Below are 72,089 nucleotides of genomic sequence, written 5' to 3'. Positions count from 1 at the left end.
TTTGTTGGTAGACTCAGCAAGGTTTTCTTTTTAAAGTGTTTTTGAATTTATCCTATCCATTTTTCCAATAGAAGCTTGAGGCTATATGACACTGAGAAAATCAATTCCATAGTAGAATAATAGACAGGAGTGATTTTAAAGAAGTCATTATGGAATAATTGTACAAATCAACTGCCATATTGAAAGCTAGCACTGATTAAATAAAGTCTCTTTTGATTGATTATATCCAAGTCAGATCTGTTCCTCTGTTTTAATTTTCATAAAATAAAAAATATGAATATTATTTTATTTCAGTTAATTAAAAGCTCACAGAATTCCCACATGCTTCCTATACTTTTCTAATTAGGTAATCTTTGTCTCTTTAATTGGATAGTTCTTTAATTTATATCACTAAAGTCATTTTTGGTCTGAAGTCATTATCTCAAGTCTTCTCCTTAAGCAGCACAAGCCTAATCAATTTCCTAGCAGCTTTCAGAAAATTAAAAGCTTATTAAAAAATAAAACTTAAATGGGAAACAAAGGTGATGCGTTTAAAGACCTAAAGCAGTTTTTAAATAATAAAACTTGTCTGCTTTCAAGAATTATCACAAGGACCCAGACATGAGCAGAGTGTGCCAGTGGCACCGGCAGCAACAACTGAGTAGACTGTCAGGGTAGTTACAGCTGGCATGATTCCTTTGGAAAAGAAATATGCAAAAAAGTGAATTGCCACTATATGGTGCTCTCTGCATCCTGATTGGACAGTCAGTCACTTACCGGAACTCTATGAGCCAATACACTGTAGAGTACAGGTAGAGAGATGAAAAGCATCCATTTGACTATAACAAAATTGACACCAATGATGAGACCAAAGATCATAAGGGTATCTTTCCCAGGATACAGAGAAGATATGGGCTATTAATCTTCAATTAACAGGGGAGTGACTGATTCTAAATAAAGAGCCACAATAATGCTCTCTTTCTTTTCCTTCCCTTCTCACTCCCGTTCCCGCCGGCTACCCTTCCCTTCTTAATAAAACTCCACGTGGAACCATTTGGTCTAGCGTGCCTCATTGCGGTTCCCGGCCCCACCGCGGTCCGCGGCCCGGCGTCCGGGGTGCGCACGTGTGTGCCGGCTAGCGGCCAGCGGCTACAGAAGTCGACCCAGAAGCCAACAGACGCAGAAACTAACACCCATGTCAGATTATGGTATGTTCAGTTAAGTTTTTGTGAGAATTTGGTCTGTGAGGGAAGACATGCAGAAATTTCTTAGTGCTTATGAGAAAACTCCAAGAAAAAAATACAAAGTCACAAGACCTCTGTTTTCTCAAAAACATAGACTTGGTTTTGGAATGTGTTTTTGAGCCCCTCCCAGGTATAGGATATAGGAGTGAGTGTACTTCAGAGTGTTCATTAAACTTGGCTATTATTTGTTTATATACCTCTATAGATAACATGTTTATGCAATGGGCCACTTTGCCTGGGTGACTATGTACAACTTGAACTCACAAGAACTTAATTGTCTTAATCACCTTGGCAGCTCTGGATGTATGAAAGACACATTATTTCCATGACTATTTCTGTTAGAAGTACTGTTATTTTTTTTAGCATCACTAGAATTAATTAGATATCATTTGACTACAAAAGTATATCAAGACTGAACCTTCTGACTCTATATTAAAAATCACTAGCTTCACTAGTAAAACTGCTAACAGAGAATTGGGTTATGAGTAAAGACAACTTTATGGAAATCAGCTTTTTGAAATATTAAGATGAATCTGCAAGCCTAGAACCAGGCTGCTATATGAGGTTAGAAATATTTAAACTAGAACTAAAAGACAAAACAGCAAAGGAGAAGCACAGCCCAACATTCTGCTATGTAGAGAAGATGAAGTCCAGAAAAAGGAAAGAGTATTGCAAATTCCAAGTTCATCTTAGATCTCAATCTCAGTCTAACTATAATTAATTCCTGTATTTTCAGCCTGATTGCTCATCATACCTGAAACATCATTGTGGTTTATTTTACTTTAAATAATTTTAAATTTATTTTTGAGTATCTGTGTGCACATTATAGAGTTCACACAGACATGAAAAGAGTCAGACCCCTTGGAAGCAGAGATACAAGCAGTTGTATACATGAGTACTTAGATGCTTGAAACTGAGAGCTCAAATATTCAGCCTGTATATTTTATGCTGTTATTGCTTCCTATGTCCTACTTATGTGTTCTCTCTCTCTCTCTCTCTCTCTCTCTCTCTCTCTCTCCCTCTCTCTCTCTCTCCCACTTCATCAACATTTAATATATTTTCTATTTATAGGAATTTTACTAGACATATATCACATATGTTTATTTTGAGCTATCATAGTAATGAATAATTTTATTTAACATCTAATGTGTTTAATAGCAAAGACAATATTATTCTAAAGTATTAAGATCTATTATCATATATTAAAAGTAGCCTGTATTAGGTTAGTCAATAGTTTCATTTATTTCACATTTTAAACCACTTGCTTGAAGATTTCTGCTCTCCTGGTTTGTAGAACACTGAGAAATCCTAGCGTTTAAGATTCTCCTCTCTCCTGGAGTAGAAGTGAACAGTGCACGGCACATGCATGGCTTCACCCCATTTCCCATTCCATGGCTTTCTGAGTGGTACAGTGGAAGGGATTATTAAAATGCAAGCCTGTTCAGTGCTTTGACATACATAGCACACCAATCACCCAGATCAGACCCATAATTCTCTGCATAACTAAGGTATTCTAGAGATAGATATCGATAGTACTTTGTTGGAAATATCAACAATTTTATACTTCTCCCTTCAAGGCAGGAAATTTACCACCATCTTAGCACAATGTCCAAATAGGCAGTTCTAGTTGTAATCTTTCTAAGTCAGTCAAAACTGTCTCTAAATTTTATACATTCTTTGGTTAGAGACAGAGTAAAAATCCCATCCCCCCACATAAAGAAAGATAAATATATTTGGAAAAATATGACTTCTAATTGCCTTGCTCTGGTAACCCAATTTAATTTCTTTTCTCTGATTATTGTCTCTTGTGGGTTCTGGGACATTCATAAACCAAATAGAAGACAGGAATCTTCATGGTGAGATATCTAGTGATAGAAAATCATTGTTGGCATCTTATGATGCCTCTCACTATTTGTATGAACATGCATAGATACTTATAAGTATATTATTGGCTCCTGTTTTGCTAAGAAATAACTTTTCTTTTTAAAGTAGCATAACTAAAACTTTAGGATGCTGAGAGAGGTTCAGAAGGTTCAGACTTCTTTGTTCTACATAGAAATATTCTACCAAAAAGCTGAAGAAAGAAAAGAAGATGGAATGAAAAGAAAAAGAGATAGGAAAAAAGGAGGGGGCAAAAGGAGGGAGCAAGGAAGAGGGAAGGAGGAGGAGAATATTGGTGATTTTTTCTTAATTATTTAATTGATTATTGAACTTTTTACTCAGAATCGCAGGTATTTTCAAAAATTTACCATAAATAAGATGAATAAGATTAATATGAATAATGTTATCAAGACAAACATAAAATTCTGTAGAAACTTTCTTTGAAAAGAACAAAAGACTTGAACATTTGAAAACTTTCTAATGTAAATCAAAAAAATTGGTATTACCATATATTAGAGATCTCCATTGATCTGTACTGTAGCTAACACTGGGAAGTAAACTATGATATAAAAATACTATCAATCATTTCATGAATAAAATTTTTTACCTACATTGTATGCAGATCTAAACTATCATCCAAATGTAATGTTTAACTAAATATATAAAAATGAATGTACAAGTCATGAATTGGAATTTCTTAGCCATAAGGAATTTATATAAGTAAAAATAAGAAAAATAAAAATGAAAGAAAAGGGAGATAAGAAAGAGACCATGTAAGAATTTACTTAGAAATACTAATGAAGAACTCTAGAAATTTGAAATTTGTGATTTTATTCCTTCTTTTCCCAAATATGGAAGAAATTTAACCTCCTTATGAATACATTGTTTAGATTGGTTCTGGAATTTGGAGAGTTCTCAAAAAATAGTTTTGTAAAACTTCAACTTCTTTCTTTGTCATATAGCTGCTGAGGATGGCATAGCCAGTCAGATCTCACCAAAACATATGCATGTCCTGAGAGTAACTAATATTCATGAGAAACCACCATCAAAATGTCTTCGTGTAGGAGCTTTGTTTTGCTTAAGCTTTGGTGATGATCTCTCAGGACATGGAGTTATAACTGTTGAATAGGAGGGAAATGGTCATTCTCAGAGGATGATATATTTCTTGGTCACTCCAAGTGTTGTGTACCCTCATTGGAAAGCTAGTCTCCCAAGACCTAGAAAACATGCTTTTGTTATGCATTACACAAATCATAAGAATTTAAGTTCCAATTATAGAATTCCTTTCCTTAAGTGAAAACTAAATGTGAACTCAGGTATTTGGTGGTAACTGTATTCATTTTTTTTTTTTTTTTTTTGCAAAAGTTCTAAAGACCTGTAATGGAAAGACCATATCCCATCTTTTTTTTTTTTTTTTTTTTTTTTTTTTTTGGACCACATAGTCATATAATAGAAGGCATGCTAGATTATTTTATGGTAAAATAACAATAATTTCTTTTTTCAATCACATGGTAGGAAAAGGCTCTTCTAAAATTAACTGGTTTAAAAATAAAGTCTTAAAGGGTGTGTGTGTGTGTGTGTGTGTGTGTGTGTGTCACATGTGTATGCATACTAACTCTTTCATGGATGTTTTCATGCCATGCTACATCTCTCACTGAACCTATAGTCTATTGCTTCAGCTAGTCTCGCTAACCCAAAAGACCCTAGAATCTACATCACTTATGTATTTAAATTAGAAAGCTGATTGAAACATTCTATCTTTTTGCAAAATGCGCTTGCATTCTGTACATTTTACTTTGAGCTTGTCTTACCAAGTGGCTATTTCCTGTTTTAATGATGTAAAGTAAAAAGTTGACATTTGTCTATCCTTATTTGTAAAACAAACTGTAGAAGGATTTTAGTCAAGCAACATGGCTACTCTGGAAAGGGATTGCATCCTAAAATATGATCTGGCTACAATGCAAACACACCACACACCTTCAGATATGCCTTTAGTACATACTTTTAATCCCAAATGATATTGTCTAACTGAAAGGCAGACAAAGTGCGGAATCAAAGAAAGTTTTGACACAATGAGTCAGAGACAGGACATGACCAACTCTTAGGAGGTCAGGAAAGACAGGCTACTTTTCAGGCTACTGAAAGAGCAGTGAGGGAGAAAGAGTCAGTTCATTTCAGTTCATTTCAGTTCATTTCATTTCAGTTCAGTTCAGTTCAGTTCAGTTTAGTTCAGAGGTTCAGTTTGGTTCAGTTCAGTAGTGTTGAGATCCTGCAACTGAGCGGCAGTTTTCCCAAGCAGAGCAATTCAGTCAGAAGCTGAGAGAAGTCAATTTGAATCAGGCCGCTTGGAGAGGAGTTTGAGCCAGAACAGCTGAGTCATACGGCGGCGTTCATAACGAGCTATAAAGGGTGAGTTGGCAGTAAGTCTCAGAGTGTGAATTATTTGAGGCCTAGGTTAGGAGACATAGGCTAGAAGTTGAAGACTTGAAGGTTCAGGCTTGTAGAAGATCAGACTGTATGGAGGGGCCCAGCCCTAGTTAGAAATGTTCTGGACTCAGGCCTATACATGTAATTGTAAATGCTGGATATATCTCTCATCTCATTCCTTAATCTGAGGAAGTAAAAGCAACATTTACTTTTACAAGAATCAATATGTATATCTCTGGAAATTAGTAGAACTTAATATATTCTAAGTCGAACTCCTGATTTTGATACTTTAGATCATGAATTGGAAATGTAGATTTTGTTTCCTGTCAAAAGTTATTAGTCCTTAATGGAATATGAGCATAGCTTTCTACTTCATGACCTAGCCCTTCATCATTTATATAATTAGATATTTTAAATTAATGGAAAGAGAAAGTGAAAAGTTACTTAAGAAAGCAAAATGGTAGCAACAATGAGAATGGAAAATAATCACTTTAGCTTTAAGATACTTCTGAAATTATATGAAAAGAGAAACCAGATATTTAATATTTATTTATTCAAAAGCACTACTTTGTTACAAAGAGGTTTGTGACAAAATCTCTGAATATTTTTTCCTATTTCCTTTTTAAAAAATAGGCAAGATTTTTACTCAAATTTAAGACCAAAGGGTTAAACTTAAGGAAAATATACCACTTTTAAAAATTCTACTTTCATTTTCAACTATTTTAAAAACTTCTTGAAGTAGTTTATGCTCAGAGGAAACTTTAAAGAGATTTCCCATGTACCATTTTCTGAACACAGGCCTATTTGTACATATTTCTACAAACCTTTGCCCTCTTTTGTTGAGGCAGTGGTTGATATTTTAGCATAAACTCTAATTTGCCAACCACTTTGGAAAAACAATACTGACTTTTTGGCCCACTAACATTTGTTGACTTAATTTTTTTTCTTTCAAACATGTTTTATTGTTTTCATGTTTTAAGGGAAAAATGCCTCGTCTTATGAGTATGAACACTTGGTCCCCACTCAATAGCACTACTGATGTGATATAGGCAGTTGAGCCTTGTTGGAGGAAGTCCATCACTAGGGGGTCTGCCTTTGAGATCAAAGGCCTCTAATATCTTCTTGTATTTGAAGATGCAAGCTTGCCTGACTTTCTGCCACTTGCTGCCACGCCTCATTGGCACTCTGGACTCTTATACATTAAACTGAAAATCTTCCTTCTGTAAACTTCCTTTGACATTTTTTTTTCACAGCAAAAGAAATGTAGCTGGTACAGGATTTTTTATTTTGAAGGTCTTCTGTGCCTCTGGTTAAATTTATATCTAGGTATTATAAGTGGCTTCTGTAATGGAGCTGCTTTTTGTTGTTAATTTCCGTTTTACATCATTTACTCTTAGTGTATAGAAATGCTATTGGTTTCTTAGGTTGTATTTTTAACTTGTAAGTTTGTTAAGTTTATTAGTTTTTATAACTTGTGGTGGAGTCACTGACATTTTTCTACACATAAGATCATGTCATCTGTGGATAGTAATAACTGGATTACCTTTCCTTTAAAAGATTTATTTATCTATATGAGTGCTCTGTCTGCATGTTTGTTTGCATACCAGAAGAAGGTATCAGATTCTATTATTGTACCATGTTGTTGCTGAGTGTTGAACTCGGGACCTCTTTAATTGTTGAGCTATGTCCCCATCCCTAATTTTTTCCCTTTCTTGTTTGATTTTTATTCTTTTCTTGTACTATCAACCTGCAAAGACTTTGATCCATTGATGAAATGAAAACCTTTGTTTCATTCCAGTTTTTAGTTTTTGCCATTCCTTGTGAGTTAACTCCAGCATTAATGTATGTCGCCCTCTCTATACTCATTCTTTATCCAATCTGTTAAGCATTTTTTTCATCACAAAAGGTTTTTGAAATTTACCAGATGTCTTTCCTGTACCACTCAGATAGTCCTAATATTTCTGTCATTCAGCCCATTGATAGCATATGACATGCTTATTGATTTGCATACATTGATTCATCCTTGCATCTCTCAGATAGATCTCACATGATCAAGAAGGCCATCATTTTAGTGGGCTTTTGTACACGGGATATTTTGTTAAGTATGTTTAGATACATTTATAGGAGACATTGGCCCATGATTTTTTCCACTTGTTTCATAGTTTGTTTTTATATTGAGTCTTTGTAGTATAGATTTGGGAGATATATCTATGTCAGTAATTTCCAATGAACAAGCAAGGTGACACATACCTGTTACTCAAAAACTCAGGAAATAGGGGTAGTAGGATCAGTAGTTCCAAGGTATATTTTGCTACATAATGTGGTTGGGTTATCCTTTGCTACAGGAAACCCTATTTAAAAATAAACCTCAAATAAAAAAAGAGGTTATTTTTCCCTAATCATGTGTTAGGTTTCTATCATTTCAAGATAGCTTGTTATAATCAGTAGAAAACTTTCTTTAACCTCATGACAACTGAAAGTAAAATCCTCTAATATGTACACATAAACATAAAAAGCAACAAACTGAACACAATTGATAAATAGGGCCTCATGAAACTGAAAAGCTTCTGTAAGGCAAAGGACATGGACAATAGGACAAAATGGTAGCCTGGAGATTAGGAAAAGATTTTCACTAACTCTACATCCAACAGGGGCTTAATACATAAAATATATAAAGAACACAAAAAGTTAGACTCCAACAAACCAAGTAACTAATTTAAAAACTGGGTACAGAGCTAAACAGAATTCTCAAAACAGGAATCTCTAATGGCTGAGAATCACTAAAGAAATGCTCAACATCCTTAGTTATCAGGGAAATGCAACTAAAAATGATCCTGAGTTTATACCTTACAACAATCAGAATGGCTAAAATAAAAAAAAAAAAAAAGGTCCCGGGACAGCACACACCAGCAAGTATGTGGAAAAAGGGGAACACTCCTCCATTGCTGTTGTGAGTATAATCTTGTACACCCACTAGGGAAATCTGCTAGTTTTTCAGAAAATGGGAAACAGTTCTACCTGAAGTTTCAGCTATACTACCCTTGGGTATATACCCCAATGTTGCTCTACCATATCAAAAAGATATGTGCTCCATTGTGTTCATAATAGATTTATTCATAATAGCCAGAAACTGGAAGCAACCCAAATGTTGCTCAACTGAAGAATTAATACAGAAAAGGTGGTTCATTTACACAGCGGAATACTATTCAGGTATTAAAAACAATGACATCATGAATTTTACAGGCAAATGGATGGAACTAGAAAATATTATCTAGTGAGGTAAACCTGACCCAAAAGGATAATCATGGTATATACTTACTGTTTTAGTCATACAATATAGAATACACATGATATACCCTATATTCCCAAAGAAGTTAAACATGAAGAAAGTCCCAAGAGAGATTTTTTTAATCACACTTAGAAAGGTGGACAAAAAAGTCATAGAGGAAGGGAGAGAATTGGATAGGAGAGGGAAGCAGTAGAGGAAGGTAGAGCAGTATCAAGTCTGGGGAGAGGTAGGAGAGAAGACCAGAGGTCCAGGAGAATGAATAGAAATCTGCAGCTGCAGGGGGTGGGACAGTGGGAGAAATCTCTAGGAAGTCCCAGAGACCTGGGATGGGAAGACTCTTGGGAGTCAGTGCTGATGACCTTAGCTGAGATGTCTAAAACTGGGGACATGGAACTTGAAAAGCACCTCTTCCCTCCTGTAGCCAGGCAGGTCCTCCAGTGGAAGGATAAAAACACCAGCCCACCAATCAAACTTTCAACCCAACATGTGCCCTGTCTAGTAGCAATTCAGGGACAAAGATGAAGCAAAGACCGAAGAGATGTCCAACCAATAACCAGCCTTAGATGATTCCATATACCAGTTCACATCTCTGCTACTGTGATTAACACCACGACGATTAGTAAACTTGGGAAGAAAAAGGCTTATTTTCGCTTGCATAGTATAAACAATTCATCATGGCCAAGGCAGAAATCATGGAATGAAACTGGGGTTGGGAACTGAAGCAGAGACCATGGAAGAATATTGCTTTCTGAGTTGCTCCACTTGATTTGCTATGTTACCATCTTTATACAACTGGACCATGTGCACTGTACAATGGACTTTGACCTCCTATATCAATTAGCAATTAAGGAAATGCCCTATGGACATTTCCACAGACCAACCTAATGGAAATAATTTCTTAATTGTGGTTCCTTCTTCCTAGGTATATCATGTTGACAACTAAACTACATGACAACCAATTTCTGGTGCTTTGTGTTTTCCCTTAGAAGGCATCACAATTCCTTGACATTTCTTAATGATCATTGACATAAAACAGTTTTATACTGAAAGATTAGCTATCTGTTCCCCTCTTTATACTCTGCCTTTGTTCCTGGATGCTTTTCTGTGAGCCTGTGGTTAATGTAGCTATTTCAGCACTAGAGGGTGCTTCCATCCCAAGTTTGCCATGACCTTACAATTGGTTTGCTGTACAAGACTGAGAAAGAGTTTGCTTTAAGGGGATGTCCTGTTTCCCCAAAACTTTACCTTAGGCTAAGATGGGTCTAGCCTTATGTACTATATCTCCATTCTGTGGTCAGAGCCACAAGATTCTTCTGATACTAGTCCTTCTAGTTGTTAGTCTGGCTCTGAGATCCTTAGCAAATACTTGCATCTATTTACTTTTTCTTTCCCTAAGCACCCATGGGTCACCTAAGCACTCCTTTGTGGCTGTTGGAAATGTAGGAAAGATGAACCAGGGAACCCCTTAACTGCTAATACTACAACACAAATTTATAGTGGATCATCAGAACCCACCAAGAAAAATAAACACAGGGTATGGGCCACACCCACTATGCTATAGTCTGAACTTATGTCTATTAGAACCTATTAGATTAAGGAAGTGCTGGCCAAAGTACAAGTCTGTCCAAATGACTCTAACAGGTTGGGTGCAGAGCAGTTGACTTGGGCAGTAGTTTTACAGAGATTTGTGAGATGTTAATTTACGCTGCTCTAGGCTATCCCCTGAACTCCAGTATTAAGTCCTATGTTTACTTCGCTGTCAAAATTTCCAATGAATGAAGCCTTTCTCCATAAGTTGGTTAAGAAAGCAGTGGTATAAACAGTTTCTGAGCCATCTGACTGATGCTAATTCAGAGGCTCCCTTTACAGGCATTATCCTGCAACCAAGGATCATGGGGTTTAGGCAGGTAAAGATAGTCTTCATTTTAATCCTGACATGGGCTTCCACATCTACAGCCCATGTTTTATTCAATCTTGTTCCTTCAACCAAGTAGTCTTGGCAACTTGACATTGGGGATACAAGCAACTTGGATGGATCCTTTTCTGATTTCTCCAATCATTCCCCTTTCTCTGATGCTAAGCCAGCTGCTGTTGGCTTCTTTGGGTGCTATAAGGGCCCCTTCATCTATGAATAGCTTTTGCTTTGTCTTGTTTTTATTGATTAAGTTAGTTATTTACATCTGGATCTCAGCTTTCTCTCCATCCTCTCCTCCCAGGCCATCCCTCTAACCTTCCCTGCTCCCTTCTTCATCCCCTCTCTTCTCTTATTCTCCTCAGGAAAGGAGAAGCCTCCCTTGAGTATCAACCAGCTTTGACATATTAAGTTTCAGTAAGAGGAGGCACATCTTCTATTGAGGCTAACCAGGCAGTTCAGCTAGAGGAAAGGGGTCCAGAGGTAGGCAAATGAGTGAAGAGACAGCCCCTGTTCTCTCTTTAGGACTAGTAAAGACCCAAATGTATAATTGTTGCGTATAGGCAGAGGACCTATGTTAGTCCCATACATGCTCTCTATGATCCCCTATGGCACAAGGTTAGTCAGTTCTGAAGGTTTTCTTGTGTCTTTGATCCCTCCAGCTCGTTCAGTCCTTCTTCTCCTCTACCAGAGGATTTCCCCAAGCTCCATTTAATGTCTGGGTGTGGGTCTCTGCCTCATATCGATCAGTTGTCGGGTGAGGCCTCATTGACAATAGTTATGCTAGGCTCCTATCTACAAATATAGTAAGCATCATTGATAGTGTCAGGCATGAGTTCCTTTATTCTACTATTCATTTTGCACTCAGAGATTTTACTACAATGCTACAAGAAGAATTGATATAAGGAGATGATTCAAATTTTTATGTTGACTGCCTGCAATGTTATTAACTCTCCTTTTAATTGATTATAGGAGTTGCATTTTTCCCTTTAGATTGTTTAGAGCAGGATTTGCTCCCATGAATCACATTGTGTGTAAAGAAGGCCAGTTAAATTTCTTTGCAATCAGAATTCTTTTCCCCCCTTTTTGTTAATCTAGCTAGATACTGATAATAGATGACAGACACTTCTTTTGGTGGTGGGGGGGGGGGATGGTTCCAGACAGGGTTTCTCTGTGTAGCCCTGGCTGACCTGGAACTCACTTTGTAGACCAGGCTGGCCTCGAACTCAGAAATCTGCCTGCCTCTGCCTCCCAAGTGCAAGGATCAAAGGTGTGCACCACCACTGCCTAGCGATAGACACGTCTATCATCTGCTGCCTAAAGCATATTAAAATATAAGGTCTGTATGTGTGTGTCTTTCATCCGGGAACATAAATGGTCAAAGGCAGGAAGAAACCTGTGTAGGCACATTTAAAAATATAACTACAAATAGGCTAGTGAATTTTGTGATAGACGTATCCTAATCATTGCTAACCTGTTTTGGCACAACTAATTGTAATCATAAATCTTGAGTCTTCACACTCAAAAGATGATGACATTATTTTTTTTAAATAACTCTATTCTAAGCACCAGAAATATTTACTAGTTTCAAAATGTTATTTGTTTTTGTGGGGTTCTTTTGTTTGTTTGGTTCTAAAGATTTAAGGCTCAGGAAAGATGGCTCAACAGTTAAGACCCCTTGATCCTCTTCCAGAGGATGCAGGTCAGTTTTCAACATAAAATAAAAATAAATAAAGTTTTTTAAAAAATGATTCAAATCATAATACTTTACACCTGCCAAATCCCTTAAAAACCCTAAATCTTTTTGTCCTGATCATTACATAACATATGCCAACATATTTAGTGATAGTTCGGGATTTAGAAAGGATTTAAAATTGTTTTATGCTAGTAATCTGTCCACGTATATTATGATATCCATAGAGAGTCATAATGGTGAAAGTTACTAAGCTCGATGTAGACAATAGTGAAAGACTTGTGATCATGCGTAGAGAACATCAAAGCAAAATTAATGTGAAAAGTCGTCCAAACCAGGATGAAGGCTCCTGTTGTTTGAGCAATGTCTAGAAATTTACTCTTGTATGTGACTAAGGTTACCAGATTATAAAAAGTACATGCAGCATTCTAAGTAATTACTTTTTAAGTATCTCATTTGAAGCTTTTGTTCAGAGCGAAGGTGTATGCATCTTGACAGAAAAGAGACTAATTATTTTAAAATATCACATTAAAGACAACAGCCTACGTTGAGATCAGGCTGAGTGAGGATAAATTCTTATCTTACATTTCATTAAAGAAATAAAATTATTATGGTAGTTAGGATCAATGAGTCCTTATCTCTCAAGCCTAGAAAATAAATCATTTTTTATGCATTAAAAAGTAAAGAAAGCTGGGATGATGGCGCAGCTCTTTAGTTCTAGCACATGGGAGGCAAAGGTGGACAGATCTCTGTGATTTACTGGCCAGTTTCAAAAATAAAATAAAAAAATAAAATAAAATAAAATAAAATAAAACAAATTGGAGCAGGTTGCTAAGGTGTTTAGTATTTGAACATTAATCCCTTGTTTTAAAAACTTGCACTTTTTTCAAAATACTAAGTTTTATATTTTAGCATTATAGCATAAAGTATAAATATACTCCTTGTTTCTCTCAGTCTTAAATTCAATGACCCTTTACATATTGAAGAATATAGAAGATACCACAGTGGTGTTTCTTTTAATGCTGCATGAGCAGTTTTTCTTCTTATTAAAATTACTTTGTGCTACTTAGTTCACTTGTCAGAATTGACAAACAATAAAAGTAGGTTTCATATTTTAAATCATGCAAGCCTTAGGTAAAATAGGCTACACTTTCTTATTTTCCAGTATAAAAGGTTACTGTTAATGTGGCAATAAATTTCAGAAGTCACTTTCCTGATATTTTAGTTATTAGGGGAAAGCATGCCTAAAGTAATATGGATGCTAAGTAGACTCTATGTATCAAAGAATATGTCACCTTTATGCATAAGTATTAATAAAACATGTGAGCTATAAGTAGAAATTTTTTATTTAAGTTCTCAGCAGTGCATTGACAGGCAATTAAAATTTCTTCATGAGTTCAGACAGAAATGATAGGAAAAACCAATTGCCAATTGGTAGCATAATAATTCTGGGAAAGAAATTCTACTGGCATTAAGGTAAGCACTATTTGTTATAAAATGGAACATCATACCAAATTCTTTCTGGAGAAGTCGGTAAGAGAGATCTTAGCTAATCATGATAGATGATAATTAACTTGAAATATTCCCTCTGGCCTTTGATCTGTGGGGTTCAGTGTTATGTTTAGATGTGAAAGTCAAACTGCTTTCAAATCAAATAGAAACAGAATGCATGTGTCTTTTAAATGTTTAGATTAGTAGGGGAGAAATACTTTCCAATGAACAGGGAGGGATCTCTGCAAAATCAAATGAGAGGTTGGCAACGAAAAGTAATTACATCATTTCAATGAAGGCACTGATTTGTATAAAGTCTGATAGTAGCTTTAAGAAGGTTTTAAATGAAATATGCCTTTGGTTTCTACTGTAATAGAGGAGTAAACAGCAGTCATTCAATCTGTTAGTATCAGTTTATGCTTTGTGAGTATACATTCATGTTTATACACCATTAGACAAAAAATAACTTGCATCTAATTAGGATCAGATAGTAAGCTAGAATCCATGCACCAATTACCTAAGCAGAGTCCATTATTTACCAAATGGTAAAACTCATTGTCCTTGTACAGAGGCACCAGTAATCTCCACCGCTTACATTTTCTGTTGGAACCTCTAGAGTCCTGACAGTTTGGAGTTACTGTGAGAACATCAGACAATTAAACAATTTTATTTGCTCTCCCTCCACTATGGGGCTAAATCTGAATGACTCTGAATGTATCTCGGGTATATGGCAAATCTGTTCATTTGTAGTCTTTGGTGATATTCAGTTGTAGATATTGGGGGAACTGTGATGTTATCAGAATGTAGAATATGATGGAGTAGAGAAACTTGTTTCACTTGTGTACGTTCATCAAGCTCTCAGTTCTTTACTACAACTGTGTGTGTGTGTGTGGATATGAATTACTGATTTTCTTGAAAAAACCCAGCCTAAGTTATTTGGTGATAACTTAACATATATAGCTTTTCATTCGACATTCTGTAGTATCTGTGTTCCAAGTGGTATGTGGAGTATAGCATCTATATTCCAAAGTTATTATTATTGTCTCTAAAACTCAATACCATATAGATTATATAATCTTATTTAGGAGTATTATCTGTAAAATATTGGGTAGACCTTAAAGAATGAAACACATATGTAATACTCTCTGTTTGTGTGACTGCTTTCATTGTGGAGAATGTCATTCAAGCATAAATCTCTCTTTTCTATTTACACCATGTTTAGCTCACAACAAAGTATTTCCTAATCTTTTGGAATAAGAAGTATGCTATTCGTCAATAATGATATGAAATCCTCATTCAGTCACAATATCTGGATCAAGCTAAGCTATCTCCCTGGATGGTTATATCTTCAGGACAATTTTTTACTTCTTTTTGTTGTTCATTCATCAATAATTTCACATTGTATACTAGAGAGCATAAACTCAATAATTTGCATTCTTTTACACTTATCTAATAAAATTTATATTTTTTGTTATTTTATTTTCTTAAAGCAGAAAATCAGTATGAGCAGATTCTAAATCCTGGAGTAGCTTCCATCTCAGCTCAGTTCTTCCTCTATGGAGGCTCCTCATGAACTGAGCCTCATGTCAATGTGATTCAGGATTCATAAAAAATAGTAGAAAGAATTTACACACAGAATCCAGCTCCATCTCTTGTCTCTCGCTTACAAACAGAAGTTGTTCTAAACAAAATCATGTTGCCCATCAATGGGAAAACTTCCGTTTGGTAAAGTTTATCTAATTCTTCAGAACAGCGATTTCCTCTGGAAGACTGTTATTAGAAGAAAAATACAAATTTTTGATTTTATGGTACTTTCTCTCCTGCCCATTTCTATTCTTTTGTTGCCTCTGTCTCAGGAACTTTACCAACCCTAATTATGTTTGTGTTCTACTATTATTTTGTATTAGACTTTGTTATTAACTTTCAGTGTTATCTAAAGAGGCAACCTAAGACTATACTCAAAGAAATTCTTTGCTCTAACATCACACATATTCAGCTATATGCCTTCAAAAGCCATTAATTTGGAACAATATATTCAGTTCACAGTTATGTGCTTATTGATCATGTGTAAACCTCTGAATTTTATTCCAAACATGACAATACATGTACATGTGTGTGTCTGTATACATGTGTATATACTTACACATGTATTCCATATGATATATATATATATATGTGTGTAGATATATGATATATACATGTAGATATTTTATATATAAATAATAGATAAAAAGGGATAGATATTTGAATGATAGATTATAAAAAGCAATTGATCAATGATTTTATTTGTGTGTGTGTTTGTGTGAGAGAGAGCGAGAGGGGGGTTAGATAGATAATAGTTATCTTTACAGACGGTATTCAGATAGACAGATGATAGATTGAAAGGTTGATAATATGTATATAAATAATAATCACTTAGATCAGAATAGACAGTATGTATACAATAGATAAATAGATACAAAGATAGACAGACAAATAGACAGAATGATAGACAGGTTTTACAGTTAGGGAGATGAGTTATACATTAGCCTCCTACCGTCTTTGATAAAAATAAGACATTTGATGTACAGGTTATGATGAAATACTTGTGTAGGATACTTCTCAGTTTCTTAAAAGTTATGTGGGCCTGCAGATTTCTGATGCGTGACAAAAACAAGAAGAAAATCCTTGGAATCCCATCTTTACATGGTATGTGTGTCCTTTATCATGAGCCATTGGGTCACATTGTTTCTGCTCAACTCTGCAAGTAAACACGACAGTCACTTACTTTACATTTTTCTATAATAAAGTGAATTTACCTCAAATAACACTGTTCTCTTTACCTCCTATGAAACTGAAGAACATGGAATAACTAAGACATCACAGGACTCAGAGGCACCATGGTCAACAGTGTATTAGCCATCAGGGCCCACGGATTCCATTCTAGATGGCCAAGTCTCCAGTGAATAATCCTTTCCTGATCTAAGCTCTATCTTTTCTCCATACCTATGAATGCAATCAACTAGAGACATAGCTTGAACAAAGGGAAGCATCTCTAAACATTAACCTGCTAGCAAATTTTAATTAGATTCTGCATAAACATTTGATCACACTTCCAAATCTATCCTTTGCTTGGCCTTTTTAAGCTGCAACCTAATGGGCTTTCTTTCTGTAAGAGTTTGTTTAACTATAGAAAGCATAGAACATACATGTGTATACATATACAAGTATTTGTGTGTTTTTGTACATAATAAGGAGTCTAGGTATAGATACTCTAGGTATAGAGTATCACTGTCTGGCATACGAGTGAAGCACAGAACTGCTAGTGCTCACACAGACTGCTTATCTAGATGCTAACACATATCCTTAGTTGTAGTCAGTCTTTAGGATGATTCAGCATGACACTGTTTTCTTGATCAGAATGGCAAAGGCTGTAAGGTATGCATCAAGCACCACTCTGCTTGAACCATTACTTAAGAAGCCCCTGATGTGTTTTCCTGATCTCAGAATCAACTACCTTAAGGAATCCACCTGCCTGTCAGATCCAATACACAAAGGACTTGCCAGCTCTCCACTGCTCAGAGAAACACCACTCAGCCCACTCTCAATATCCGAGCCCTAGGGAACAGCCCTTGGTTGCTTTTGCCTTTTACCTTTTCCTCCTACATTACCTCATACTTTCCCAGCACTCTAATTACCAACTCTATGCTAATGACTACCAAATTTATACCAGCAACCCACTTCTCTCCCCCGAGTTCCAAACTGGAACTTCCAACAGCCTAATTTACATCTACTTTGAATGTCTCACTGGTATCTCAAATTCAACATGTCAAAAATCAAACTCTTAATTTTTGCCTTCCTCTCCCCATAGCTCATTTCCCCAACTTTTCAATCCATTTGTTCAACACAGACTTTAAACATATCTTCTTTATATTTAAAATCTTTTAAACCTTTTGGGAAGAAAAAAGAGTTACAATCCATTGTAAAACTGATTTAAAAACTAACCTGGACCTTGGGGAGCTCCCATAGGCTAAATTATCAACCAAAGAACATACGGGGCTTGTCCAAGGCACTAGACACATATACAGCAGAGGACTAACTGCCTTGTCTGACCCCACTAGGTGATGATGAGCTTATAATAGTTGAGACTTGATGCCCCAAGGAAGGAGGAGGAGGCCCAATGGGTATGGCGCACCTTCTCAGAGACTAAGGGGAGGGGGTAAAGAACTCTGGGTGTGGGGAACAACATTTGGTATGTAAATATGTAAATAAATACAATAATTAAAAAAACAGATCTTTAGTCAAAAACATTAAAAGGAGGGGAATTTTATTTACAGTAAGACAAATATAATATTAGTTACAACTAACAAGAAAATATCAAAATAATTTACTAATTGTTATGCAAGAGGTAAATATATACAAGTAAATAAAATTTCTAAGAAAGATTTCTTTCACAAGCTTCCAGAATTAAAGAGGAAAACCAAAAATTCTACCTTGAGGAGAACCAAAAATTCTACCTTGTGGCCTTCTCTCTCTCTCTCCTCTTTCTCTCTCTCTCTCCCTCTCCCTCTCTCTCTCTCTGTATAAGAGAGAGAGAGATGCTTCAGCATAATAAATGATTAAAAACATTTTTAGAACATGACACTAGTGATCTGGAAACAACAACAACAAAAAAGAAAATGGATATAAAGTCATGGGTATATTATATCAACATTTCCAAGATGCTAGTAAGTGTAAATATACAGTTTTTCCCCACTAACTTTATGAGATGAGATCTCATGAACTTCAGGCCAGACTCAGACTTCCTGTGACTTTGAATCAGCCCTCCTGCCCTCTCCTCCCAAGTGCTGCTGGAATTAATGGTGTACACTGTCATGCTTGGCTTACATTTGCTTTATTTATATAACAGATAATTAAAAGTACTGACCAATAGGAAAATGCAAAATGGAGCCACAATGAAATTCCACAACTAACTCACAGGAATTGCAAAAGCCAAAACCAACCAACCAACCAACAAACAAACAAAGGAAATCAGTAGTATATGCATATCAATGGTATATGCTAATGATGATGCAGAACAGTGGCTATGCCTTCATCCTTGCTGCTAAGGGTTTCTGTTGCTATGTTACACATTCATATCACAGTCTTCCACCAAAGGCAGCCAGTGAAGGAACTAAATTAGGCAGGGAACTGCAGACAGGAACTGAAGGAGCGACCGTGGAAAAGTTCTGCTTCTTGGCTTGCACCTTGTGGTTTCCTCATCCTACCTTCTTATACAAGAGACTCCAATTTCCTCCTAAAATGACACAAGCCCAACCTCCATCATCAACAATCTTCTTAAAAATTTCCAGTCTCACACAGAAAAGCCCACTGATTTTTAGTACACAACGTATTTTTCAAGCCCCAGTTTAAATCCCATCACGATCTTCCCAAAAATACATGTGCTCAGGTCTGTCACAGCAACACCACACTCCTGGTCTCAACTTCTGCATTAGGGTTTCTACTGCTGTGATAAAAAAAAAATGACCAAAAGAAAACTTAGGTGAACGTGAAAGATTTATTTGACCCTGTAGCTTGTAGTTCATCATGCCATCCAGGGAAGTCAGGGCAGAAACTCAAGGCAGGGACCTGGAAGCAGGAACTGATGAAGAGACTATGGAGGCATGCTGTTTACTGGCTTCCTTCTTTGGCTTTCTCAGCTTGCTTTCTTAAACAACCCAGGATCATCTGCCCAGAGTGAGCTGACCATTCCCATATGAATCACCAATTAACAGAAAATGCCCCACAGGCTTGGCTACAGATAAATCTGTTGAAAGCATCATTTCAGTTGAGATTTCCTCTTCCCAAAGAACTCTAGATTGTGTGGTGATAATGCAAACGACCCTGATTGTTTTAATGTATATGATAAAGCATGGATCTAGGAGTGTGTGTGTGTGTGTGTGTGCGCGCGCGCGCACGCGTGTGTGTGTGTGTGCTAGTAATAATGAAAGAAAAAAGGGAAATCAATTTGAGAAGGGGAGGGCACATCATAGGACTTGGACATTCAAGGGACAAGAAAAGGAAAGGAAAGGAGAGGTGATATGAAAATTTCAATGGAAAAATACATTTAAACAGATTTCTGTTGCTTCTTATTTTGGAGAATTTCTAAAAATTAAACTTATTTTTTAATATTTTTTTAAATATTTTTTAATTCGATATATTCTTTATTTACATTTCAAATTATTTCCCATTTCCTGGATCCCCACTCCTCGAGAGTCCCATAAGCCCCTTCCCTCCCCCTGTTCCCCTATCCACCCCTTCCAACTTCCCTGTTCTGATATTCCCCTACACTGCTGCACTGAGCCTTTGTAGAACCAGGGGCCACTCCTTGCTTCTTCTTGGACATCATTTGATATATGCATTGTGTCTTGGGTATTCCATGCTTCTAGGCTAATATGCGCTTATCAGTGAATGCATACCATGGGTGTTCTTTTGAAACTAGGTTATGTCACTTAGGATGATGTTCTCCAGCTCCATCCTTATTACATGCTGGGGAATCCTCTGGGTATTTGCCCAGGAGTGGTATAGCAGGGTCCTCTGGAAGTGTTATGCCCAGTGTTCTGAAGAATCACCAGACTGATTTCCAGAGTGGTTGTACCAATTTGCAACCCCAACAGCAGTGGAGGAGTGTTCCTCTTTCTCCATTTCCTCGCCAACACCTGCTGTCTCCTGAGTTTTTAATCTTAGCCATTCTAACTGGTGTTAGGTGAAATCTCAGGGTTGTTTTGATTTGCATTTCCCTAATGACTAATGATGTTGAGCACTTCTTAAGGTGCTTCTCGGCCATCTGAAGTTCTTCAGGTGAAAATTCTTTGTTTAGCCCTGCACCCCATATTTAATAGGGTTATTTTGTTCTCTCATGTCTAACTTCTTGAGTTCTTTATATATATTGGATATTAGCCCTCTGTTGGATGTAAGGTTGGTGAAGATCTTTTCCCAATTTGTTGGTTGCCAATTTGTCCTTTTGATGGTGTCCTTTGCCTTATAGAATCTTTGTAATTTTATGAGGTCTCCTTTGTCAATTCTTGATCTTAGAGCATAAGCTATTGTTGTTCTGTTCAGGAATTTTCCCTCTGTGCCAATGTCCTCAAGGGTCTTCCCCAGTTTCTTTGCTATTAGTTTCAGTGTGTCTGGCTTTATGTGGAGGTCCTTGATCCACTTGGAGTTGAGCTTAGTACAAGGAGATAAGAATGGATCAATTCACATTCTTCTGCATGCTGACCTCCAATGAACCAGCACCATTTGTTGAAAAGGCTCTTTTTTCCACTGGATGTTTTCAGCTCCTTTTTTGAAGATCAAGTTACCATAAGTGTGTGGGTTCATTTCTGGGTCTTCAATCCTGTTCCATTGATCCACCTGTCTGTCACTGTACCAAGGCCATGCAGTTTTTAATGCTATTGCTCTGCAGTATTACTTGAGGTCCAGGATCCTGATGCCCCCAGAAGTTCTTTTACTGTTGAGAATAGTTTTAGCTATCCTGGGTGTTTTGTTATTCCAGATGAATTTGATGATTGCTCTTTCTACCTCTATAAAGAACTGACTTGGGATTTTGATGGGGATTGAGTTGAATCTGTATATTGCTTTTGGCAAGATAGCCATTTTTACTATATTAATCCCGACAATCCACAAGCATGGAAGATTTTTCCATTTTCTGAGGTCTTCTTAAGTTTCCTTCGTCAGAGACCTGAAGTTCTTGTCATACAGATCTTTCACTTGTTTGGTTAGAGTCACACCAAGAAACTTTATATTTTTTGTGGCTATTGTGAAGGGTGCCATTTCTCTAATTTCTTTCTCAGCCTGCTTATCCTTTGAGTATAGGAAGGCTACTGATTTGCTTGAGTTGATTTTATAACCAGCCACATTGCTGAAGTTTTTCCTCAGCTGTAGGAGTTCTCTGGTGGAGTTTTTGGAGTCACTTAAGTATACTATCATATCATCAGCAAAGAGTGATATCCCTTTGACCTCCTTATGTTTTCTAATTGCTCTAGCTAGTACCTTAAGTACTATATTGAAAAGATATGGAGAGAGGGGGCATCCTTGTCTAGTCCCTGATTTTAGTGGGATTGCTTCAAGTTTCTCTCCATTTAGTTTGATGTTGGCTACCAGTTTGCTATATATTGCTTTTACTATGTTTAGGTATGGGCCTGGAATTCCTGTTCTTTCCAAGACTTTTAGCATGAAAGCATGCTGAATTTTGTCAAATGCTTGTTCAGCATCTAATGAAATGACCATGTGCTTTTTTCCTTTGACCCATCCAAGAATATGGACAGAGCTTTGCAGATATATTTGGACCTCGCAGTAATTATGATCAGGCCTGGAGGCATGGGAAAGTTATATGACTTAATATCTTTCGAGCCTCTGAACAAAGACATGAATAGTGATGACTTAGAAACCAGAATAAAGACCAAGAGACTAATTCCTGATAAGACGTTTTCTTGTTGAGAGTATGAAGAAGAAACTGAGAAGAACAAGTTCAATTTTGGGAGAATCCTTTTGGCTTGAATAAGTTAAAGGACTAAGTCAAAGAGAATGGTGACATTAAAGACCTTATTGCTGATCTCCTTACCTTCCTGTTCATACCCCTTGGGGCTTCTGCTATCTGAGCATCTTTAACAGTTCACTCAAACCACTCGAAAAATACACTTCAGAAAAGTCTCTCATGTTCATAAGTTGAATAATATCTGCAGAGACCCACCCCATGTTATTTTGTATTTCTTTCTTTACTGAGGATTTCTTTATAGTAATATTTTAATTTTTCTCTTACCTATATATGGTAGATGGACACAAGCTATCTTCTATTGCATTTGCTCATCCTGTGGCCAGGATCTCTGGGTTAATGTCAGTCACGATGTCGTCCTGGTTTTGTTTGCTTTCTTCCAAATTCCATTGCCCTCGTTTCTAAGCTGAGACAAATGATATCAGCTCTGTCTGCTTCCTAGTGAGGTTATGAATATCAAATGCTTCAGAAAGAACTTTAAATGCAGAACAGTCCATCTATAGGCACAAGATGTGCTTAGACGCACAGCAGAATAGAGTAAACATACCTTTTGAAGTAAAAAGGTCATTTTAAAGTGTAATCAGTAACATGGATAATACATTTTTTTTCACCAAACAGGAACTGCACACCTCCTGACCTGTATTGTGGCATGATCCTGTGTGTTGAAAACAAACATATATAAACAACACAGTGCTATACTTTAGACCCTTTAAGTCTTGTCCTACAGAGTGACATGCAAGCAGCTAATTAAAATACAAGGTCATCATTGCCATTCCAGGCATGCCGAGTGTGTCATAACAGGAGGCTGAAGATGCAGAAGAGCCCCATAACTCTGCCTGAGAGAAAGGACTCAGAACAAAGGCAATTAGAGGTGTGTGGTGGCTGATTCATCTCCTCAGAGATGTGGTTTAGGATCAGAAAATAGGAATGAAACTCTAGATTTAGATCGTAGTCTGGTTTCAGAAAGACATTCTCTGCATTCAGATTTGTACAAAGAGGATTTACTTTTGCTCTATTGCTACAGAACTCTATTCTATTATCAGTCTCCAATAACAGCCTTCAGAGTGGCTCAGAGTAACATGTCCCATTGCAGCATTATACTTTTAGAAAGTGATTGGTGGCCAGCATGACTCTATGCAGCATAGAATTTAGGACTTGACATTAATGGGATGGAAACCATATGAATCATCCAATTGAGATAAAATATGTTGAATTTTATAATTATACAACTCTCTAACCTAATCTAAATGAATTTGATGAAGACTAGAATCAAGATTGCCTCTAAAACTTCCCAAATGAGGGAGTAAAGAGTCAGCAGACTTCCTTGAGATATCTACATCTACTTTGCTTGTTGAACTGTTTTGCAATTTCCTTCTCCCATGGTTAGACCAAAAGAGAAATAACCCTTTTTGATATATTATTTCTCAACTCAAAGGCTAATATTACCACTTTATTATGAGAATTCTTAACAAAGAATAGTGATTTCAGCATTAATATTTGATAAAGAGCTTGAATTTCATCTCACAGGCAATGAAGACATTGACAGAAAGAATGATACTTAATTTTTGCAAATAATGGTTTTGACAGATTCAGGTCAACAGATAGAATAAGGATAAAGTTACCGATAACAAAAAAGGAAGCTCAGTTAATAAAATTAGCAACATAGATATTAAATGGTCCAGGTTCAGTGCCTGTGAATAGAAGTGGTAAACAGGTGAGTGAGAAAATACACTGAGAAATATTTTTACATAAGCAGTAACAGAATGGAACAGATCTTGTGTAAAGAACCAATGTGATGATCACATAAAGATTCTGCTAGTGGAGTTTATGGGTCAAGTAAATGATCTGGGGAGGTAGAGAAGATGATTGGGATATGCTTATTTGCCAGAAGCTGTAGTATATTTAGGCATGCATGAAAATCCCATTCTTGATAATTTCCTTATGTCAAAGCACTAGATATTCACTCTCCTCATAAAAAGGCTCATTTCAAAGGATTAGTTGGAGTATGAGACTATCAGACAGATCTTCTTGAACTCCAAGTAGTGTGTACATGCTTGTGTGTGTGTGTGTGTGTGTGTGTGTGTGTGTAGTATGAAGTTTCTGCATATTCTTTCTTCTCTGAGTTTAGTTTCTTGGACATATTCTTTTTTAATTATATGTATATATATATATATACGCATATATACATATATATATGCGTATATATATATATAATGTGCTCAATAAAAATGAGTAAAGATGATAACAGTCTTGGCATCTGTAATTAGTTATTGGACGTTGGTGCTATATAAATAAAAATATTAGCTAACATTTGCCTTCTAGCTTAGATGATAAATTTGTGTTTTAACAAAAGAATTGGCTAGAAACATCTTGTATGATGTTTAGCTCCCTCGTCTACTTTTTCTACCAGAGGATCAGTGATTTTAAGGGGTAGCTTCTTCTTAAAATTATATAGATATGGAAAACCTCCCTTCAAGTTGTTTCTCGGAGCAGCACAAGAGTGTCATACATATACACACATATATTTTACATACATATTAGTTATTGATAATGGTTGCCTTCAAGAAGTTAAATGTGAGACCATGTTGCTGAAGATACCACAGACTTCTGACAAAGGACCTAAGGAAATGGAGCAGAAACTGACCTGGAAGCCTCCTAATGGAGCGCTGTCACTCGGTTTATCAGAAGTTGCCATGCAAGATGCCAATAAAGAGGAACAAGTAGTCATTCTACCCAGCCATAAAGTTGATTATCCAATGATTGGACCAGAAATATATCCAAAATGAAGCAGCAGTGGCACTTTTTCTTGGGGAGAAACAACAGCTGTCTAATTAGACTGAATGCTTACATGATAGAAAGGAATTTGTGTTTGGTATTGTAAACTTAGCCCACTAATCATGACTAGAGTAGCTATAGATCCTATAGTAGAACCTCCTGCTGCTCTTTCTGGTAAACCTATGTAGTATCTTACTATATTCTAAATAATTATCCTTAAATCCTTAAATAGTGCAGGTCTCAACCATCATCAAAGATGAATCTTTACATAACAAATGGAGATCATTACAGAGATATACAGCTGTTCAAAAGGTAGAGAATAAGTAATTGTATTCTGCCTATTCCAACTGATACATTTGCAATTAACCTTTATTCCTATGGTTCATGGAAAATGGCAGTAGAAGGGATGGAAAGTGTAAGAGTTATAGGTCCAGGATGCCTGCCCTTAGATAATTTCCTATTGTAATGACAGGGAAAATGTTTTCATGAAATATCAAAAATAAGTTTGTCTAAACAGAAAAATCATAATGACAATATGGGTTTGCATGCCAAGGCACACAGGGGAAATTCAATAAAGTTTACCCCTAGATGAAGAGCTACCAGTAGTCAATGGCTGCTATGAAAGGAAGAATCAGTCTCTTCAGAGATAAGGTCCCACATAGATTGCATAAATACAATTAATTGCCTTGTATTATAGGATGTACAAGTGCACATAAAAGTAACACATTAGATGCAAACAGAATTAGATGCAAACATACACAATTACACACACACACACACACACACACACTCAAACACATGTACCTATACACATATCACATTATAGGGGATTGACATAGTGTCATATCTAACAATAATAATTCTTAAAATGATTATTAAATAAGAATATGAATTTGAAGATTTTGGGATGGGGGAATCTAAGGGTGAGTGAGTGGGTGTGTCATGTAGATACAGTGCTCAAGTAAGAAGTCCACAAAATATGAATGCAAAAGCATGTTTCAATTAGGATAAGATTTTAGGTGTGTATTAAGAGGATAATTAAAAGCAAGCAGGGATGCTAAAATGATATAGACAGGCCTCATTTCAAGCTGAATGAAAAGTGAGAAAATGAAAACAGGAGAAAACAGAGAAAGAGATGATGAAGAAAAAGAGGAATGTTGGAGAAATTGAAATGTATAGAAGATGCAGGAGACAGAGGACATGAGGAAGGAGAGCATGCAGTGGGGAGAGGTCACTGATGCTGATACCACAGCTGCCTAAGACCTGAACTTCACAGCAGAGCAAATGTTTCAACCACACATTCCTAGGAAGATGTTCTTGTTCTCTGAAAATGTTTGGACTTTCCTCTAACAGCTCCTCCCAGAACTGAGGTAAGGGTAGGAAAAAGCTGAAATAACATGTTACCAGTTAAGCATCTGTAATTAAATCTTGCTCTAAGATAATGATTAAAAGCTAGAAAATTGTGTGATAAATAATCAAGAAAATGTGTACAGAGGGTAAAATTCTAGAGAGAAGAGAATTACATTTTCCACCAGCTGTGTTAAGAGAAGCATGAAACCATTTTCAGAGGTCAGTGGAGTGTGGAGCTGATCTTCCAGTGGCCTCTGCTTGTCAGGAAATGTGTTAGAAACATTTTTGCTCTCAGACTGTAAGAGTGATGGTAGAGATGTGAACATGTGTGCCACCAACTGTGAGCACTGAGAAGCTAAGGGCACATGGAAGAACTATGGTGTGTCACTGAGGACACGGAATGTGCAGATCAAAAAAGCGTATCCTTCTTTTCATCAAGCTTGCTGTCCACTGATAGGGTTTAGATGATATCATCTTCGGAGATGCAATCCCACTGCAGTGCATTTAGTAGTATAATGGGATGCTTAATGTACGTGTGAAGTCAGCAGGTACAGCTCCAGGAAATAAACACATGCTAGCTCAGTCTGCATTCTTTTAACTTTTAATTACATCTATAGAGATTTTCCCTTGCCCTAGCTTTCAATAGCATGAAAGGGCCGTGGGAGTGTTTTCCACAGTAATAAACTGATTGTTGCATATGCAATTTCAGTATAAATCTAAAGTCCTGTATTAATTTAAAAGGAGAGCACATTGTCTAAATAAACTCAGGTACTCACAAAGTTTTATACCTGTCATCTATCTATCTATCTATCTATCTATCTATCTATCTATCTATCTATCTATCTATGCATCTACGAATCCATGTATGTATCTGTCTATCTATCCATCTATCTTCTTTCTTTCTTTCTTTCTTTCTTTCTTTCTTTCTTTCTTTCTTTCTTTCTTTCTTTCTTTCTTTCTTTCTTTCTTTCTTCTTTCTTTCTTTTTTTCTGTTTACAGATACTGTGTAAATGGACTACATTTTCTTTTTCCATTCTTCCGTTGAGTGACATTTGTGTTGTTTCCAGTTTCTGGCTATTATAAATAAAGCTGCTATAAACATAATTGGGCAAGTGTCCTTGTACAATGGTGAAGCACCTTTTGGGTATATGCCTTGGAGTGGTATAGCTGGATTTTGAGTTTGAACTATTCCAAACGTTCTGAGAAACTGTTAAATGATTTCCAGATTGAGAAAAGATCTTCACCAATTGTATATCTGACAGAGGTCTAATATCCAAAATATATCAATATGTTAGACACCAACAACTCAAATAACCTAATTAAAAAGTAAGGAAAATATCATCCTAAGTGAGGTAACCCAGTCACAAAAGAATATACATGGAATACAATCTCTGATAAGTGGATATTAATGAACCCAGAAGCCCTGAATACCCAAGGCACAAATCGCATAACAAATGACTCCCATGAAGAAGTATGGAGAAGGTCCTGATCCTGGAAAGGATTGATCTAGCATTGGAGGGGAATATAAGGACAGAGAAAAAAAGGAGGGAGGTGATTGGAGAATGGATGGAGAGAAGAAGGTTTATGGGACATATGGGGAAGGGGGATCTGGGAAAGGGGCAATCATTTGGAATGTAAACAAAGAATATAGAAAATAAAAATATTTTTTAAAAAAGTAAGACATAGAACTAAACAGAAAATTCTCAACAGAAGATTCTCTAATGGCTGAGAAACACTTGAAGAGATGGGGAACAAATTACAAATGGGAGGTAGAGGGTGGCAGGGACTTGGGAGGAAAAGAGGAGGGGGAAAGGGAGGCAGAATCAGGTATGAGAGGAGAAAGGGATGATATACAGAGGGTCAGAAATTTGAACAGAGGTGTGTTGCAATGGGGGAATAGAGAACTGGAGGGTAGCCACCAGTAGGTTTCAGATGCCTGGAAAGAAAAAGGCTTCCAGTACGCAACAGGGATGAGATTAGTTGAAATGTACAACAAATGGGAGGAAGAACCTGTAGAGACCATATCCAGAGGTTAGGCCACCGTTTCATCTCCAAATTCTTAACCCAGAAGCCCTCTGACTAAAGGAAATACAGATATAAAGTATGGAACAGAGACTGAAGTAAAGGCCATCCAGAGACTGTCCCACCTGGTAATCCATCCCATATATAGACACCAAACCCAAAGACTATTGTGGATGCCAAGAAATGCTTGCTGACAGGAGCCTGTTATAGCTGTCTCCTGAGAGGCTCTGCAAGAGCCTGACAAATATAGAGGTAGATGCTTGTAGCCAACCATTGGACAAGCATGGGGTTCCCAATGGAGGAGTTAGAAAAAGCTGAAGGAGTTTGCCACCCCATAGGAAGAACAACAATATCAACCAACCAGACTCCTCCAGAGCTCCCAGGATCTAAACCACCAACCAAAGAGTAGACATGGAGGGACCCATGGCTCCAGCCGCATATGTAGCAGAGGATGGCTTTGTCTGGTGTCAATAAGAGATGCCCGTGGTCCTGTGAAGGCTCAATTCCCTAGTGTAAGGGAATGCCAGGGTTGCTAGGTGGGAGTGGGTGGGTGGGAGAGGAGCATCCTTATAGAAGGAGGAGGGGTGAGAATGGGTGAGGAGGGTTCTAAAGGAGAAATCAGGAAAGGGAGTAACATTTGAAATATAAATACATAAAATATCCAATAAAAAACCTATTCAATGACCTTAGTCATTAGGGAAATGCCAATCATTTCCTCTGAGATTTCTTTCCTTTTGAAACTATAGATCCTCAAGGATGACTTTAAGTGAGTTTACGTTAAATTAATTTTAATTATTCTGTTAGCAGTTACACTCATGTTGGTGAACTCCCTATGTCTATTAAAATGTTAATAAATAAACTTGCAACCAAGACACAATGCACATATCAAATGGTGCCCAAGAAGAAGGAAGGAGTGGCCCCAGGTCCTGGAAAAGCTCAGTGCAGCAGTGCCGGGGAATACCAGGACAAGGAAGTGGGAAGGGGTGGATTGGGGAATGGGGGAGGGAAGAGGGCTTATGGGACTTTCAGGGAAGGGGATCCAGGAAAGGGAAAATCACTTGAAATGTAAATAAAGAATATATCAAATTAAAAAAAAAAGAAAAAACTAAGAACACATTTATTGATATTTGGGCATCTGGGTTCCAGACACAAATTCCTCTTATTATCTTGAGTGGTTCATTCAATAAAACTTAGTCTTTCTTTATTGCCTCTTTTGACATTGTCTAAACATTGCATAAAGAGGTTAATGCTTACCCCTGTTCAAAATCAGATACACTGCATTTAACTGTTGCATCAAGCACTCTGATGATGATGGGAAACTCTGGAGTATCAGAGTGGTGCTCACTGCTCTAAAGGATGCACACATCTTCCTTAATCACTGACTATAAATCAGCTTTAAATGGTTTATAGCAGTTCAGTATACTTCTTGTTCCCAAAGAATAAAGACGAGCAGGTATATGTCAACTCATATAGGTGTGCCTATAGTCATTCTCTTTCCGTGATGCATTTCTGCTGTGAAAAATCTATTTTTAATCCAGAAATGCACATTGATGAAATAAAATCTTGAATTTCAAACTCAAAATTCAAGCTACCTTATGAATCGGCAGGTTATTCTAGAATGTTTTGTTTAGGAGGGACTATGTGAAATGTGAAACTATGTTTGTATTCACACACCTGTCCAAACAGCACACATGCATAGAAAATGACTTTCAAAACAGCAAGAGTGTAAAAGAATTAACAAGTACTAAAATGTACAGATACTTAGTTTTTTCTTCATCTTTCTCTGCATTTCGCATATACCCTGAAAGTATCACTTGTATAAGTATTTTCTATATATCCTGAACATATCACTTGTATAAGTAGCAAAGATGTATGCCAGACTCGAACCTGCTGAATAGGAAACCCAAGTACATTTCTACTTAAGTGTTGCCATAAGTTAAGTGTATCAACCTCATCTTCACTATTTCTGAATTTGGAAATACAAATTTCCTAATGTTCAGGACTTATAAAGAAATTCAAATAAGTGTGTGTATGTCTAGATATTTATGCCTATGTGTATATGTATGTTTATGTGTATGTGTATTTTTATGCATATGTGTATTCGTGTATGTATGCTTGTGCATATGTGTATGTACGTGTATATAACTACTATACAGAAAAAAATTAAATGTAAAACAAGTGACCAAGATCAAAATTTTGTTTTTGATGTTGTGTTTAAGATATGTCTGTGCCTTGGGGAATATATGATTGGTTTCATTACTTAGCACAATTTATCTTGTGATTCAATGCTATGATGCATTTCCAATTCAGTATCTTTTTTCTATGCAACTACTTTTAAGATTAGAAAATTATGTTGATACATTTGCAATTTGACTAGTAAAATTACTGCTGATTAAAAAGCTTTATACTTCCAATGCATATAATATTTTTAACACTTTCAATGTCTGGGCTCCAATAGTGGCCCAGGGTCATTAAGAAAAACCTTGCTTAATATTTAATGATTTATTGGAAACAGATTTTCTAAAGTTATTTTTGTATTACATGATGCCTATAGAATAAAACAGAACATCAAAAATATCCAAAATCAGAGTCAGTACCTATTATTATAACCAAGAATTATCACTAATTTCAGGCATGTTGACACATGTCTTTAATCTCAGGACTATACAAATCAAAGCAAGAGACCTTCTTTCCTAGTGATGGCTTTTGACAAATATTTCAATATCAAGTATAAATCCTTGCCTTTTGAGTAGGGTAAAAATTTTAATAAGCTATTACCTCTCTTACCTCTCTTAACTCTCTTACCTCTCTCACTCCCAGATTCTCTCTCACTCCCTCTTGGGCTCCCCTCCCCTCTACCCTCTCTACACATGGTCATGGCCAACCTCTGCTTCTCTATTCTCTCCCTCTCTCTGCCGTATTCTGTCTCTACTACCCTCTTAAATCCCCTCCCCATGCCCTGAATAAACTCTATTCTATACTAAAAATTTGATAAAAAAAGGAGTTAATGACACCTATAAAATTTGTGTCACTACTGAAACAGTGGGTATATTTTGCCTGGCAGATATACATAGATATACATATGTATACAGATACATACACACACACACACACACACACACACACACACACACATACATATATCAAATTAGAGATATAGTTCTTAACCTGTAGCTCATAACCCACTTAGGAATTGACAACTCTTTTACATAGGTCTTCTACAACTATTGGAAAACACATATAGTGGAAACACACTATAATTCATTAAAGTAACAAAATTACAGTTACAAAGTAGCATCAAAAATAATTTTTGGTTGTGGGTCACCACTACCTGAGAAACTGTTTAAAGGCTCACAGCATTAGGGAGTTTGAGAACCATAGAACTCAGGGTTCTGGGTCTCCATAATATTGTTCTCACATCCTGTATTTTTTTATTTATTATATCCACCCCTACCTCCTCCTTATCCATCATGTATCTCCCCATTTCTGTCACCATTTAAACCAGGAACCACCACATTCCACCCTCTTCTCTCAGAACACTAGAGTCATAATCTTTCCCCAGTTATATTTTTCAATTGGGTTTCGAGATAGTTCTTTTTTAATGTGTGTTTTATACATCCTTCATTTGGGTCTTCATGTGGGTTAGTTTTTTCTAACCTCTACCCATCCCACTCTCTCTGCTTCAACTTCTCTGTCCCCCTCAGTCCTCCCTCTATACTTTTGTTTTGCCTACATTCAAAATATAAAATAAAATGAAAGGGTCACAGGATGGTATTGACAACCTATAGAATGAAAGTAATAATGTTCTTACTAGTACTGGTTTGAAACTGATAGCTAATGAGGAAAAAATGTTGATAATCTTCTTAGAACACCAACTGACTAAGGAGAAAATATCAGTAGTATTATAGTATGTTTTACTATAAAAAGCCTTCAAAATCTGCCTATGAACATAGAATCAAAATGAGTAAGTAATGTGTGCTCTCTCTCCACTCAGATGTCTTTGTTATACTAACAAGGCAAAGCTAAGACATCTTACACCCCATAATTATTTTTTTCATATATTACATCCAGTATGCACACATTATATGTTTAAAACCTATCTCAAAATATTATGAATGCTCATGTTGTACTTATGAATGTTTTCAAAAAAAGAGTTGATATTCCAACCTGATTTGACTATTACATAAACCAAATTATTTGCGTTATTAACTGCATTGTCTGGGTTAAAGAGTTTAAATCAACTTTTATTTACAGTACAGCCTACATGCTTATCATTTAGAGAAATAACCTCACAGCATTCTCTTGAGAGTATATTCACTGAAAATGGGAACTTTAAAAAAAGCACTAGACTTGTAGGCAAACAATTGGCATTGTGTATCTGGTCTGGGCAAATGATTGTGCTATGCAGCCATTTCCTGGAATTCACTTCTAAACAATGCCTGGTCTTTGAATCAACACTGCACTTCATGGGCTTCTATTTTTGCTTTCCTTGATCAGTACCAGGGGAAGAGAATGTAATGGGTCTTTCAGAGAAACTTTTCTTGGTGACATAGAACTCAAGGAAATATAATCATGTAATGATTTCAATACACTTTAAATTCTTGCTGGTCCAGCTCACGTCTGTAAACCATCGATGTATACTAAGTGCCTGAAGGGCTGAAATGTTGACGGCACATTTCTGCTACATTTACAGAAATCTAGCACAGCACATGCATGAGGCATGGAAAAGGAACTACTCAACCTTTTCCAGAGTTCAAATTAAAATACAAGACAAAAGCAGAATATAAAACCACTCAGAGTATGTGTGTCTTCTTAATACTTTAATTTTATTAGGAAAATAACTAAAGAAAAATTCATACAATTATTTCAAAATAGTATATGCAATTTCAGTAAGAACTTAGAAAGTGTTTTCTATTTAAACTTAAAAGCTATAGATTTAAAATAGCTGCATTTCCACAAACCTACTTTGTTTTAGGAAGAATTGCTACATATTAAATGGGCTGTCAGAGAGAAACATCAGAGATAGACAGGAAGGTGCCAAAACAGATATTATTTAGAAACCTTTTTAATAGGGCAAAAGGTGAACTCAGTTTACAACTGACTTCAAATCTAAATACAACAAATCTAAATGAAAGGCAATGTTACAGGTGGCTTCAGGCAAAGACTTTCTGTTAGAGGAACAGAAGAGGATTCCTTCAGAAGGAACCTTGATGAGACACAGAAAGCAAAGGATTCTTCATAAACTAACACAGCATAATCATGCAAAATAGGCAGTACAAGTCACCAAAAAGCAGATACTAAATAATGCACTAATAATGCCCTAAAGGATATAGGAATACAGTCTAAAAGGAATTAGGCCTAGAGAAATGCTTTTCTTAAAAATTATAGGAAGAGTCATGAACCATCTTTGAACATAGTGATTTGACAATGGGAATTTTTTTCAAATAAATTGCTTCATTGGAGGGAGGAAAGGGAAGAGAGAAATGATGCAATTGTATTTAAAAGTCATCTACATTAAAAAATAAAATGCTTCATGAAATATTTATCTATTTTCTAATGCTTGCAAACATTGCATTTGTTAGATTTTTTTTTGATATAAGATTTCCAAAGATATTTTCTAGTTTAAATCAGACAAATAGTTAAAAGAAATAAATGTAAGAAATGATTTCATTGGTGAATCATTTAGCAATGAATAACTCTAGGTCTTGTTTAGAGGACCTCCCTAATACTGGAGGCAAAAAAGGATATGAAAAGAAAGAAATCTGGTCTAAGTATGGTCTAAAGAATTAATTCAAGACATTCCTTTTTTCTTGCTTCTTCCAACAAAATAATAACATTTGGGAATCTTTCCTATGGAACTAGAGTCAAGCAGGCCATGGAATGTAGAAAGAATAGAGACAGAAAATTTATGTCTAAATTGTTTCAGAGTGTGAATTGTACTGTTCTCAAATATGAGGACTGAAAATTTTACAGATGGAACTAGGAAAGATGTTCCTAGAGCTGTTTGGGGGCGGGGAATAGGGGCATGTAAACTATAGTTGCAGAGGACCTGAGTTAGGTTTCTGCACCCACAGTCCACAGTGGCCCATAGCACTAGCTCTAGGGAATCTTGTGGTCTCGCTCAGATTCCAGTAGTCCCCACACTCACATGTACGCTGACCAGTGTATCTACACATGATATTCTAAAAGTATTTTCTGTACTACTTAGAGTTAAGTGTATGTAGAAATGAAAAATATGATAAGATATATAAAAATATGATGTATTTGCACTATAGATCATGTCTTTCATATGCTCATCTATACTGTATCTATTCTGTACATGTTATGAATTCTCATATACACAGATATAATATACCATGTATATACTGTTTGTACATAAATTTCTAGATTTACACAACTTATTTACTGCTATAAAATTTGCATGAGCCCTATACAAGAATAAACCTAATATATAATTCATATACATTTCTTACCTTTCAAATTATATTTTTACTTGTTGAGAGACAATGCAGTTTAAACCCTTGAAAAAACATTCAGGTCTCTTTTCTGAAATATATTTTTTAAGCACTGCTCCTTCATGTTTACTTGATTTACATTTATGGTCTAAACTTTTTATATGTAATAAAAGTATAAAACTAAATAGATCATCAAATGAAAATGAGCAGAGTTTAAAACTATAATGTCAGATATATTATTGTTCCTTTTGTATGATACAATCATCACCTCTTTTCTGGGGTATTTAGGACTGAAGTCACGATCATGTACTTACTAAGCAAGTGCTATAACCCAGTTAAATTATTAACCCTGCCCTTAAATTTTATTCTTAGTAAGAAACACATTAAATTTCCCAAGATGTCCTTGAATTCACAGTATATCCCAGGAAGACCTTAAGCTTGAAATCCCTCTCCCATAGCCTCCTGAGTAAACATTATAGTGAATACTCCAATCTCATCAGTCACTTTTGTGCCCAGCATTAAAAATCTCTGACAGAACTCACTTCAGGAAAGGTTTCCTTTAGCTCACTGGTTCAGAAGATGGTAGTCAATGACACTAGGAAGTTATCACAGTGGAGCAGCCCAGTTCCTTTCTGTGGAAGCATTTGGTGGACTCTTCACATCATTGTGAACCAGGAATCCCCAGATTGCTATTGCAATGAGGAGCCAATTATAGTTTCAAAATTCTTGCCCTTGAGGAACTACCTCTGACAGCCAATTCTCTACTTCCAAGAGTCTACTAAATGGTGCCACAAACTCAAGAGTATTTATTCAAGAGAGAACCTGGGGAGGACATTTTAAATTCAAAGTTTAAAATTGGATAAATTTTTAATTCTATTGATTATTATTTCGGTGGTTTCATCAATAATGGGTGTCCTGGAATAGGATTCTAGAAAAATTTCAACTTGATGTTTAATAGAATTTTTTTCTGAATAGATAAAATATACATAAAATATCTTTGTAACACTCACAGATATATCTTTATAAATACATTAAAAAAGCAACTACTTTGGAGGCAGAGCCAGATGTATCTCTGTGAGTTCAAGACCAGCCTGGTCTACAGAGCAAATTTCAAGATGGCCAGGACTACAAAAGACTTTATCTCAAAACTGAAAAGGAAAGTAAAGATGCTCTATATGCATGCTTCCTTCTTAGGCTTAGAAGCCAATGGCTGGCTGAAATTGCCTATCAAGGAATCCAGTGACCATCAGAATCCATTCCAGTGTTTAGCTGTGTTTCTCTTCCTTAGCAAGTGACAGGACTTGACATGGCTAACCACTGCCTTGTAGTGACATGTTTTTGTAATGGTTTTCATTTTACCAGGGTTTTTTTTTTAGATGTACCAGAGTTTAATACATTTCTAGCACCTTTTCCCTATTTGAACCTAAAATGCCACCTTCATGCTCTAAGATTTCAAATGTCTGTCTCTTAACCTAACACATACAAAACGTGTCTTTTTGATAACTGCCTTTGCCTTATCAATAGTTACTATGTTTCTGTTATATAATCCATATTTGTAAACACATATAATAGAAGTGAACGGTGAACATTTTTACCATCTTGTTGACTTTTTTCTTTCTTCTGCCCACTGCTTCTCACAATACATGAATGGTAATCTTATATTACCTTCTTAGGATTCACAAGATGAGACACTGTCAGCCACTGACTCAATAGATTCTGCTACCCCAAATCCACTCTTTTCTATCCGTCCTTAAAGTACATTCAGACTTACACTGTGCATCTGTAACATTTTCACTGAGTCATTAGCATCTCTTGTGATGGCAACTAGAGACTTACTGCTCTGCCTTTGCTGTTGCTATGGCCCCCTGACTCATTGCTTCTTATCTTACCCCGCACCGCTATTTTAATTGATAATAATCCCACCCTAAAAAAAAAATCTCATATCATTTTAATCCTCTGTTCTAAGTGATAAAGCTGTTCCAGCTCTATTATGGTTCCATTCTTTCTCTGTCTTCCAACTATTGCTGCTATTTTTCTGCCCCAACACAGACACATCTTGTTTGTCTCTCTCAAACAGCAACCCATAGATTAAGACATGCTACTTGTCACATGTCAGACAATGTCAAGGTTTGCCCTCTCCATTACCTTGATTAGAGGTTGAATTAAATGTTGCTTTCTTAAATTCTTCATCCACCTGCTGTAGTCTAAAATGCATCCCCTGGTCCTATTGTGCCCTGCTTTAATTTTTTTAAATCATGTTTATCTTTAGCATTTGTTTCTTCTCACTGAATACTGCTTTTGCATGATTAGTTTGTGCTCTGTGCTAGTACTTCTCAGAACGACTGGCCATTCTGGTCAATAAATAGCTTGTGATAACATAAATGCAAAATAATCTGGAATATAGTATTCAATGAGGAACCAACTGATGCATCTAAATTATTGAGACTATGGACTATGTACTTGCCCAAATACAATTCTTACACCTCTAAAAATATCTCTGAAAAATTTTAGAGAGTAGAAGCATCATTAAGGTTAGTGTCATGGACTTGGTTGTGAACATACTTAGTTCAAGGTCTGATTGAAACATGAGCTCTGAACATCTGCTTGTTTAACCTTTCAAATTCTTGTTTTTATCTGAAAAAGATAAGAAATGTTCTTATGATGACAATGAGAATTACATAAAGCAAATAAGCTGGCTGTGGTTTATATTTTTCACCTCAAGAGTCTGAAATGCCATCTTTTATATTAATGGTATATGATAAAACATTCAAAATAGGATCATATGCTCCTAAATTGGAAAAGAGACTGTCTTAGTCAGGGCTTGTATTCCAGCACAGAATAACATGACCAAGAAGCAAGTTAAGGAGGAAAGGGTTTATTCAGTTTACACTTCCATATTTCTGTTAATCACCAAAGGAAGTCAGGACTGGAACTCAAGCAATTCAGAAAACAGGAGCTGATGCAGAGGGCATGGAGGGATGTTACTTAATGACTTGCTTCCCATGGCTTGCTCAGATTGATTTCTTATAGAACTCAGGACTACCACCAGCTCAGGGATTCTACCACCCGCAATGGGCCCTCCCACCCTTGGTCACTTATTGAGAAAATACCTTCCAGGGGAATCTCATGGAGGCATTTCCTCAAGGGAGGCTTCTTTTTCTATGATAACTCCAGCTTGTTTCAAGTTGGCACACAAAACCAACCAGTACAGAGTCAACAGGGATCTACTTAGAAGATAGCCATTGGTTCCTGAGTAATGCAAAATGAGTATGCATAGTGGAGGACCATTGAAGAAATCATGTAAAGCCTCATCCTCCATCACTACACAAAAGATGATAGACAGTGATTCTAATTCTGTTCCTTTTATGGGACTGAAATGAAATGCAGATTTAGAAATAAAGGATCACTTCATTTTCCAAACTGCATATTCATTAACATATAGACCTTTTAAATGAATCCTTTAGAAAACAGAATGCGCTTCAGTATGGCTCCATGAGCCCAGGTTTTCAGTTGATATTCATGCTTACATAATACTGACAAACTATGTGGAAATGAAAATGGTGAGCAATATTTGTTCGCTCTCTCTGTATAATTGACTTTGTACCAGTGACTAGGATGGTTATTGGGTTTATTAATCACCCCTAGTTATTTCTTTATGCTTCTAAATATTAAACTTTAAGTAAGTAGAATAGCTACTTGTATCAATTTATATAATCAGATATATCTGGAAATAACAGGATTTCTCTGGTTTATATATCAGACACTACTAGTATAAGAAATAGGGATATGTTTTCATGTTTAACTGTTTCTCTGTAAATAACATTATTAAAGCAATTTCAAACAATTAAAAAGAAGTAATAAAATTTTACATTGTCTTAGACATTTTCTTGAGTTAGTCACAGGTCTTGGGAGATTATTGCATTTTAAAGCCTTAAGAGATATTGATATAGTCATATATGTGACATATAATTTCTATATGATAAATTAATGATTAATTTATTTTTAATTTTTATTTCTTAGGTAAATTAGACTTTTCCATCTCTACCTTCTGTTGCTCCTGAAGCATGAGTGGTTAGCTTAGTACATTATGCATTTATCATAGATTGAAGCAAGATGTTATTTGCAGAATTATGCCTATCTCTCCTTTATCATTACTGGATAATATTTTCATGCAAGAATTTCTAAATCATTGCTCTTATTTACTGACCCCAAATAAGTATTTTTGTTATTTCAGTTATCCTTCAATTCTTTTTTTTTGGATACAGATTTGCTCTATCTGTTCAACTCTTCTATAAACAACTCACTGAATACTTATATATAAGGCTCTCTGCTAGATAGAGCATAGCTAGGAAGATAAATGATCAGTTTTGAGTGAGTTCATTGTCCATTCATCCTCATAAAATGTCAGAAGTGTCACAAAATTTATATATAGTATAAAAACATAATGGTGGCTTTAAGAATACTTGTGATGTTGCTTAAATGGGAAGATCACAAAACTAGTTTAAAAGTTGAGAGGGAAAACATGCATAGCACCCTTGGAATTTTGAAGGATTGCTGCTCTTTTCTTTATAGTAAGGCTAAATCGTGAGAAAATGTCAGAGTAGACAAAGAACTGTTCATAGAATGAAGACCACCTTAGATGACCTCATTCATATATCTGAATGGGGAAGTACTGCAGCCATGAGCTCATAGAGATGGAGAGAACAATATGCAACACAACCACATTAGAATATGAAACTCACCTGAAGAAAGTATCTGTGAGCAAGATTTATTTATGGAATCACCATCAAGAACTCCTGTGCACCGGCCAAGATGCAAAGATGCAATAAAAACTTCCTCTACTTCCAACAAGGACAGTTATGGCCCTCAGCTTATACAATTTCCTGCGAATAACAGATCCAAGACAACCCACACTGACTCCCACAAGAGATGGATTTCTTCCTGAAACCCAAAGAAAGTACATCAGGATTCACAGGCATCATATTAATTCCCATTTCATTAAAACATTCTAAATAATTCTTGGGACACATACTTGGTTAGATACAATAGTTAACATTTCATACAGAGAGATTCTAACTATTAATGTTACTGGTTCATGAATTCCACTTGAAAAGAAAAGATTTAAATGTTGACCTTCCACTCCTAAAGTTCACTGACCAATGGATTAACTGGTGTGTCATAAACAGCATGCATATTAGTATAATGAAAAGCAAAGCTGAGACAAAACACAACACTGAGCACCCAGAGTGGATATATGGTTAATAAAAATGCTTTTAAATTTTTAATTAATTATAATAAACCTCCCTAATATTTCTAAAGCAAAAATCTTGTAACATAATCAAATCCCATAAATGTGTACCTATGTACCATTTATTTAAAGACATCTTTGTTTTCTCCCTTTGAAAAATAGTTCTCATTTTTTCACTGGGGATAAAAATATAACAACATGAGAAGCAGCAATCCTTTAATGATTTTTCTTATTAGAAACCCTCATGGCTCTGGTTTGCTGATTTTGTTCCTTCAAATTTTAGTGGTGGAGCCTTGTCTTTGGGGCAGAGTGCTCTGACAGAGAAACCAATTTCTATTTGCCTAATTAGAATTCAGAAGGTGTTGAGAGATGTGAGAGTCTTTAAATGGTTTGCCAAATTCTGTCCTTCCGTGGCCATAACTCAAATTCTTCAATTAAATTTAATTCAAGGAAAATTCTACTTTAGGTCTTGTGGTTAAAATAATCAAGAAAGACAAATTATGACAAATGACAGCCTATGTCTGTGATGCTGACTGAAGGACTGTGTGTGTGTGTTCTATAATGTGAATAAATCTGGTTAGAGGCAGAAAATGTCAAGTACACATTCACTGGGACTTCTTACATGGAATCAACTGAAAAAATTCTTGAAAGGTAACAATGGCTTTATATGCCACTCTCTGAAAGCAATTTAGAACGAAAGAGACACCAAAGTCAACATATTGACAGTCCCATTGGATGCTGCTTTCTCTAATGCTTTTGGTTTTGTTATTACCTTCTGTGCTCACTTGTATTGTTCTTGTATCACACCCAAGGTATCTGTTGAGATTTTCTCTGTCCTTATATATAGTAATGATGTATCTGGTGAGGTAGAGTGAACAGCTCTGGGGCTAGATTTTGTTAAACAGTTCAGTCTTCTTGCTACAGCCCTTCTGCTCATTTAGTAAACAAATGTCAAGGTGATATCTCTGGGAATACACACACACACACACACACACACACACACACACACATCTGGAACTATAAAAGATGTATTTACTGTTACTCCAATAATATAGAGAAGGAATTGGTGCTCCTTGCCTTAACTAGCTCTTTTTCTATCAAGTCAAAATATCTGATTCAGGTGTAAGGTTGATTAATTAACAAACACTGGTTTATGCCGATGAAGAAAATAGCTAATTTCAGAGTGGTTTATCTGTTGACACAATATTTACTCAGGAAGATATCACCCCAAAACTGCTATAGAAATCAAGAATAAAAGACAAATACAAATAAGGCCCACCAAACCTGTAAATTAAGACTAGTTAAGATGTCCTAGGCAGATCTGTGAGTGACTAAGGCAGAAAGTGGGAAATACATAGAGATTTGAAGTATGGAAACTACACAGTACAATATGAGGGATGGGGCCTCCTACCCATCTCAAAAATATTAAGACAGAATTGTTCCTGTCAAAAGGAAATGCAGGGACAAAGAATGGAGCAGATACTGAAGGAAAGGCCATCCAGAAACATCCACCCCCCCCCCCCCCACACACACATACATCTAGGGATGCATCCTATCCGTAGACACCTAACACAGACACTGTTGCTAATTCCAAGAAGTGCTTGTTCACAGGAGCCTTATATAGTTGTCTCCTGAGAGGCTCTGCCAGAGGCTGACCAATAGAGATGTATATGTTCACAATCAACCACGAGCACAGGATTTAGAGAGGTAAAATGATGTTCATTGGACCACAATTGTATGGTCCAATTTAAAGTCAACATTCTTAATAACTGAAAAGAAGATAAAAATCAATAGCAATAAATTAAATCAAAAACTTGGAAAGTGATTGGCATAGCCTTTTGTGAGGGTCATATGGCAGACAACACAGCTTATGTGCATGCCAGATAGGTCTTAGTAATGGGAAGACAGACAAGTGCTCACATCAAACCCACCTTTAAACAATGTTTTCCAGAGACTAAGAGGGGTCCTGCAAAGCTATTGCAATTGTTCTGCAGAAATAACCTCCAAGGGTCCAACTATGTCCATCCTGGCCTTCTTCTTTATTTTAATTATTTTAATTATCAGTAAGGAGAATAAATCCGTATTCTGTCCTTTTTCCATTGAATTTTATTGTTCCTAAGTTTAAAGTATATTACTTATTAACAACATATACTTAAGTTTGAAATTTTATATAGTTGACAATCTGTGTCTTAAAACTTGAAATTGTGTTGTTATATCAGAAATAAATAAAATATTTATTGATATTTTAAGTCTGCCATGGCTGTATTTTTTTATTTTTGATCAGCTTTCCTTTTTATTTTTTCTTTTCTTCCTGTTTACTTTTTGACAAATGACTTTGTTTTAGCTTTCCCTTCTACATGTTCTATAGCTATAGTTCTAATTTTTTTACTTGTAATAGAATATAAAATGATCATAATCTGTGGAAAAACCAATAATATTTTATAATACTTAAGATACAAAAATCCTAGGGTATTGATTTTATTGGCTTATTCACTCCAATCCTTTGTTATAGTTATATTTTTCAAATATTATATTTTTCATTGAGTAAATCCTCAAAATATATTGCTATTCTTTTTTAACACAAACTATACATAGGTGATTGAGTTTTATTGATGAAGATTAAAATTTTTCTATCCATTCATATACTTTTTCTTTACACCATTAACAATGACATCTATCATTGCTATCAATTTTTGTCTATTCATTTTCATTTCTATGTGGTCTAGAAGCAGTCAATTGAAGACCTCTCTCTAGGGTTTCATTTTTTTCTTTTTGGATTGCAGCAAAAAGCATGACCAAGCTTTAATTTAGAATGATAACTTACTTGCTCATTGCTGCTAGAAATGACCTCCATATATATATATTATGTGCCCACATGCTTTTCTCTTATTCATTGCTTTTAGTTAATGATTTTTAACAGTTTAAAGATGGACATATTTATAAAGGTTAGTGTGCATTTTCATCTTCTACATTTGGTACTCCTAGATTAGTGGTTGATCTCAGTAGTTTGGAGGCATTGCAAAGCATGATGTGAGATCTATGAGTGCTTTTAAAGTGTGGGATTCAACCAGCTCGAGAACCTGATTGTGTAGACATTTTTAGACATTAATAGCATGTACTCTTAGATCTAAGAGCATGACTAGAGTTTTTTTTCCCATTATGAGTCAGGAAATTACTAAGATGACATTGGGAGAAACAGCACAAGGACTGTAATATCAAGAGATTAGAATAATGGAAGTAGAAAGCATTTTTGATAACAGAAAATTAAAGAAAAACTAAGCAATTTGCTTTCAAATATAGTAAGGAGAAAATATAATTTTGGAGTACATCTTGACATAAGTCAACCTTGGATGGTTTTTAATAGAGGGTTATTTTTGTGTGTGTACCTGTGTGTTGCAAAAGAAGAATATGGTAGGAGTGAGGTCATCTGCCACAGTTTCAAAAATTCTTTATGGGTAGCAACAAAAAAGTATTATTCACTCTCATTTATTAGGGTCCTTCCCCACTCCTCTCTGGACATTTTGTACTGCATTCTTCTGTTAAAACAGCTTGTTGGGGTCAATTCTTACCATTATCTTAAACTCACTTCAACAGATACTCTTGGTTTTCTAGCAAAGTACCAGATGCTACAACATCTTAAGAGTGTGTTCTTTTAGTAAGTGTTCAATTCCTATGAGATCACACTACATTGATAGAGAATGCATGACAACTGCGGTCTACACAGTGTATGGTTTCTTAAATCCATCATCTCAAAACCAGTATGCAATTGCCCCCTTGTTCAAAAGGGGAGTTTCCTCCCTTGTAGATAAAAGCAATTTAAATAAAGAAAATATCCAATAAAAAGGAAAAATAATAATGAATACCAGAGATCAAGAAAACCCCACAAAACAGCACAAAGCTGTTTGAAAGTTCACCCCCTTACACTCATCACTCACTTCTACTCTCCTCACCATGTCTATGTCTCCAGAGATGTTTGCAGAAGGACATCTTTGCCCTTTGCCCTCTCCACCACCCAAATCATCTATGAGCTGGCTGGCACTACCACACAGTTGAGATCCTCTCATGAAAATTGCAATGGTTTCCATGGTCCACAATTATCATTTGCGAGTTATTATTTTTAATTTGACTATCTTCCATCCTAATTTTGATGTGGATAAGCACCTACGTTCAACTCCTCTACTCTTTCTTATACCTTTCCATGTGACTTTGATATTTCCTTGGTATGATTCCGTAAGTCAACCTGATTTTCTATTAGATCTTCTTTCTTCACCTCATTTTTCAATAGCTCCTTAATGTCATTCAAACAACAAAATATGTACCCAAAGGCTGTAATGAAGACTCATATTTTATTCATCCTGTGTATATAGCAAACTCCTTTTATTTATCTTTAACTTTACCATTTTATTTGTACTTTTTATATATGCAGTCAGCAGTCAGATTACATCTTTAACCTTTACCAACTCTATGAGAGTGAGGACGCAAATCCAAATCACGGATCTCATTTAAATGTGTAATTACTTAAGGTACACTTGCCGTTCTCTCTGCAATAACATGCTGTAGCACGGAGTGTTTCAATCTTGGCACATGCCATTTAATTAACTGCTTCCCTCTGCATACCATCTACTTCCACATATTGAACACACATTAATTATAACTTCAAGTAAATCAAGTTTATCTCAGGAGCAGACAATAAGCTTCATCTATTACAATTATTACTTCTAGTACTGGATTCTAGATCTGAAATCACTACACAATTCTGTAGTGCATTCTTCTCAATTTCCAGATAGCAGAAGTTGTCAGATTGTGATAATCCTTACCAATAAATACATGAATAAATTATTTTTATAGAATAGACTGTAGAACATAAATTTCCATACTTGCCCACAGTAAGATTAAGTGAAAATGAGATACATAAGATATCAAACCGTGGCACTATGTCATCATAATGAGAGGTGCTTGATATAATTGTTATATGTAACAATAGGGAACACTGAGACTGAACTGAATAATTCAGGATTTTGTCCCAACCCTAGTTTGTCATACTCAACATGCTGGGATGCACCGTGATTCTCAAGTAGGTCTCACAGGTCTCACTTATGAGGTTGTATTCGCTGTATAATTTATAGCCATGTTACTTGAAAGACAGTTTATTAGAACAAGTTATTTCATAGCAACATGTTTTGTTACCTTTCCGTCCTATTTATTCTCCTCATAGTCAGCATTCGTAGTCAGACTCCATCTTAAAATAGTTCCTTTTGATTACAAAGTGATTAAGTATCTGAAGATTTCAAATTCTCTTTTTTGTCTCTATTATCATGAAAAATAAACTTTAAATCAATCAAAGTTTAAATTCTTCACAGGAATATAATGGGGACATATCTATTTTTCTCTATATCCATGAGAATCAACATCTTTGATAAATGATTTTTCCCTTAATGACATTCCTGAGTTACTTAAATCACAAAGATAAAATTTAACTTTGGTTTACAACGTGGAGGCTTCAAATCTGGTCAAGTTAGGTCTCTGTTTGGGTTTCTGGTGGGTGTGCCCAAGGCAACTGCAGAGCAAGTCTAGAGAATATAGAAGAGTTTGAGAATGCTTAAACTTTTTCAGTCACACAAGTTGGATTATCAAGGCTTATTATCGTGCCTTGTCTTCCAAACCTTTTGCTGTTTTCCAAGAATACTCTTACCATATTAATATTCAGGCTTCAAGGCACAAGCAACAGCACTGTCAAATCAATGCACTGCTTTTGTTTATGAGTCATCTCTTTCTTTTTCTGTAAGAGGTTCCCTTGCCTACTTCCAAAGTTCAGGACATGGTTGCATTAAATACCTGTATATTTCAGCCTTTGTTTAATATTGTTGTTCTTTTAGCTTTTTACATGATTTTCCTAATATGAAGAAACCTATCAAGCTTTTCTTTCACAGAGCTACTAGAGCTATTTTTTTTATCTCTGTTACTTCATGTTTTAATTAGACAGCTCCTTTTGCATTTCAGCACAATCTCCTCAAGTTCACTCTACCCTTGCTTTAATTGCCTGCCTCCACACTTGAGGCATAGCAACCTTCTGAATCTTCTAAATGATTCCTTGTCTCACAATAACAGAGTCATAGGAATATATTCTCTGCAATTACTCAAAATGGCCTCTTTGTTTCAATGTAAGATCTGTTTCAGATATGATGGGCTTTCTTATTTATTGATCTTTGCAAATGGAGTTTCAAATGTTCGCCTTTTTTCCCTTTTTTATTGAGCATCTTCTTCATTTACATTGAAAATTGTAAAAGCTTTCCCAATTTCCCCCTCCCAAAAGCCCCCCCAAAGATTCTCAAACCCTCCTCCCATCCCCTGCCTCCATGTATATGCCCTACTACCTGATACACTCCCACCTTCCACCAGACCCCACCGCCCTCTGTTTCCCTTTGTTGGGGCCTCTATTGAGCCTTTACCTGACCAAAGACCACTCCTCCCACTGATGCCCAACAAGGCCTTCCTCTGCCACATTTTTGGCTGGAACCATGTGTACCCCTAGGTTGATGGTTCAGTCCCTGGGAGTCTTGGGGTGTCTGGGTATCCGAAGTCACTGTTCTTTCCCATGGGGCTGTAAACCCCTTCAGCTCCTCCAGACCACCCTCCAGTTCCTCCATTGGGGACCCCAAGCCCAGTCCAATAGTTGGTTGCTAGTTTCTGCCTCTATATTTGTAGGGCTCTGACAGGGCCCCTCAGGAGATAGCCATGGTATGCTCCTTTTGGTACATGCTTCTTGTCATAGTGTTAGGGTTTGGTGACTGCTTATAGGATGAATCCCCAGGTAGGGCAGTCTCTGGGTGGTCTTTACTTCAGACTTTGCTCCACATATTGCCTCCCTTATTGCTCCTGTGAGTATTATGTTCCCTTTCTCAGAGGAACCATAGCACCCTCACTTAAGTCCTCCTTCTTGTGTTATGCTGGGTGAATTGTAAATTGTTTATTTTGAGCTTTAGGACCAGCATCCACTTATTAGTGAGTGCATACCATGTATGTTCTTTAGTGACTGGGTTTTAAAATTTTGTGTATATTTACATTGTTTTATTTTAACTTTTTATTTCTAACTCCCCACAGAATTCCTTTGTATTTCCATTCCAACTTAATAACCTCCTTTTAAATTCTTAATTAATTAATCCATTGAATCCAATCAGAGCTTCCCATAGTAGTCTAAATGTGTCTATATTCTCAAATGCCAGTGATTCTCCCTGTCCACCATCGTTGAATCCTCAATACAAAGTTTGCCCCTTAATCCCATCTTTTCTTATATACTTTGCTTGAATGCTAGAAGTCACACCATCTCTCTAGTGCTGCAGTTCCAAACCTGTGGGTTGCAAGCTCTTTGGGGGTAGAATTACTCCCAAATTACTACCTAATACTAATCCACATAACAGATATTTACATTAGAATTCATAACAGTAGCAAAATTACAGCTATTAATTAGCAAGAAAAATAATTTTATGCTTGGAGATCACCATAACATAAGGAACTGCATTAGAGGGTTGCAACAGTAGGAAGGCTGAGAACCCTTGCTCTAGTAGGCTCCTCAACTGATGGCTTTATTGATTTCTATCCCTTTCCTCTTATAATCTATTTTTTTGTTATAGTCCCAGACTACTTTGTTTCTTATGTTATAAATCTATGCCAATGTTCTTCCTGTGTAAAATTGGCTGATATTTGGGTAAATATTAAACGTTTTATCATGTCATATGAGAGACATTATGATAAGAAATTTTTACTAGTCTTTGGTCTTCTAGGTTCTGCACTATGCTTCCTATATTTTTTCCTTATCATACACACTTAAAATAGCAATTTACTACGTAAGTTTTCAATAAGTTACAGTTTTCCTCATTGTAGTATTTATCTTTTACATCATTATATTATACTACAATATAGAGTTGTCTATTTATTCATGTATTTATTCATTTTATTTATTTATTCGTCATTCATTCATTCATTAATTGCCTACTCACTGCATTAAGAGTAAGGTTAGAAGGCAAGAAAGCAATAGCTGTCTTGGCTTATTTTGTCCTGTGTTCCATCACTTTAGGGAGGCTCAGTTATTTCTTAAATGAATGTATGATAATGACAGAATTTTGTACCAAGAAATGTTTGGCGAATCCAGGTCCTGGGGATGCTGCTCTGGACTATCCTTTCAGAATTGTGCTCAATGTCCTGACTGCCTTCATGGTAGGATGTCAGTTACATTTGCTGTCATATGGCTGGTGAGCTCTATAAATACACCTTTGCATTGAAAACAGCATTATTGAACAGAATTTTAAAAACCTGATGTTCCAAAAGCTGATAGGATATTAAAGAATTATAACATTAAACTTAGTGTGGTGGTACAAACTAGTAATGCCTACATTGGCAAAGAGGCAAAGGAAAGAGAATCAGGGATTAAAGGCTGGGCTGAGCTACATAAGCATAACCTATCTCAAATAAGCAAATTACTAAAACCAAATTATCATTAATATAAGGTGAGTGTGCCTAAGGTATACTGGGAACAAATGTGCTTTGAAACTGTCATCCTTCTATAAGTTAAGATTTAAAAGTGTCTCTGAATAAAATATTAGATGTAATCTAGTATATCGAGAGCAAGTCATTCTGCAGAAAGAATTTTCTTTAGTACCATTTGGATTTGTGGACTTAGTATGAAAGTCAAACCAACATGAAACCTGTGAATTTTATCTTAAGTTCTAGGAATGTCTGGGAATGTTACTAGCGCTAAAACAATGGAACAAATATTTCTAATGTCTGCTGCCAAACTACTTGTACATTTCCAACTCAAAATCTCATCATCAAACAGTGTGAGAAGTTTATAAGGTCAGATAAATTTAAGGCACTTTTTCATAAATAGTGTTTCTGGACATTTGTCATTAGCACAGATAAAAACACTAGGTAAAATCCCTTTAGTGCAGATCCAAAATGTAGGCTAAATATTAAATACCTCAGGAGGTATTTCCAAATATGACAGGATGGTGACATCTGAAAATTTCTCCACCACACATAAGGCTATGCGTGCACACATATGCACATCTGGAGAACTGCATCCATTCAGGTAACACAAGTAACAACATTTCTTGCTGAAAGAGTGCACACACTGGGGATCAGAGAAGATAATCAGAGACTTTTCTATATGAAGAGTCCCTCCAATCTTTAATTAATGTGGGAGATGATTTTTACAGAGTGTTTTTTGTTTTTGTTTTTGTTTTTTTGCCAGAGTAGGCCAACTCACTTGGGAAGAAAAGATGAAAATACAGTACATTTTGCCATAATGGGAAACTTGCAGTTGGTTTAGCTTGAGGTTGGGTCCAGCTAGCCAAAGTGGAAGATCATTTAGGAATGCAGAAAATGATGTGTGTTTGTGTGTGTATGAGTGTATGTGTGTGTGTTTGTATGTGTGTGTTCATGTGTGTGTATAAATATAATGTGTATGCATAAAAATATAACGAATATGTATTTATGTATTATAAATGTATATGTAATATATGAAAGTATATAATGAATATAGATTCATGTATTTATAAATATGTTGAGTTGAGAAAAAGCTATAAAAAGGAGGAAAACAATACATAAGAAACAAAAGTTGTGGTCAGGAATGCATTATTTTGATTTTCATACTAGAAATAATACATATTGACAATTGGGTATTGCCGATATGCAGTAATGATAGGTAATTTTAAATCCTCACATGCCTATTAAAGACATACAAGGCCTGCATAGAATCAGACACTTCAAGGAGCTGGAGAAACGAAGGGAATGTTGAAATTAAAGCTGAAGAAAGGAAAATAGTAAACAAAATAAATATTACTATATCAAACAAATGAGACAGTCTAAAAGGCCAATTATTATTTAGGGATAAAACTTAGTATCTTTAACACTTTTATGTATAATTGGTAAAGACAGAAAAACAGTGATTGGAAAGTTAACTCATTTGGTAAAGAGCTTATGTAACTCTGAGTGCCTGAGATTGTCCACTAGTATTCATTTAAAACACTAACAATGAGAATCTAAACATAAGAGGGGAATAAAACAAGCAATTAGAACAGAAAGAACAAAGGGGAGGCTTAATATCATATCTGTCATACATCTGTAACCCCAGCACTGGGAAGGCTGAGAAAGAAGAACCTTATGACCAAGGGTTCATCTAAGCTACATGAATCAGTGTCTCTGGTTCTAACTAAAGAACCTGCCTCAGAAAATAATATGAAGAGTAACAGAGGAAGATGGCATCTCTAGTTTCTATACACATGGGTAGGTATATTTTCACATACACATTTTCCTTCATACACACAGTCAAACACACACACACACACAGACACACACACACACACACACACACACACACACACTCACAGAGGGGGAGGTGGGAGAGAGAGATCACCAGTGTTCACAGAGATTAGATGAAGAGTAACAGCAAACATCATCTCCTTATTAACTCCGAGACAACACATAGGATATCTAGTTAAACAACTAATTTCTGAAAGAAAAGTAATGCCCTCAAGAAATTTTATCAAGGATAGTTAATATTTTAAATTTCCAAGTTCAATTCCAGATTTATAACTTTATTGACAGTCTAAATAACTTGAATTCTCTATTTGTTTTCAAAGAGCAAGGATATAAGTGAAACTATAATATATTAGTAAAAGGAAGAATGTAGAACTTCCAGAAAATGTCCAGGCCAATATCTCATAACAACAGATAATTTACTACCTAAAAGAATTTTGGCTAAACCTTCTATGTATAAAAATCATAACATGGCCAAATTGGGTTAAACCTTAGTAAAATTAAACATCATTTATTTCATGCTGTCATAATAAATTAAACCAGAAGAACTGTGTGATTACATTAACAGATGCCTTGAAAAGTTAATTAAAATTTAAGACCTTCATAATTATTTTTTAAAATAAGCTTCAATAAGAATGAAACTAGATTTTTTTTCTACCTGAAAGCACAAGTGGTATAAGTAAGGTTGGGAGAATCAGCGTTACGATCCAAAATAAGCCATATATAATTCTTAGAATTTACCACAGGGCTAAGAAATTTGCTGGTATAAAGTCAGTATGCCATGGTCAATTGCCTTTCAAAAATCAGTAAGAAATTAGTAAAGATAATACCCGTGTATGTGCGTATGGTATGTAGGCTATTGGGTACACCTGTTTACATGTTTGCAGGCACACATGTGTGGGACCGTGCATGTGCATGTCTGAAAATATATATGAAGACTGAAGATTGTCAATAGGTATCTTCCTCTAGAGCTCCATCTTTTTTGAGAAAGGATTTTCCACTGAACTCAGAGATTTGTCCACTGGTTTTTCTACCTCACCAACTTGGTCCAAAAATCCTGACTCTCGGACTGAGTATGGGAATGACAGACACCTGCCATTTGTGTTCATTTTAGTGATGTTGATTGCCTAGGAGCAAACTTTTTGGCTTTACAAAAAAATCATATGACATACATGATACAACCACAGGGCATTATTAAAATGTCTTATAAAACTTCTGAAGGTATATCATTCTCATGAGAGGAAAGAACTAATTCTTTAATGACAGTGAGAAGTTTCTTATGTTTGTGATCACTGGAGCAGCAGTTTTTAGTTTACTTTGTGCTAAATAAATTGATGGATTTCGAGCAATGTAATATATCTGATGCAAAGTAATTTCTGCTTATCTGAAGACTACTCATATATAGAAATAACACTGTGTTTATTTTAGTCAGATTTTGTTTTATGTGTTGCTAAATTCCATAACCACAACCCTAGATACTATATGGATCATCTGACTTTTATTAAAATTGTTATTCACATCATATGAGAGACAAAGTGGAGAAAGAGAGAGAGAGAGAGAGAGAGAGAAAGAGTTGTTTCTAGTCCATTAACATTCCAGAGCTCAGATGATGAATTAGATATTTAAATGATTTAGAAACATATTTTAATGCTAATTGTAAAAATGTTCACTGTTTCCCATATTGTGTTGGAAATAGATATATGCTACAAAGAAAAGTGTAAACAAAAGAGATTTAAAGATAGTACATTCCAGAAACCCTAAAACCACAATGGTTTGCCATTATCTAGATTCTGTGAATCACATGTAGAGGAAGCAGAAGACAAGTGACTTTAGAAGGGTTTCTACTCTCTGAGGTTTCTCTTTCTGGTTGCTGCTGTTAATCTCTATTTTAGAGCTGAGATATTGAAATACTACAAGAATTAATAAAGTTATAATTGTGCTTTGTGGAAAGCTGGAAAACTAAAAAAATCTGTAGGTACTTAAATTAGATATTTTTGTTTTTTTATAAAAAAAAGATTTATTTATTCATTTATTTATTTTATGTATATGATGAGTACACTGTCACTGTCTTCAGACACACCAGAAGAGGGCATTGGATCCCAATTCAGATGGTTGTGAGCTACCACACGGTTGGTGGGAACTGAACTCAGGCCCTCTGGAAGAACAGTCAGTGCTCTTGACTGCTGAGCCAATTTTCAAGGTCCTAATCTATTTATTTTCAACAGGTGAAATTTGGAGGCTGTGCATTAAGAAGATTTCAATCAACAAGCTGCACAAAAAGACATGCTTCCCTAAAGTCAACTCTTTTTTTTTTTTAATTAAGAAAAAGCAAAATAAAGGAGAACAGCCCGTTTTCTTCTCCTGAATCAGAATGGAAATACAGCATAGGATTTTTGCATCAAGGAAATGTGTTTGACACTTAGATTTGACTTCATCTTTGCTTCCTCGCATAGTGAATATTTCTCAACAGTAAGCACCATGGGAGGGATCAGACATGGCCCTAGAAATGTGAAGCTCATCTACAAATGCTCCCAGCTGTTTTTAGTTAACACGCATCCCTTACCTTGAACTATGAAAGTAAGCACAAGGTCAAAAGTGCATTCGGGCTGACATTTAAACATATCTTTTCTTTCAGGACACCTGAGAAAATGTAGATCAAAGGGAACACGCTTTAAAAATACTAGAAAAATCATTTAGTTACACATACATGTAAATCATATTCATTATATATTTGAATTGTTCCCATTCCTCAGGAGCCAAATGTATTTATCCATTCACAAGATTCTCCAGCTTCAGCTGAACTTGGCCATATAGGATCATTCTTTGGCCCTTTTCCCCTTTCTTTGCCTTCCATAGATTTAATATGTACACACACACACACACACACACACACATATATATATATATATGGTGAATAAATATTATTTTTATAAAAATATTAGATACTACAGATGAAGAATTCAAAGAAAGTACTATATTAAATCTTCCATAATAAATCATTGAATCATTGGGTTATAGAATATCAGCATCTCCCATAAAATATAATTGATAATCACTAAATTACTTTTACATTGAAATCAAACTTAAGACCATGTAGTCAAAAAATTTGTCATATACACTGTGTTTTACCTATCTCATTCAAACTTTAAAATAAATATTTGATGCATATTTAGTTTCAGCCACCTACTACTAAATAAGATGTGCAGCTGCTTAAGAGTGCACAGAAATTCCACAGTATCTAACAGCTGTGGTAATTTGCTAGACCCTAACCATATGTGGATATTTACATTTTAATTCACTGAAATTAAATGCAATTTAAAAGCCCAGTCCTTCAATGCCTTACATTCCAAGTTCTTATTCATCACATGTCACTAGTGGTTACTGTACTAGACAGCCCAGATGTAGAATGTTTCTATTACAGTGGGAAGTTCTATTGGGCAAGGCTACAAACAGAGAGTACTGGAAAGGATTTGGGGGATAGGCAATCAAAACTCCAGGAAGTGTTAAAAATGGAAGAATTATTTAGCCTAGCACAAAGAATGAGGTCTGGTTTTGTGAGGGTCTTGGAATGAGAGAGGGGATATGAAGAGAAGCAGCCATCTGTTTTTCATACAGCTGTTGGTTTCAAGCAGGAGGAACTAATTTAAAAATATAGCAGAAAGTTTTAGGTTAAACAGCAAAAGTGAAGGCCATGAAACAAGTCGAACACATTCATGCATCTTCCCTTCGAAGATTTCCAAGTCAAGAGACATAGTCCTACTGTGCTATTCATCCCCCGATACTGAAGACAATCATGTTTTCATCCTTCAAAATCTCTTAGAAAGTGGATTAAGTTAATCAACTAATAAATACTTAATCATGATTTCTATGTGTCAAACACTATAGTGGGGAGCAAATATTAACAAGAAGCTCATAATATGATTTACCTAGTTCTTAGAAGCTTTTAGTATTACATTATAATATGAAAGAAAATAATAAATATAGAGACAAAGTCATATCAAATAACATAGTAAGGTAGTAATAAGGTGACTATGAATACTGTTCGAAAAATTCCCATTCAAAATATATCCCATTGAATAGGTTACAGTTCTTCTGTGAATTCCACAGAAGGAAAACACAGCCATGGGGAAATCACATAGCTTAGGGTAGTTAGGCCCAAGAAGGAAACACTCGTAGTAAACATTCAACTCACACATATTAAGAGGAATATTCATGGTAGTGTGTCTTGGCAATAGTGAAGGAGAGGAAATCACACAATGAGTTGGAGAAATACAGTATCCAGAACATATCTGTGTTCTGTCAAGCTGATGTAGTTATATCACTTGAGTTGCCACACAAAAGTTAAAAGTAGAACGAGCAAGACCATCCTCTGGGATGCAAAGATGTCAGGAGAAGCATGGGATAGGTAGAAAAGTCAGTCAAGGAATCCATGATAGATTATGATTTTGTCAGAAGACATGTCTGTAAGTAGTCACGTTTAATTTGTTTGGAACTAAGGGAGAGTTATATGGTGTGTAGTATACATTTTGGTGTATTTACAGGGACAAAGGGGAAAATGATAGATAACAGTAGAGATTACTGATACAGTAAAGACTTGTGGGCAAGAAGGCACAAAATTTAAAAGGTTTTCCTGTTACGTTTATATACCTTTACCTTGACTCTTGTTATAAGTATCATTTATCTAGAACACCACAAAAGTAGAGATCATATTCTAGGAGATAATCTTGGGTCATCTGGGATATAAGGCCTTTTATGTATAACAGGGAAACTGCACCATGAAATCTCAACAATACGATTGTCCAAATAAAACCTGAAAATTGACACCATCAGTTGATATGTCAGTTGTTACAAACTGGCAATTCTCCATCCATACATGAAGAGCTATAATGTCAGGCTTCAGAAAGAGGGGGAATCCATCTTTCCTAGGTATGGAACCCCATGATAGGTTGTGTAATCCTAACTGACCAACCATAAACATGGACGCATAAGGAGTGACGCTAAATGGTCTCAACAGGTTGTTTGCTTGTGTGTACACATGTTCATGTGTGGTGTGTATACATATAAATAAATCTGTATTTATTCATATTAATTTATCATTTCACAAATGATTTGAGCATTGGGGACTTTGAGATATAACCCAGTGGCTTAGGGCATCTAAGCCATAGACAGTGGCTTTATTGTTCTTGCAGAAGACCAGGTTTGTTTCCCAGCACCTACACTGAGGTTTACAACACTCTGTAACTCCCTTGTCCATGGCACTTCTGGCTCTTGTAGGCATTGAACACATATCCTGTACATACATACATACATACATACATACATACATACATACAGGCAATACACTTTCACACAGAAAATAAAAATAATCAAATATTTTTTTTAAAAAAATTGCTTATCAAGTATACAAACATTTCCTGAGTATCTCATATAAGGCAGTGTGGTATGTACTTATGTAATAAGTGACTGGAGGATTCTACTTTGGTATACAATAAAGTCCCAATACATTAACAATTCAGAACAGTAAAACATCAGAAAACAGGGTGCACCTAGCTGTCACAGGGATTACCTGCTTTGCCTAGTTGTGGTTAATTTCATCTTCAGGGCTTCAGGGAGAGTGTTACTAATAAATAGTCAGGTAAAAGACTAGTAAAAGCATCATCAACAAATGAATTCATCTTGAAAAAACTAGAGCTTAAAAAATCAGCAAAAGATGTATTTTCAGTTATTTTTCAAATAATGCTTTAAACAGAACTCCATGTCTAAGTTTTGTGCAGAGGTGCAGCAGAGCACACTGCAATTAAGTGACTTATGCTTGCTCTTGTCCAGGATAATGTGCCACAGAGATAGAGACTGAGACTTGTTAAGGGCTGCCTAGTTTCATCCTGATTGCACGATGCCTCATCTGACTATGTGAGAGACTCTAAGTTTTCCAGGCCATTGTTCTCATAATCCATCCTGGAGAGAAAGGTAATTCCAGCGTGGTTCCAATACTCACTGTAGCTCCTTCTCCTAGTGTCCTGGGCTCCAGTTAGCTTTCACACATATTGGCAGAGGTGATCCATACAATAACTCTTATTTAAGGCCTTCCTGCTTCACAATAAAGAATCTCAGGATAGAATCCCCGCTGTCTCTTTCTCAATAGTAACTTTTATTGGGTTTATATAAGAAACAGAAATGAAGTTTAAGGATTGAAGAACTAAGTCAAGGAAACACTCATGATACATGCTCAAAAATATTTTAGGGAATTCAACGTCTGTTAATTCTCCAGAAAGAGGAGCATACGGAAAATGAAACAACACTCCGTGCGTATTATTTGTCTTTACTTTTGGATAATAATAAAATAATTAATAGGAATGTCTGGCTGTAACAAAGACTTCCATGTTGGAACCTGCAAAGACTGTGATCAACTCTTAACATGTCAATGTAGAAAAGAAGCCCCTTTGCTTATAAAGACTGTTCTGAATTCTACATTGAAATTCAAGAGATCTGTACTCCCTTGTTCCCTTGCCTCAGTTATTTCTAACCTACTATTTTATATAATAATAATCCAATGTCCCTAATTAAGGATCGACTACGATGTTACTGGCTATACTGCAGACTTTATTTAACTTTATGTATTCGATTTTTAATTCTTATAATTTTCTGTTCTCACCTATTAACTGATCCTCTCTTTGGGAAATTATTAATTTTTATTCTGCCAAGTTGTCTAGAGGTGCCAATGTTGATATTTACAATCACAAACTGGGAATGGAATAAAACTTTGCACTCTGACAGATAACAGATAATTGTGGAAGTTTTCATAAGAAGAAAAAGGGGGTACAACCTCTGTCCTTTAGGCAAAGAGCACATACAAAGTATTTTTCCTATATATTGGCTTAAGCTATTCAAAAGAAGGAAAGATAAGCACAAAGAATGAAACATTTCAGTTTGCATAAATATTGTGTAGCCTAAAACACAGTAAAATAAATTAAAATGCAAATGTGTATGATGTCATCACAAATCATTTTTTTAAAAAACAAGCAGTAAGGTTGTGTAGAATGAGAAATTCTCAGCATCTTCTTGTTAGAACACGTCTAATGTTGGATAAAGAGGCCAGGCCATTTATCTTTGGAGAATTTCCTGTTGGAATGACAGAGTCTGTTGGCAGCAGAGTATAGACTTTGGGGAATATATATGAAAGGAAGTTATCTTCTTTTGTGAAGTAAGGAATCAACTGATGTATATCCAAATCAGTGTCATGAAGAACTGAGGGAAGACAAATTACACTCAGGCCCCACTTCTGTTAATTCTACTTATGGTCTTTGCACAAGAGTTTCTGAATATCTACAGATTGGTTTGTCTTTGCTTGATCTTCATTTCAATGTTATTTTCCATAATTAGTTAAAAGACTGTTATTATCCGTTAGCATTTCTTTTTTTCATATTTTTCATTTTTATTAATTAATTTATTTTTTACACTTTATATTTTATTCCACCCAACCCTGTCCATCTTCCAACTGTTCCACATCCCATACCTCCTTCCCACTCCCTGTCTCCAGGTGGAAGTCCCCAACCCCCACTCCACCTGCCTGCTAAACTCCCAGGGGCCTCCAGTCTCTTGAGGGTTAGGTACATCATCTTTGAATGAACAGAGGCCCCGCAGTCCTATACGGTATTTGTGTTGGGGGCCTTAAGCTGGTTCATGTTGCCTGTGTGGTCCAGTGTTTGAGAGACCTCAGGAGTCCAGATTATTTGAGACTGCGAGTCTTCCTACAGGATTAACCTTCTCAGCTTCTTTCAGCCTTCCCTAAGTCAACAACAGGGAGGTCAGCTGTTTTTGTCCATTGGTCGGGTGCAAATATCTGCATCTGACTCTTTCAGCTGCTTGTTAGGTCTTCTGGAGTGTGGTCATGCTAGGTCCCTTTTTATGAGTGCTCCATAGCCTCAGTAATAGTGTCAGGCCTTGGGACCTCCCCTTGACCTGGATTCTACTTTGGGCCTGTTGCTGGGCCTTCTTTTCCTCAGGCTCCTCTCCATTTCCATCTTGCATTTCTTTCTCTTAAGCATATATTCAAAGAGGATAAATAAAATAATGGACATAATTGTTTCATTGGTTTCTTAAGAATTTATCAGTAAAGAGAAAATGCTATAGAAATTTAAATTCTCAGAACTGACTACAAAATTATTTTATTTTTTTATTCGATATATTTTTTATTTACATTTCAAATGATTTCCCCTTTTCTAGCCCCCCACTCCCCGAAAGTCCCATAAGCCCCCTTTTCTCCCCCTGTCCTCCCATCCACCCCTTCCCACTTTCCCGTTCTGGTTTTGCCCTATACTTCTTCACTGAGTCTTTCTACAACAAGGGGCCACTCCTCCTTTCTTCTTGTACCTCATTTGATGTATGGATTATGTTTGGGGTATTCCAGTTTTCTAGGTTAATATCCACTTATTAGTGAGTGCATACCATGATTCACCTTTTGAGTCTTGGTTACCTCACTTAGTATGATGTTTTCTATCTCCATCCATTTGCCTAAGAATTTCATGAATTCATTGTTTCTAATGGCTGAATAGTACTCCATTGTGTAGATATACCACATTTATTGCATCCACTCTTCTGTTGAGGGATACCTGGGTTCTTTCCAGCATCTGGCAATTATAAATAGGGCTGCTATGAACATAGTAGAGCATGTATCCTTATTACCTGGTAGGGAATCCTCTGGGTATATGCCCAGGAGTGGTATAGCAGGATCTTCTGGAAGTGAGGTGCCCAGTTTTCGGAAGAACCGCCAGACTGATTTCCAGAGTGGTTGTACCACATCTATTGTCATTTAGCTATATAGAAACTTTTTATTTGGATCATATTTCTTTTTTATTTTCAGTATAATAAAGTTTTATTCAGATAAATATTTAGCATCTTGTTATAGCAGTCATGATTATTGAGCACACAGAATTCTTACCAATATAACTAGCTAAAAACAGACCTTCCTGTATACAAAACTTTTATATATTAGCTGTAGTGATTTGCATGTGCATGATCTCTGTAGGCTGATATGTTCAAATACTTGGTCTGCATTTGGTGAAACTCTTTGGCAAGGATTAGGAGTTGTAGCCTGTTGAATGAGGTGTGTCATGGGTGGTCACACTTAGAGTTTTCAAAAATCTTTGGCCAGTCCTAGTGTTCTTCTTTCTGACTCTTATTTGGTATCAAAATGTGACCTCTTAGTTGCCCCAGTCTAAATGACTACAGCTTGTCTGCTTGCTGCCTCGCCACCATAGACTTAATGCTCTGAAACTGTAAGCCCAAATAAACTCTTTTTTTGTAGGTTGCCTTGGTCACAGTGTTTTGTCAGAGCCATAGAAAAATAACTAAGACAATACCTAAATAATACTTCTCTTCTGAAAAGAGCAGGCAAATAAAGAGTATTATTTTAGCTGCCTAAGCCTTGGACTTATTAACAATAATAGAAAACCAATTTGATATGTGTACCAGATAAGGTTATAGTTCTATAGTTTACTTATCCCTGAGAAACTGGAATAACTTTGCAATGTTCTCTGGTCTTTCTACCTAAATATTCCCTAGGGGCTGAAAGATGAACAAGCTTGAGATAAACAACATTCACATACTGTGTAGCACAGTAGAAATTATCCCAGGCATATTAGCATGTGCTGTTCAATTTCAAAACCTTAATATTCTCAATTCTTTTTTTCTGATAGATGAACTGCAGGAGAGAAAAAAAGAAGAAGACTGTTCATATTGCTCCAGGTGAAACTTTGAAACATTTCAGCAATGATTCTGAAACTTTGCTATAAATATTTACAAACAATGGAGGATGGAGGATAGGAAGAATATACTGAATAGGGCTACACATTTATCTTACTGAAATAGACAGCCAAATCCCTTGTTCACTAAGAAGATGTGGAATTTCTCCCATTCTGTTCATTTTTAGTAATGTGATTTCTGATAGTATTGTAAGGAAATCTATATCCAAGTAAATAGATATTGGAGACCTTCAAGCATCTCTGAAGTAAAGAACCTAAAAGATGCAGGAAAGAATCCCAAAGCTATTGACATCTGGATTCAAAGCATCTGTGAGTTACAACATTGTAAATCTTGCTGCTATTCTTACCACACCAGGTCCATTGATTGGGAAGCTGGTACAAAGATGGACCCCGGAGTTGGAAGGCCTCTTGGGAAAGATGTGACTATTATGGTTGAGATAGATTGCAGCCTGGATGAGCATATTGACATGATCTGTGATATCCTGAACATTCCCTTGCACAAAAGGCAGACTCAGCCCCTCCACCTATTCTTTTCCCTCTACTCAGAACTCAAGAATTCTCTGAATTTTAAAGGTCTTGCTGAAGGCAAAAAAAACAAAACAAAACAAAACATAAAGTCATTCCTCTATGCAACTCCTAGAAGGCTGGAGAGACACTTACCTTCATCTGAGCCACCTCCTGTGTCTGCACCAAGTCAGATAAACAGGGTCCCTGCCTGGTCCACAGCTGAACTTGGGAAACATGAGCCCTGCTGTCTTCTCTGTGAGAGTATTTATTTGCCCCTGGATTCCAACTGCCTCCAGTTGTATTCCCCAAAAAAGGATGTATCTAAACTGCTGTGGGAAATTGAGTTGGACAAACTGGATTTCTGAGAACCACAGCACACAGGCTGAGGTAGGAGTTCCCGAAGACAGTCTTTAGTAAAGAGGAAGTGATCTTATACACATATTGCTCTGTCAGATTGTGTTAGAATATATGTTGGTTTTCACACCCCCAAATTATCTCTGATATATTACAATTCAATGGAAATTAATAAGAATAATATGAAAGAGCGAATCTAGAATCCAAACAGCAGACCCATCTTTCATCTCTCTCTGGTTTACTACAACTGACTTATATATCTCTCAGACTCAATTTTGTCTTTTAATACATTATAGAATAGAAATAATAACATAGCTTCTTTGGGCCGTTTTTAGTATAGAAATTAGATGAATTTTAAAACGTACTTGAGAAACACAAGGGTACATTTTACAGTCATTACTGCTTTTAAAAATAATTTATTGACGGAAGATCTCATGTTGGATAGAAAAGATTGTGCAAATTCTTTTTCTTATAGAGAGAGCAGTTTTCAACATAACAATATTCACCTGAAGTCAAATTTATAGTTTTGAAATCAGACAAAAAATGTATGGTATTTTAACTGGCTCTTAAGGAAGTGTTATTGTGTTCATGACAGTGTTAGCACCAAGGGAGAGGTCTCACATGGGACTGAGCACAGACATTTCTAGTCATCGCAGTAGGCTAAAGTTTCCATGTGGATATCAATAAGTTTATGCACTCCTGAGTCTTGTTATAAATGGGAGACATGCTATGTTTTGCTATATGTTCATCAAACATTCTGATGATTGGCTTTGCATCTTTTCCAACCTTAAAATTTTTCTTCTGCTTTTGTTTTGTTTCTTGACTTATGCTTTGCTTGAGATAGGATTTCACATAGCCCAGGCTGGCATCATATTGGCTCTGTAGTCAAGGATGGTCTTGAGATCCTGAACTTCTCACCCTCAGTCCTGAGCATCAGAGTTGCAAGGGTGCCCATCAGGAACTACTTTTGTCTTAAATATTTTGACAATTGTTGATATTATAGAGAGGACTAAATTTCACAAGAAGCTTCTCTTTCTTATCAATTGATAAGATAACTCAAAGGGAAAATGCATGCGTGTCCAAGTCTGATTACCTATGTTCAATTACTGGAACTGATCTGGTGGAGGAAGAAAGCCTGTTCCCACAAGTCTTTCAAGGATGCCCACATTCATGCTCTGGCAACATCCCCCCCCCCAATGCACACACCAGCCCCTAAACACACACCAAAATATTATGTTAAATAGTGGAGAAATTACTGTGCTATGTGTGTATTTTCTAACCAATAATTGGAATTATTTTTATGATTTAAGATTAGGGTTCATTATCTGATCATATATACAATTTTATTAAGGAGCTACTAGGGACAAGGAAGCACACCATAAATACTAAACACAAACAACAAGTCATTTTACCTAGGAGAAAATTTCACCTGCTCATAGAAATGTGATTGTCTATTTTTTATCTTTTATTTAAAAAATAATTACATAATTACTCCTGCTTTCATTTCCACCTCCACCTTCTCCCATGTGGTTTTCTTTTCTTTCCTTTTTCAATCTAGCAGACAGCAACTCACCCTGAAGAGAATGTATTCCTAAGTAGGCTCAAAGATAATATGACTGCCTTCACTATACTCCCACAGAATAGTCAAATAAGTGATTCCAGAGCAGTGTCTTAGACCTAGATTCCATGCATTGTGAGATTGTGTCAGAGTTCTGTCAGTGACTTCAGAGTCTGAAGATAAAACATTGTAGGTCGCTTGCATAATCTTTCCTGTTTCCCTTCTTACTCGCCCATCTAAAATAATTTTCTTAATGTGTCCTCTTCAGGACACCAGCATTTTGTAATATCAAAATTTAATATCATTTATTCTTTCTTCCTCAGAAATTACCATGCTCAGAATAAATCATGATGTGTATCTCTATAATCATACATTTTATGAATCTTAATTTTATGCAGTATTTCTGCATAAGATAGAAATGAAAAGCTTTACAGTGACTGGTAAGCCCAATGAGCATTTATAAACAGCAAATCCCTCTCTCTTTCTCTATCTGTCTCTGTCTGTCTGTCGTTTTTCTGCTCTGTCACTGCCTCTCAGTTTCTATCTCTACCTGTCTGTCTCTGTGTGCTTGTGTATATGTATAATGGGAATGAATGATGCACATTTGTGAATAATGTGTAAGCATAGACAGCTGTGTATGGCTGCATGCTCATGTGTGAGTGAGGATATGTGCAATTTCCAATGTCTATGCTCTTTCTTCACCTGTGTGACACAGGGTCTCACATCTTCCATTGCTGTGCATATGAAGCAATCTGGCTAATGAAATTCAGAGATTCTCCCATCTCTGCCTCCCATGTTCCCTTAGGCTCTCAGGAATTACTACAGTATCTGGCTTTTTATCTTGGCTCTGTTATCTGAAATCAAATAGTCATGTTAGTGAAGGAAGTGCTTAAGACCCACTGAGTCAATTTCCCAGCTCTCAAGAAGTATGTGGTTGTGGTCATCTAATAATTTGCTGAGAAGCTGCACATAGGATTGTGTAAAGGCATCAAAACTTTGAGGGTTCAACTAGAGTAAAACATTAAGTCATACATTTAAAGATAAATGTTTTACTTTGTGGGTTATTTTTAAGTTGCTTAACTACACTATGAATATATCTTGTCATATATAGAACTATAAAGTTGGAATGTAGATATTAAAATAGTTCCAAAAATAAAATCTATAATAGTACTTGGTTTATTTAATTTACATGAAAATCATATGATGTTTTGTATATAAAAGTGTCAACATAAAATACAGCTCTCACCTCAAAGAAAAGAAAAAACATTGAGCCACATATAAGCGATCATGTTTAAGTAAAATTGACTCAGACTACCACAAATGCCATGTTCAAACATGGTAAGGGATTCATAGTGTTTTCATAGTAATAGAACAAAGTTATGAATCAAGACACTTAATGTACATTGTTAAAACATGAAACAAGTTACAGCCAAGCAGGGAAATCCCAGTTACTATTCTCATGTTATCCGAGAACAACTGTACCCATCTGGTTGGCAAAAATGGGGGGGGGTATTCTATATTCCAAAAAGAATAACCTATTAGTTATGCGGATGTTATACTGGACATAGAAGTGTGTAATACTCAGCTGTTTGTGAGCTAAAACAAGTCAAGATAATTTGGCTTTATACTTATAGCATTCTAACTGTCCACAGTTATTAAATATCTAATCAATCAGCCTTGTGAGATACTTGATGTAGGTGAAGTGTCCAAGAAACTTCAGTTAATCAAATTAAAAAGAGATCATAGGTTGAATGTTAGTCAGTTGTTTTATTTTTTTTCTTTTTTTAAAATTTATTGATATATTTTTTATTTATATTTCAAATGATTTCCCCTTTTCTGGACCCCCACTCCCCGAAAGTCCCATCAGCTCTCTTCCCTTCCCCTGCATTGCCATAGTTATTTAAAAAGTGTTCCTTAAGGGTGCAATACAAATTCAGGAATTGTCTCCTGATATCATCCTATAACCCCTATAGTGTAATTATGCTCAGAAGTAAGCAATTTTATGATGGAAATGAAACCCATGTCAGCATATTCATAAGTGTGGGACAGACTTGCTTGAGTGGTCAGGAATTAAAACTCCTTAGCATCTATTTGCACATTCCATCTCCTATACATGAGTTTGTGCTTACTAATGAATTGTAATGATCTGATGAAGTTGAAGCAAGGTATATTTTATTACTGGAAATTGTACATAGGTCTTTTGCAGCTCATAATCATGGCCAAGTTATGTAATATGATTCTATGTCAAGCTCTTCTGCATCAGATACTGAGGCAGCTCAATAACTGGATGGATAGCCTTCATAATTCTACAAGCTTTACCAAGTCTTGATAAATTGCACAACTAATTAGAGCCCAAGAAAGAATGTACAGAAAACTGCAAGGTTTGTTTTGTTTTATTTATTCTGAGAATTTCATTGTAAATCTAAATGTGAGGTCATTAGATCAGGAGAGAATGATTCCTTCAGTGTGTCACTGATTAAGTTATATCATTTGCATGGTGCCCTCTCTTGTCTTTGTACTCTGAACTCTGCTAGGAAATTCCTCTGGGCCATGTCTCATGCCCTGAAGCACATAACATTCCTAACCTGTCTTCTTAGAACTTGCTCTTCATTTTCTGTGCAGTTGTAATTCACTGAGTTGACCTTTCTTCTGTAAAGAATGCACTTCAAGACAGAGCAAGAAGAATTATGTGCCTTGTCCCATTTTATACATAGAAAAGGGAACATTTTTAGAATAGTGTGAGTAAGCATAACATCAAACCACATATATAGCTTTTCTCTTACACAGCTCCACACATGCCTCCTAACATATAAGATTTACTGATCAGCTTGCTGCCCATGCATTTTGCACTGTTTATAACTTTGCATTACTATGCATTCTCATTCACATATAAAACCATGTACCTATCTTCTTTTCCACTCAGAACAAAAGAACAGTGAAACAAGTGATTATGTTGGTGAGAACATGTAACATTTAGTTTATTCTTCAAGCAGACTATGTAGGCATTGCATGCATATATTCAAAGGTCATCATTGAAAAGAGCATTGTTATTTTTTTGTAAGAAATGTTTGTTCTCACTTGAAATAGCTACCTCCCTTTCTTAAAAGTAACACAATAGCTGGAATTTATTCTCTCTCATATTTATACATTCAAACAGAATCAGAATATAATAACTTCTGGAACCAAAAGCACAGCTCTTACCTTAGAGAGGATAGTAGTTTATTCTGGAGGTAAAAATGAGTCAGAATGTCCCACAAACACACATTCAAGCTACCCTAAGCTCTATGTTCAAAAGGGAGAATAATTCCATGATGGTTTATAGTGACATAAAAATGAAAACTAAATTCAAGATCTTTTTTAAATACATGGGTTGTGTCTTAGGGTTTATATTGCAACTATAAATTACTATAACCACAAAGCAAGTTTGGAAGACAAGGATTTATATGGTTTACACTTCCAGTTTATTGTTCATCATCAGAGGAAGTCCAGACAGGAACTCAAAGAAGGCAGGAAAGTAGAGGCAGGAGCTAGTGGGAACAATTTGCTGGCTTGCTCCCCCTGATTTTCTCAATCTGCTTTCTTATAGAACTCAGGACCACCAGCCCAGAGATGGAACCACTCACAATGGGCTGGGTCTTCTGTCATAAATAAATAAATAAATAAATAAATAAATAAATAAATAAATAATAAAATGCCTTACAGCCAAAATATTTTGGAAGTAATTTCTCAGTTAAATTGCCCTTTATGTAGATAAATTCTACTTTGTTTGTCAACAGAGAAGACTACCCAGAATACAATTCACAGATCACATGAAGCTCAAGAGGAAACTAGACCAAAGTATCTTCCTAAGATACTTTGATCTTTCTAAGAAGGGGGAACAAAATATCCATGGTAGGAAATACAGGGACAAAGTGTGGAGCAGAGACTGAAGGAATGGACATCCAGAGACTGTCCCACCTAAGGATCCACCACACATACACCTACCAAACCCAGACACTATTGTGAATGCCAACAAGTGCTTGCTGACAGGAGCCTGATATAGCTGTCTCCTGAAAGGCTCTGACAGAGCCTAACAAATACAGAGGTTGATACTCACAGCCAACCATTGGACTTAGCACAGGGTCATCAATGCTGGAGCCAGAGAAAGGACCCAAGGAACTGAAGGGATTTACAGCCCCATAGGAGGAACAACAATATGAAACAACCAGAATCCACACAGCTCCCAGAGACTAAACCACCAACTAAAAAGCAGACATGGAGTGACTCATGGCTCCTGCCACATATGTAGCAGAGGATGGCCTTGTTGGACATCAATGGGAGGAGAGGCACTTGGTCCTCTGAAGGCTCAACGCCCCATGTAGGGGAATGCCAGGACAGGGAAGCAGGAGTAGGTAGGTTGGTGAGTGGTTGGTTGATAGGTGTGGAGGGGAATGAGATAGGGGGGGTTAGAGGGGAAATGAAGAAAGGGGAAACATTTGAAATGTAAATAAAGAAAATATCTAATAAAAATTTTTAAAAAAGACATGAGATTAGTCAGCATGGGTGAAAACATCAGATGGATGTTCTAGCAAGTCATGTGACTCTGTCCTATGGGTCTGAGATGCTACCTGCTGGCATTCTCAGCCATGGGGTTGGTGGAGGCTAGAGGCTGTTTATACATCTCTGAATATAATTGATAATGAAAAATTAGACTGTATATAGAGAAGGCAATAAGTTACTATTAAGGGGGTGAATTATGGGCGAATCCAACTTGGTTCTAGATTTACAACATTTAAGGCTCTCCACATCACTCCAATTGTAATGAGTTAATATACCTCATGGATGACTCTGGGTAAGGAGCATTTCTTTCTAGAAATTTCCTTTCAATAAACATTAATATTTTAGGGAAGTCTAAGAAACAGTGTGTACAGCTTTCATTTTCCAGTGCATCAGCAGCATTCAACTTTGTCATTTACGTTTAGTGTAAATTATACCCTTTGATCATTTTGTAATTAGTGCTCCAAAGTATATCTCACTAGAACCATTTTTATGTAACTGTAACTGTAGTAATTGTTATCTTGGAGGCATACTTCCTCCTTCTGCTAATCTAGGTCTAGTCCTGAAAGCTTCTAGTGTCTGTAAATCTAATCTAGGACTAGACTATTTTCAGCCTCACAGACTTACTGCTGAATAAACTCACATTTTTCTTGTTCTTTTTGAACTCTGGTTGGCTGGTTCAACTCAGCTGTTCTGCCTTGAACTCCTCTGCAAGCTGACTGATTCCATCTGGGTTCTCTCAGCTTCTCTGAATTTCTCTGCTAGGCAGCAAACTAACTATTACAATCTGTTCTAATTTGGTTACTTCTTTCTGTTGTTATATCTTTACCTGTGTTTAGCTTGTCCTCTCTTCAATCTGTCTCTATAAAACTTACCCAGTAAAAATGTCTCCCCTCTCTGTCCTGCTCCCTCAAGTAGCTTCTTTTTCCTCTCTCGTCTCCTGAGAGTTGGGCAAATCATATTCTGTTAGATCTTTTTTTTTATTTTTTGGAGTTTATTCTTTTTTTGAGTTTTTATTCGATATAATTTTTTATTTACATTTCAAATGATTTCCCCTTTTCTAGCCCCCCACTCCCCGAAAGTCCCGTAAGCCCCCTTCTCTTCCCCTGTCCTCTGACCCACCCCTTCCCACTTCCCCGTTCTGGTTTTGCCGAATACTGCTTCACTGAGTCTTTCCAGAACAAGGGGCCACTCCTCCTTTCTTCTTGTACCTCATTTGATGTGTGGATTATGTTTTGGGTATTCCAGTTTTCTAGGTTAATATCCACTTATTAGTGAGTGCATACCATGATTCACCTTTTGAGTCTGGGTTACCTCACTTAGTATGATGTTCTCTAGCTCCATCCATTTGCCTAAGAATTTCATGAATTCATTGTTTCTAATGGTTGAATAGTATTCCATTGTGTAGATATACCACGTTTTTTGCATCCACTCTTCTGTTGAGGGATACCTGGGTTCTTCCCAGCATCTGGCAATTATAAATAGGGCTGCTAATCAGTCTGGCGGTTCCTCCGAAAACTGGGCACCTCACTTCCAGAAGATCCTGCTATACCACTCCTGGGCATATACCCAGAGGATTTCCCACCATGTAATAAGGATACATGCTCTACTATGTTCATAGCAGTCCTATTTATAGATCTTTCTTTAATTAATCATTTTGACTGCCACTCAATTAGCCATCACTTTCTTTTTTAAATATTTTTATTTTCTATATTCTTTGTTTACATTCCAAATGATTTCCCCTTTCCCAGATCATTGGAGAGGAATATAAGGACAGAGAAAAAGGAAGGAGGTGATTGTAGAATGGATAGCCATCACTTTCAAACATGGTTTCTTACTTTCGCAAACTAACTTTACCTTCACTCTTTGAGATTAAAGGTGTGTACTAAGGTCATGTCTGTATTCCAGCCAGAATAGCCATGTTACTGAATTAAAATCCTTCTACAATTGTACAAATTTAACATTACACAAATTGATTGCACATTTATTAATGATAAATACTATCATTGATTTTAAAAATAGTGAAAATAGAGTATGTCTGTCTTCAAGGAAGTTTACAGGGAATGGAGAGCTTTTCTGAATGTTAGATTCTAGGACTGAACTTCACCTCTGATAACACACCTATATTAAAGACCCTACCAATCTAATCCTATGCATCCTACATATATTCAAGATAGTGGAGAATTGAAATATAATACAGACTAAATTAAAATGTTCCTTTAGTTTTATTTATCCATTTCAATAGACATCCAATGCCTGCATTTGTATCTGACCTAACATTCTCATAGCCATCAGATGTAAATGGGGAGAAATATTCACTTAATAGAGCACTTGATTAGACCAAAACTAAAACTGAAGATCCCAGCATCCAGCATCTGAAGCCTGGAAAAGAGATTCCCTTGCTCTGCTCTACCTGAATCCCCATGTTTCCACCAATGCATCTAGAAAGTAGTTTGTGTTTTGAGATGCCTTTGTTTTGCAGCTATAAAAAATTCTATGACACCATACTCATATTAGGTTCATTGACTACTTATGTGATAAAATACCTGACAAACACAAACTTTTTTGTGTTATTTTTTGCGTGTTTTGTGTGTGTGTGTTAGGGCTCAGGGATGGTTGTTAAACTTACCTATCGGGATTACAGTATTATTATAGGAAGCCAAGGTGCATGAATTACATCCATAGTAAAGATCAGAGGACAATGAATCAATTCACACAACTTTTGCTCATTCAGTATCTGTTCTATCTATTTATATAGTCTAGAAACCAACTTCTGAGAATACTACTTTCGACTTTTGGGCTAGGCATTCTTTTATCTCTTAACATAATCAGAATAATCTCCAAAGACTAGTCCCACAAACTAGCATATTCTAGAGAATTTCTCAATACTATAATCTTTCCAAGTGACTCTAGACTGTATCAAGTTGGCAAAACTAAATGTGATGGCGGAATGAGAAGTGTCCCCATAAGTGTAGACATTTAAATAGTTTGCCCCCACTACCAATAGTTTGGTAGTGATGTTTGATGAAGCTGATTGTTCATGTCTTCAAATGCCAAGGCAAAGCAAGAGACAGCAAACTAAGTGGCACAAAGATGTAAACCCTCAAAGACTCTCTGTATTGATATACTTCTCCTAGCAAGGCTGTACCTCGTAAACTTCTCTCAAACATCACAATGTATTGGGTGGAGGGAATCCCATGATGGTGTATAAAGCAAGTGCAGGCAGCTAATAGAGTAAAAATAATAATTACCAACTTTACACAGAAGGTTGTTCTGTTAACTTGTTTCCCACACCTTCACTCCTCTATTATCATATAGAGAGAACATAGATATTCAAAAACCAGAAATTAATGGACTTTGTGAACTGCTTTCTATCCTAATAGTAAGGTTAGATTGAACAAACCAAATGATTATGTGACAATGAGCCAATATCATGGCCATCATTACAATACAAAGGGTTCCATTGTTCAGTGCAATTGGGACATGTCACTAGACATCCGTGAAATTAAAATCAGTTAGAAAACTAAATGGAGATGTGAAAATGCTTCACTTTAACAGCTAAAATTAAATTTCAACAAGGAACATGTATGGAAATGACAAGGGTGAGGAGACAGCACTAATAAGCAGTGGTTGTCTGAAAATGTAGTTTTCTCCTTGTATTTGAAAAAGATGTCAGCTTTGAGAATCAAATTTATAGAAAAGACAAAATAGTATTAAATTGTAATTTTTATAAATTATATTATTTTCCAATAAAACATGGGAAAATGTTATGGGTCTCCTCAAATTATGTCATATTTACCCTTCGAGACAAAAAGAGGCATTTATTGCAAATGATTTCACAGGAGAGCAGTTGTAATTGCTAGCTAAGCAATTCTGTTAGAGGACAGCCCACTCATTCGTATCCAGGATCAACAATGTTTGGTTTTACAATTTTACAAACAAATCACTGCTTCTTCTTTTTCTTATTTCTTTTTTTTTACATGTAAAACTCATCTTTGCTGGGTGCAACAGCATGTATACATTTCACTCCCTAAAGCTACAGTCAGTATATATATATATATATATATATATATATATATATATGCACAACTTTGAGTTATGTGTAGAAGCCATACTTTTTTTAAGATGCAGGAATGTACACAGAGATCTCATAAAAACAAAAAAACCTGGAAACCATAATATAAACACAATACATATATGGTTACAAAAAAGAATACTTTGACCCCCTAATAAGTCAAAATATAAAATATCCCTCTAAATATGTCACTCAATTCCTTTTGCATTCGTCATTTATTGCTAAGTATAGTACCTAATAGGAGTTCCTTTCTCTGATGAGACTCCCTTGTAGAAAACTAAATTTTCATTTGTAAATCATTTTCAAGAAGAGATATAATATATAATATTAATATAATATTATATATTATCAAGAAGCTTATAGCTTTTGGCTTTTTGGTTAATGGTAAATACATATATCCACTTTGCTCAGCTCTAAGACCTCATCTGGTGCAGACTTATGCAGGTCATATGAATGCTGCCTCAGTATCAGTGAATTCATATGTGTATCAGTTGTATTGTGGTTTTGAAGGTCTTGTTTCACACACTTTTTGTGTTTTCTACCAGAAAGTAGCCTGAGCCTTGAGGATTTAAATTTTATGGGCACATTCTATTTAAGGCTGAATATTCCAAGGTCTCTCAACACTCTGCAATTGTCTGATTGTGCATCTGTATTTTGTTTTTACTAAAATCTATAGGAGGAAGCTTCTCTTCTGCTGGGCGAG

This window comes from Apodemus sylvaticus, chromosome 20, assembly GCF_947179515.1.
Source record: "Apodemus sylvaticus chromosome 20, mApoSyl1.1, whole genome shotgun sequence".
Taxonomy (NCBI): domain Eukaryota; kingdom Metazoa; phylum Chordata; class Mammalia; order Rodentia; family Muridae; genus Apodemus; species Apodemus sylvaticus.
The sequence above is the reverse complement of the archived record's forward strand: the minus strand, read 5'-3'. Positions refer to the sequence as shown.